At 40.9% G+C, this 60948-nt stretch overlaps 2 protein-coding genes across 2 annotated transcripts; both read left to right on the top strand.

The window, feature by feature from the left end:
* Nucleotides 1-12522: 12522 nt before the first annotated feature.
* Nucleotides 12523-21059, top strand: LOC133136318 (lactose-binding lectin l-2-like). Its single transcript, XM_061253678.1, has 6 exons — nucleotides 12523-12628; nucleotides 12734-12807; nucleotides 13046-13146; nucleotides 19946-20077; nucleotides 20800-20899; nucleotides 20983-21059. Exons 2-6 carry the CDS (start codon nucleotides 12747-12749, stop codon nucleotides 21051-21053), a joined length of 465 nt encoding a protein of 154 aa, XP_061109662.1. The 5' UTR covers nucleotides 12523-12628; nucleotides 12734-12746; the 3' UTR covers nucleotides 21054-21059.
* A 4252-nt stretch (nucleotides 21060-25311) lies between these two features.
* Nucleotides 25312-30511, top strand: LOC133137523 (lactose-binding lectin l-2-like). Its single transcript, XM_061255847.1, has 6 exons — nucleotides 25312-25444; nucleotides 25803-25877; nucleotides 27236-27333; nucleotides 29421-29543; nucleotides 30100-30211; nucleotides 30299-30511. Exons 2-6 carry the CDS (start codon nucleotides 25817-25819, stop codon nucleotides 30376-30378), a joined length of 474 nt encoding a protein of 157 aa, XP_061111831.1. The 5' UTR covers nucleotides 25312-25444; nucleotides 25803-25816; the 3' UTR covers nucleotides 30379-30511.
* The last annotated feature ends 30437 nt before the right edge of the window (nucleotides 30512-60948 follow it).

Here is a 60948-nt window from a genome sequence, read left to right as displayed (position 1 = left end):
GTTTTGGCAAGGTTGAGCTTCAGGTGATGGGAAGTCATCCACGCAGAGATATCAGCCAAGCAGGCAGAGATCCGTGTGGTGATTTGGGTGTCGGGGGGGAAGGAAATGAAGAGTTGGGTGTCATCAGCGTAGGAATGATAAGAAAATCCGTGGGAAGAGATAACAGAACCAAGAGACATGGTGTATAGCGAGAAGAGGAGAGGCCCAAGAACCGAGCCCTGCGGGACTCCAGTTCGTAGGGGTTGAGGGTCGGAGACTGCGCCCCTCCAAGTCACCTGGTAGGAGCGACCAGAGAGGTAGGAGGAAAACCAAGCGAGTGCAGAACCTTTTTTTACAGAAATTTTTTACAGCCATTTCTTCTATCAACAGACCAGACCGGAAGTTCTCGTGCAAGTCGATAATCAAACGACGCCATCTTGCACACCTACCCTATTATCCTCCCACCGCACAGCCAGCGCTTTGGCATTTTATTCACTTCATTAGTTTCTTACAAAACACCTTTTATTTCGGCTGGCGCAGCCCCGGCTTCGCTAGGGGTTCAGTGTCTCCTCTGCTCAGCAGCGCTGTGTGCTGAAGGCAGCCAGAAGTTGCCCAAATAAAGCAGAGTGGGCTCGGCGGAGGGGGGAAAAGGGGGAAGAGGAAATTACACAGACCATCTGAGAAGACTGCAAGAAATAGGAAAAAGAGCTCATAGCACAAGTATAGGATAAATAAGGAGTTTTTTTAAGAATAAATTGTGCAAAGCTGCTCTACTGGATCACATTTAAAAGCCCTGGAAATTAGTCTAATATATTATATAATTATATTCATTTCCAGGGCTTTTAAATGTGATATTGGGATCCAGTAGAGCAGCTTTGCATGATTTATTGTTCAAAAAAACTCCTTATTTATCTTATACTGACCCTCTGTCTTCCGCCCCCTTTTGCGCTATTTTCAGCAGCCTTGTCATACGGTCTGTGTAAGCTTCCTCCTCCCCCTTTTGCCCCCCTCCGCCGAGCCCACTCTGTTGTATTTGGTCATCTTCGGGGGGCAGCACGCATCGCAGCTGAGCTCCACCCCCCTCTCTTACCGTTGTGGAAATTCTGTTTGCAAAAAGTACGTGCACAAGGTGATTGTTGTGGTTTGGAAATGTGACTTCAATAATCCAACCTTACGTTTTGGACCCCGAAGCCGACCCAGATAGTGAGAGCGTGAACCGCCGTCGCAACAGAGACTATTGCAAAACGTCTCTGAATGGTAATTATTATCCGCATTACCGGCTTACCACAGAATAGTCTATTTCATCTTTTCATTATAAGCCGCTTTTACCAACTTTCCAATATATTTCCTGCACAAAAGCTACATTATTATCCACTTTATTTAAATAAATGATATCCCAATAAACACAATGAGAGACATAAAGTAGAGTTAAGCAGGAGACACTGAACCCCTAACTGAGCCCGGCCGCACAAGCCAAAATAAAAGGTGTTTTGTAAGAAACTAACAAAGTGAATAAAACGCCAAAGCTCTGGCTGCGCGGTGAGAGGGAAATTCCTAGCCAAAAAGAAAAATCACTCCCCAAATAAAGATATTTGTAGATAGATTGAGAACGTAGCGACGCAGTCTCTTCCTGGGAGGTTGGCTCAGTGCCCCACCTACTAGAAAAAATCACTGTGTGTGACGTGGCAGTGACGTGGACTTGTTATACGCTGGATTGTTCCCCACACTCTTCTGACGAATTTGGCGTTATCCGCCAAGTCGTGACGTTAACGGTTCGAGAAATCCCCGTTTGAATCTCGGCCGTTCATACACCGATGGCGGCCGCAGCCAAGGCTACCAACAGTGCTAACAAAGTGCTAGCTTAGCTAGCTAAACTAAAAACGTCAGATTTAAGAATGGCAAATAATTATTTTAGCACCCTATGTCTACCAGAGAGGAAAAGGTATATTGACAAACTCAATATTGTCGGGCTATCTGTGTCCCTTCTCCTTACCTTGCTCATCTTGGAGAAATTATCCCACTGAATGGCCACAAGTATCCACTTTTGTCTGCGTTTAGGCTCCGTTTTTTGGTTCGGCAGCTTATTAAAAACTTGGTTATTTTACTTGCTAGCAGACAGAGGAGACAAGGAGGCACCTTCACGCAATGCAAAGTCAATGGAAGCGGAGGGGAAGTTTCCCCTCCGGTGTGGGCGGGACTTAAATGTGCTCTGTATCTATAGAGACAGAGCGCATTTAAGTCCCGCCCACACCTTGGGGGAAGCTTCACTTCCGGTCCCCATTGACTTTGCATTGCATGAAGGTGCTTCCTTGACTGTTCCGTCTGATATCAAACAAAATAAAAATGCCTGAAAGCTGCTGTGTGGTGGGATGCACTAACAACAGGGTAAAGAACCCACAACTAAGTTTTTATAAGCTGCCGAGCCAAAAAACGGAGCCTAAACGAAGATTAGTCTCATAGTTGCGGCCATGCAAGCGTTCATACACCGACAGCCGAGATTCAAACCGGGATTTCTCGAAAACCGTAAACATCACGACTTAGCGGATAACGCCGAATTCATCAGAGGAGTGTGCGGGTCAATCCGGCATATAACAAGTCCACGTTACTGCCGTAGCAACGACGTAACGGAGACAACACGCAGAGTTGTTAGTAAGTGAACCACTGCGCCAAACTCCCGGGAGGAGACGGTGTCGCTATGTTCTCAATCTATCTACCAATAAATGTCTTTATTTGGGGAGTGATTTTACTTTTCGCCTAGGAATTTCCCTCCTTCCACACAGCCAGCGTTTTGGTGTTTTATTCACTTCGTTAGTTTCTTACAAAACACCTTTTATTTTGACTGGTGCGGCCGGGCTGTTAAGGGTTCAGTGTTTACCGGCGCCTTGGCTGCAGGTGGGCGCGGTTTCCAGCGAGCTGTGCCTGTATCCACTTTTGTCTTCTTAAAAAGGCTCAGTTTTTCCGTTCGGCAGCTTATGAAAACTTAGCTGTGGGTTCTTTACCCTGTTGTTAGTGCATCCCACCACACAGCAGATTTTAGGCATTTCTATTTTGTTTGCTATCAGACGGAAGAGACAAGTAAGCACCTTCTCGCAATGCAAAGTCAACGGAGACCGGAAGGGAAGCTTTCCCCAAGGTGTGGGCGGGAATTAGATTATGACGCTTGGCGCTCTGTAGCGGGGTGTACTGGAGCTGATGACCATATAGAGAAGTTGCATATTTATGACATCATAGTTTCACGAGTTTAGAAAAAAACGTTGAAAACCTGGCGTTCAGAGCATCTAAACCTGCCCCCAGGGACTACTTCAATATTACCTCATTATACCCACTATGGCATCGTCTAACATGACTATCCAACATATTAACACTATTTATATGTCTGAAAAGTAGGAAAAGCATAATATGGGCCCTTTAAAACATTTCTATATCTGTACTGGGTTATACTGAGAGGGTCTGCTAGTATTTTATCAAACCTAGTACCCTTTATCAAAAATATTAGGAACAGTCATATACAGATCATCGGAATCAAGTGTTCCCTCTGGGAGAATCAGGTGATAAAGAAGGCAAATAATAGCAGCGGTGATGCCTTCAGGCCACGGTTATCATGTACCTCTGAGGAGAACTAACCGATACTCCAAATCTTTTATTCCTTCTGCTATCAGGTTACTAAACTCATTAGTACTCACAGTACTCATTTTAAATTACATTTTAACACATGTAACATTGTCTATTTACTTATTATATTGCTATCTATTTTACCTTATTTAACTTATCTTGCTGTCCTTCACTGACCTTTGTTTGTTTTTGATCTGTGCTTTTTGACAAACAACATACTGGATGTTGTTTGTGTGATTGTGGACGTGGTAAGCTGCAAATTATTTGCCCTCTTTGAGATCAATAAAGGTATCTGAATATTGTAATGCTGATAGCAGTACAATTTGAGAAGCTGTTAAAACGGTCGTCAGATTACAGTTATTCACTGTTTGTAGTTTGTCACACTAACATAAGTGGATAAATATGTTTGGATGTCATGATGTTTAGTTAGAGATAAACTGAGGGATTTTATTAAAACCATGTCTCTCAAAGCCAAGACCATGAAAACCTACTTCATCAATGAGCTTTTGGCTATGAATTGTACGTAGATAAAAATACTATAATGTATCAAAGTTTGAACAATACTGTTTGTTCCATGAGAGATTTGATGTGTGTGTCTGCTCTGTGCATCTCGTAGTAGATTGAAGCATTGTGTAGTACTGCAAATGCCCTGTGTGTGTGTCAATTGTGGAGGGAATAGAATTACCTTTTCAGAGTTGGAATGGGAGCAGGCTGGTGTGGCCGGCACAGGGATCTGGAGTTTGGCCATCTGATTACACATGCCATAAAGTTAGGAAAACTGGAGACTTTGAATTACACAGTGTATTTATTTAAGTGAGAGCTATACCTTCGGAGCCGGAGACTGTGAGGGGGAGGTTGCCTGGGATGGTGGTGGCGTCTCTGGCTGGACCGTCTGTAAAACCAATAAAATCCAGGGATTAAGCAGGGCTCTACAGTGCGAGTATTTCACTTGCATTTGCGCCTAAAAATGTATGTGTGCAAACTGGAAAAATAATTTACACGCACAGTGTGCGACTAAAGATTACAACCATAGACTGTATCCTACTGTTATCTTTCCCCCGCTGCTAATCATTCAAAAACTACAAACCCCACATTCCACAAGCTGCAATGCGTCAATCACAGTAGAGTTTCCTGTGATGACGCAGCTGTGTTAGACGTGAGAAAGGTACCGGTACGATAGGCTGTGCAGACAGTCACTTGACACTTAGTAGAACCACAAATTTGTCCCACATCTACTTGAATGCTTTGCAGCCTATTGTAACATGCAGCCCAAAAGCTATCTATTGTGTAAGTACCTGCTGGGGGATCTGTGGCTCTGCCGGGTTCCATCGGTTCTTCTGCCCCTGGGAACGCCTTCCCCTCCGCGGCATGTTGTCCTTGGCTTCGTAAACCTGTGAAGACTTCAAAAAAACCTTCAAAACACAGTTAGCTCACAACCAAACACAGTGAAGTGTAAAACTGAAGAAACTAACACAATATCAAGAATTACAGGAATAATACAATTTGTTTTAGATATCTGTGTGTGTGTGTGTATGTATGTATTTTATGTTTTGTTTGTGTGTGTAATTAAAATGAAATGCAGATGTGTGCCTCAGAGTGGGTAGCTGGAAAAGAGAAAAAAAAATATTTTATAGATTGTGTGTCATATGAAATTACAGATTAAGTTCTTGAGTACATATTTACTTAGTAAAATACATATAACATTAATGAAAATATAGGCTATAATATATCATATTACCGATCATGTTTCACTGCTAACTTATACAGTACAAACAACATAATTACTAACTTTTCATTTTTGCAAGAGAGAGAGAGAGAGAGAGAGAGAGAGAGAGAGAGAAGCAGGGCGCTGTACTAACATACCGGACGCACAGAGGCAGTGCGAGAGATGAGCATGTTTACACTTGGTTTTAACATGCGTTTTGGGTGATCACAAGTGGACAGCCGAGACACACCGTTCACACCTGTGTTTATCATGCGTCTCCAAGATGTCCAGCTGACCACTTGTGTTCAGATATCGTTACTGCCTACGTCACTTCCACGCACAGTAATTACGTCAGTAATAACAGTTAATACTCTCATAAACGGCCCGGTTACGATAGTTGTCGTCTAATTTTCTTTGGACTGAATCTTCTGCCCAAATGGAGATTAGGCATTTGGTTTCATTTGCGCTCCAACCACGTACATCATTGCTCCTCTCCATTTTTTAAAGCGTTGGAGCGCTGTCCAGGGCTCGAAATTGCGACCGTTTGTGTAATCCCCCCTCCGACCACAATGTGATTTGCAATGGCAGAGTGGCGCTGTTCGTATTTCCACTCATTGAATCCCCGGGAAGACTGCAGAAGAAGCAGCATGACTTCGCTGACAACTTTAGCCAAAATATGAGATATTTGTGGTGAATGAAACATGCAAGACTTTTATTAACTTTTTGAAGTTGTGAGCACCAGTAAAAAAGTTAATTTCGAGCCTTTCAGACAACCACCACGTCTTGCATTGACGACGTATTTTCCTGTCCTTGTCAGGGACGCATCAGGACGCATTGCATTGCGTTTACACTACAAAAGATATGTGGTCAAATGCGTCCCAGACCACCTCGGCAAGTGGTTTGAGTGATCAGATCACAATGCGTCTTGGTGGTCGTTTAGAGAGAGAGAGAGAGAGAGAGACAGAGAGAGAGAGAGAGACTTGGGTGAAATTCCTGCCCTGTAGCCTACTTTACAAGTGTCCTTGAATGCGTCTCCAAGGCAACTTTTTCTCTGACACATTTCCCGCCGCACGGAGCTAACGCTAAAGCTAGCGTCGCCGCCAGCGTTCTGCCTTCAAAGTTCAACTATGTTCAACTTTCAACTTTACGACCTCTTCAAAGCACAGCCAATCACAACACAGTTCAATATTATAACCAGGAAAGCTAGCTAGCTAACTCCGTTAGCGATAGCTCCGTTAGCTTAGCTGTGTTAGCTAACGTCGGAGGTAGCACCGTTAATTACCACCATAAAAAATAAAAGTGGCATTAAAACTATTAGTATCTCACCGTTAAATAAGTAGATGGTCCTTGGAATCCGTTGAATGGAATATATTGTCAGCTCTCTGATTGTCAGGTCTCAGTTTAATTCAGCCAGTCAAGTATTTGCAAGAAATACAATGGTCTAACGTCAGGCATAGCATTATATAGTGATGTCAAATTTCAGCTCAACCAATCAGAACACTGTATCCCTAGCAACGCTAAATACATGCAACCAATGAAATTAGACAGTTATTTTCAAATCATCACATGCAGGTATTATGTATGGGCTGAATATCATATTACCGATCATGTTTCACTGCTAACTTATGCCTAATTTATTCAGTTTATTTATTGGAAGTAAACTGTTAAGTCTACATATAAATAGGTAGACAGACAGATTAACAAAAAAGGAATAATGATTAGACAAATGTACAAAGCTAGATATAGATGCTAATATGGCACTTCAAAATATATACATATTAATATTTTTTAACTGAAAAGATGAAGGGTTGTGTTTTATATCATATTTTGTTTTATTGTAAATATAAATTACAGTCAGTTCAGTAAAAAGCTAAGCTTAGGGCCAGCTAGTTAGTTAGTCAGTCAGTCACCTAACTAGCTAGTTAGTTTAGTTTGCCAGTCTGCTAACTAGTTAGCCAGTCAGCTAGCTAGTTAGTTAGTTAGCCAGTCAGCTAACTAGTTAGTCAGCTAGCTAGTTAGTTAGTCAGTCAGCTAACTAGTTAGCCAGTCAGCTAGTTAGTTAGTTAGTTAGTCAGTCAGCTAACTAGTTAGCCAGTCAGCTAGCTAGTGAGTTAGTCTGTCAGTAAGTCAGCTAACTAGCTAGTTAGTTAGCCAGTCAGCTAGCTAGTTAGTTAGTCAGTCAGTCAGCTAACTTGTTAGTTTGTTAAATCTCAAAAATTTCATAAAACATAAACTGTGATTTTGTAGAAACCGTAGAAGATATCAAAAAGTGTCTTTAGACCAACACAGTTCAAAGTCTTGTGACCCGTTTAAACCTTTAATCACGTTTCTGCGACAAAGTATGACGAAGTGGTGTGGCTCCAAAGAGGGGTGGGTTTGATCAATTTGTGAGTTTTTTTTTTACGAATTCTCATTCATTCCTATGGGCAAAAATCGGTCGGTTTTTCGCATTTCGTAAGAAAACGAGATGTCGCAGAATTGAGAAAAGTTTCCCATCGATTCCCGTCTATTCCGGTCGTTTTGATATATATCTTGCCTGGGATTTCTCAAAGCTGTGGGAGGAGTAGCATGCCGAACTTTTGAAGGAAGAAAATTAAATAAATAAAATTATGAAGTATGGCTGAGAATATTAAGGTGTGTGCTTTTGCACTAAAAAGCTCTGCTTTGTATTGCAATGCGCAGCACACAATAATAATAATAATAATAATACATTCATCCATTCAAGATTATGTCGGAAACATCAGGGGTCCTTTCTAAAAGCAGGCTCAAGAAATCTTGAACATTTTAAGTCTGAGATAGCATCATTAGTGTAGCCCATTTCAAAGTGAGAACATTGAACACACTGTAGGCTACATTTACATTTTAGTCATTTGGCAGACGCTTTTAATCCAAAGCGACTTGCAAGTGCATAGGTTCTGCCATAAGTCAAAGCATCACATCCAAAAACTAGCAAAATACACATGAAATGCTGTTCTAAACATAGTTGTCATCAGAAGTGCATTATTTAATAATTTTTTATTTATTTATTTTTTTTGGGGGGGGTTAGACAAGGATAGGGATATCAGAAAGGAGGGGCAGGGGAAATCAGGAGGGAGGACTAAGGTAGAGTTTGAAGAGGTGGGTTTTGAGTCTGCGTCGAAATAGGGGGAGGGATTCTGTTGTTCTAACAGTGGTAGGCAAGTCATTCCACCACTGAGGAACCAGAGCGGAAAACAGGCGTGAACGTGCAGCTCGACCGCCAGGTGCACGTAGAAAGGGAACCATAAGGCGACCAGAGCTGGCAGACCGGAGTGGTCTAGCTGGGGAGTAGGGAGTGATCAGGGATTGTATGTAAGGTCTTCATGTCTTCATTGTTAATGTACAGTAACAGGCTTTTTTTTTTTAAAAGGTGGATAGAAGCCATTTTGTCCATAAAAATAAATGTACAAACCCGTCCACCTGTTTCTTTTCAGAAGTTTTGCCCCATATTTAGGAAACGGCTACACTGACGGTGATTTTAAAAATTCCTACACACAATGTAAGCATTTAATAAAAATAATCTCAACTGAAAAAAGCATGACAGTGCTCCTTTAGGAGTGATTTATCTCTCAGCCAATCACAATGCAAAGTCGAAACTAAATTACAGGATTTCAGCTTTTTTACTTCCTCAAAGCACTGGCAAACCCATGTAGAATTACAACAACAGGCCTTACTTAATGTCTGCCTAATTAATCTCATCAAACACTGCAAGGTAGGTCGGGTTTGTTCACATTAAATTGCGAGGTGGCAGGTCAGTTTCAGAGCATAACTTACCATAGTTACTAAATAACTGATTCCTCTCTCATTTTTTATCCACAGACCAGAATTGGAGCTTGTGAACAAAAATTTCCTTATATGTGCCAAACGATATAAATGTTGATTTGGGCCTGTAACAAGGTTAAGCATCTCACTGTAAATATCTCCAAGCATTCAATACTGGCGGTCTATGTGTCTGATTCTTTAGAGGATAAAATTATAAGCTGTGGTTTGTCAATATCAAGATGAATGTTATCGGAAAAATGGACACAAGTTTTTAATAGCAGTTCCATAAACTTAACTACTTTTTTCCATGAAAAATAAATAAACAATACACCATTAATATTATTTTGAATAATATGTATTATTTATTCATGGTACAATGGTGCCATGGTGATATGATGATAGCATAGCACAATGTTGTCAACTGTTAGCATCAAGAAAACTACCGCATTTGCAGAGCCAAGAATGTACCGTAATTATTTTATACCCCTCTCCTGATTGCTACCTTTCAACATTGTGATCCTGTAGATATTTTGTGAACTCTGTCCTGGACATGTTTATCCCAGTACGATGCAACCCTGAAAAAAGGAAATCCAAGAGGAATAGCTGATCTTTATTTAGGGTTATACTTTTATTGATGACAAGTGTATGCCAGTTACATTTGAAATGATTTTGAATGTGATTGGTTCGCTGTGAACACAACTACAGTCCCCATTATAAAAGGCTGTGCACACTTATGCATCCAGCGTGTTGTAGGTTTTTTATTTTTAAATTTGTTCTGCGTAAGGAGGTGGCACGGATGGTGCAATGGGTAGCACTGCCGCCTCACAGCAAGGAGGTCCTGGGTTCGTATCCCCGTCGGCTGGGGCCTCTCTGTGCGGAGTTTGCATGTTCTCCCTGTGTCTGCGTGGGTTTCCTCCAGGTAGTCCGGTTTCCTCCCACAGTCCAAAGACATGCTGGTTAGGCTGATTGGAGAGTCTAAATTGCCCGTAGGTATGAGTGTGTGTGAGAGAATGGTGTGTGTGCCCTGCGATGGACTGCGATGGACTGGTGACCTATCCAGGGTGTATTCCTGCCTTTCGCCCAATGTATGCTGGGATGGGCTCCAGCCCCCCAGCCCCCCTGCGACCCTGTTGAGGATAAATGGGTTCAGATAATGGATGGATGGATGGATGGATGGTTCTGCGTAAGACTTTAATCATGGACTTTCATGTGACACATCCTCTGCCTCCAGTTAAAACGCCAAGAGTTTTAAGCATTACTACCGGCTTCTTTCGCTAGTTAATGTTGTAAAGCACTATTCTTACTAACAACTACTAATTTAGACATTGTACAGTACTAATTATATTGATATATACTTATTGTCTGTCTAACTAATAAACTAACAGTCACTTAATTTGGGTAGTTTAGATTTCATCACATAACTAACTCACTAACGTTATCTCCTATTTTCCATGCTGTTCTATAGCTCCACGTTCCTATGCTATCCCTGATTACTTGCTTAGTTTCAGCAAAGTGTTTGCACTTGTTTCTTACTAACACTACATCTCCAACTCTGTGCACATGTCCACTTCCGAATCCGGAGTCGTATTTTTTACGTGTTGGTCTATGTGTACGCAGTTTGCATTTTCATTTCCCTCTTGTTATTCTATTATTGCCTGTCATGTTACTGTGGAACCCCATGCTAATCCAACGGCGGAATTCAGCGCGGGCCAAAGGTGTCTGCGTGCTTGTCCTTCTGGTGTTGCTGAAAGAAAGTTAGTAGGGTTAAATGTTACCGACAGCTATGCGGAGAAACTCAATTAGGCAATAAATAAACCACGTTACAAAGACAGTAGTACCACTCTGCCTTCTGCTTTCAACTGGTCTCGGCTAACCAAGTATCTCCACTATAGGGCCAATAAATCTACCTTTGTTATATCGGACTCCATTTTAATAGTAATTTTAGATTAGTTATCTACCTTTGGTAGATTTCTTAGTTGTAATTTGGACTTGATCGCTACAGGAATCCTGTACCGTAACGGGCTCCCTGAACAGTCCTCTGCTGGTACCACGACATGTCACATCGCACGTTATGTGCATGTCCCATGAGCTGGCTAGATATCTGCAGTCATTTCAGAGGTAGCAGGGCTAGCTTTGTGTATGTCTGTTTGCAGCTCAGAGACCCAAGAAGACCAACCTTAGCTACGACGGTTTTCACCATGAATGAACTACCACACGGAGGCGAGTGACTTACTGACAGAGGTCTACGGGTACAATACACCGTGTAATTGCGTAACATTGAGTGTTCAGTAAGTGAAACCACACAGATCAAGTTTTAATTTATTTTACCAGGCAGGTTACTTACTTAATCACATTCAATTACAAATTAAATAGAAATAAAAGTATTACAAAAAAATACCTGGTAACAAAGATGAGGGTCTGGCTACAGACACCTTGTACATAGAAGCTATACACATGGTGTGCATGGCGGTCTGGCTACAGACCCGCCCAGATCGCTTGGTTTCCCCTGCTTATAAGCTGAAACCAGGCCTTTGATCTCCATCTAAAAATGGTCCAAATCCAAATTTAATCAATTCAGATTTAGCAGCATTGCTCTCCAGGTGGTGGGTGCTGGTCAGGAGAAGGAGATAGGTGCCTTCACGGGGCAGGTGTCCACAGTACTCCCTAGGTTCCTGGATGGTTACCAAGTCCTAGGTTTACTGTTCTGGAAATTAGACCATTGCACCAGTTGCCCTGAAACAACCAAAATAATACTAAACATGAATATACCCTAAACCTGCTTTGTCATGAAACATCCCATGCTTAATGCATTCCAGTGACTGAACCCTGAGAGTATTGAAACAGAGTGATTGACAAGAGAACAGATGGTCTTCCCTTGTCACCCCTTCATGCTCCCTAATTAAAACTGCCCCAAAACATCACTAACTTACCCTCATACCCATGGTGAAATATGGTGGTATCTACTCTTATGCAGGTTGCAAAACCAGTTATTACATGTAAGGGAGCAATTACTCTTTCACAGGGGTGACATAGATGTTTGATTACATTGATTTAATGAAAAAAGTTAACATAATTTAAAAAGTGTTTATTCCGGCTCACTTTATCTAATATTACATTTTGTCTAAAGATTTGAAAACATTCAGTGTAGAAAATATACAATAAAATAGGAAATCAGGATGGGGAAAATGTGTTTTCATGGCACTGTATGTTACTCCTGTGTGTCTCTCAGATGGCAGGCAAATGTGTTGCAAATGTTTTTTAATTCCAGGGTCATGCAACTCCCTCCTTCCTTTGAAGTGAGCCACATCATTTGCCTTGATACAATTTGCTTGAGTTTGATTGAGGTTATGAGCACAGGTGTCTTTTCATAGCCGGTGCCAACCGCAAGTTTTAGTAGTACCACTGTTACAGCTGGTTTGAAGAGTGCAGCGACATTCACCCCTCCAGTCAGGGTGAGTCACCCAAAAGATTTATAAGGCCAGGACTGATTCAGTCAAGACCAAAACAAGGAAACTCCTCTCCTAATCATCAAACCGAACGTGCAGCCAAAAGGTAACAGAAGGCTTATTGTTGGCTTATTTTTATATAATATAAAGCATTCATAGCGCTGTCTCTTTATTGAGCATTATTGGTGATGTAGATTGTCTCTCCTTCTAGCTGAAGAGCCATCATGGCCTCCTTCACATTGTCAGTATTCCTCTGTGTTGCTGTTCTTTCTAGCATGACATTGGGTGAGTCATTTATTTTTGTTTTTTGTATTGTTTTTACCCCATATTATAAGCAATGCATGCAAGTCTTGAGTCATGCTAATCCAAAGCTTTGGTGGCAAATATAAAACATCAGTGGGTTATTGCTCTCTCTCATTTGCTTCATTGAAACCAATAATTGGACCTGAAGTTGCTTTTCTAGTTGTAAAACTGTTGACAGAACTCAGAAACCTGCCCATTGTATGATTGTTTTCCATGGCAGCTCAAGAGGAAGATCAGAATTTCTGTCCTCCCGGATGGACACCCAATGAATTGCACTGCTTCAAGTACGTCTCAGAGAAGAAAACCTGGGCCGATGCTGAGGTAACATCTTAAAGGGATAGTTGACATTCTGGTTGGGATGGGTGGATCGATGCTTCTGATCCTGATGTTTCCTTTTGAGAATCGATACCAAGTGTTTTCTTTACCCAGTCTGCAGCCTGTAGCATAGTGGTTAAGGTACATGACTGGGACCATTGTAAAACCCCACACTAACCCAACAACGGAATTTAGCGAGGGCTGAAGGTATCAGCGTGCTTGTCCTTCTGGTGTTGGTGAAAGAATATTAATAGGGTTAAAATTAGTGGCCCCTATGCGGAGATTCTAGATCAGCCAATAAATAAACCACGATACAAAGACAGTAGTACCACTCTGCCTTCCGCTCTTTACTGGTCCGGGCTGACCAAGAATTTCCACAATAGGGCCAATACATTCACCATCGTTTATCTGACTCCATTTGAATAATAATTTAGATTAGTTGTCCACATTTAGTGGATGTCTTAATTATAATTTTGACTTGATCGCTATAGGAATCCTGTACTGAGAAGAACTCTCTGAACAATCCTCTGCTGGTACCACCGCATGTCACATCGCGCGTTATGTGCACGTCTCACGAACTGACTAGCTATCTGTAGTCATTACAGAGGTTGCAGGAATAGCTACTGTCGGGTATATCTGTTTACAGCCTAGGGACCCAAGCAGACCAACATAGCGACGGCTGTGCTTGACATGAATGAACTACCACGCGGAGGCGTGGGATTTACCATCATAGGTCTACGGGTGCAATACGCCGTGATACATTAAGCGTAAATATTCATCCTCCCTAGACCAGTTCGAGGGGGTAAACCAAGCATTCCCTGTATAACATTGAGTGTCAGTAAGTGAAACCACACAGATCAAGTTTTAACAATTTATTTTACCAGGCAGGTTACATACGTAATTACACACTAGTTCCAAATACAATATAAAAGCATTAGAAAGGAAACCAAATTACGGAGTCTTAAAAGTCATACCTGGTAATAAAAGCTACATACGGGAGTCTGGCTACAGACACCCTGTACATAGAAATTACGTGCACGGTGTGCAACGGGAGTCTGATTGCATCCTTCCCTCTGCTTAGTTTACTGTCCTTGAATCCAAAATCTGGCCTTTGATGTTAACCCTAAAAATGGATCACCCATCTGGAATTTGGAGCCACGCCTCCCCAGGAAACGCAGGTTGAGGCACATGGCTTTCACTGGGGCAGAGCTCCACACAGTTTCTCCCTGGTTCCTGGTTGGTTATGATGTCCAGGGTTTGCTGTTGCAGAAATGAAACCATTGCACCAGTCGCACTGAAACAATCGGAATAATACCAAACATGAATATTATCTAAACTGACTTTGTCATGAAACATCCAGTGCTGTACACATCATTTAGTGACTGAGCAAGAGGGAGATCTGAGAGGGAGGGAGTAAGAAAGGGGGGTCGAAGGGAATAATGGGCCCAACAGGCCGTGCCCTCTGAAACCTTCCCGTGCCTTAAAGGATGTTTCCCCTGACGTAACAAGTTTTACGCCTGGAGGCCTGAGTAAACCCTGACAATAGAGCTTCTCAAGAAAACAGATTTCATCCAGGTATATAGTGATAATTGGGTTATTTGAATCCTCGTAACCCCTTTCACATGTAAGTTAAAGAATATTTCCAATGGCCGCCCAGCATTTCTATAATTCAGCTGTTACATCACACTAGCCTTCCCACGGTTGAAGTTATTCTTCCCAGAATACTTGATGGGGTAATTGAAAGGGGTTATTTTGGGGGCAAGTGGAGCATCTCTATTTTCACACATCATCTTTGGTTGAATGTGTAAGATGATGGCAGCGCCGCAAAGCAGTATTATTGTTGGATTATAAAAAAAGAAGAAGATTTATTTGGTTATTTTGACCTCTGGTGAGTTTACCTGTGATGTGATCCATTGCTAATTGCCATTAGTTTGCTCATTTTCACATACACCTTATGCTAGCTAACTGGACAGCCATGTACATTTATTCCAACTCTCGTCTGCATGAACAAATAAATGCTCACATTGAAGACACAGACTGGCATTGGAAAGAGTTTATTTAGTGTAGTGTTTTTTTGTGGATAATTGGTGTACTTATAGTCATAGAAAGAAGATTTATCTGTTGCGTCATTCCTTTTTAATGTACACAAGAACACTTTTAACCCCATCCACTGTTGTTGAGATGCTGACGTCTCAAATTATTGTTGCATTCATATTTATATCACACAAAAAACTGTGATGTAATAAAACCACAGAATGGCGATGCCAGATTGTTAAAAGACTCTTATTTGCAATGCAAGGTAATGAAACAGCAGGCTCTCCCAAGCCTAGCTTACAGGATTACAATCAAGACCTGGTCACAGACACAGAAAATAAAAGGCATATTCTCACAATCTTTGATACCATTTATCTACGTCAAAAAATTACGTTCCAATATGAGAACAAAAATATACAATTCGGAAGTTGCATAAATAAACACGTTGTTTTTTCTTAGCTCAATTTTATTCCATGTCCGGCGATTGATAGAAATACAAGTTTGTTTTGCAAATTTCGGGACTACTGGGGCTAAGCGGCTCTGGTAAACCTAATTTTGAAATAAAGTTTATCACCATTTTAAATGTGATACAGGTCTGTACAGGGTGAGTAATCCTTTTTGGAGAGCTTTTTCCACACCTTGCGCATGCTTTATGAACCATGCTCTAATATATGTGAATAAAACACACATAAAGGTACATTTCCTGTACATTTTGCATTTACAAAATCATGTTTAATAGAAAAATAACCTTTTCTGATCATTCATGTGTCTGGACAAAAGGATATGCAGACGTTTTCTATTTTTTGGTTTGGGGACACTTGAGGTGCAGTTTTGGGAAAGTTCATGGAGAACTTTGTTGATATCTTTAATAAATCTTGTACTCACATTGAGATTTGTGCAAGTTTCTGCACAAAAAATAAAGTAATTCTGGGTTGGTCCTTGACTCTGAATTGAGATATTCAGTGCTAAACTATAAAAAAACACAAGTTGTTTTGTAATTGCTTTGTATTTTTATGTATCTTTTGTGTATACTGTACATGCTCTGACATACAAATTGAATTATGAATGGTACAATCCTCTTTAATTTAAGCCTTCAACCATGTGTATGCAGTAAATAGTCTTTGAGATATATACACTTGTATATGACTAGTACAAAATAGGCTGAAATTGCCTTCCTGGGGGCCAAAATGGAAAGGGTTAAAAGTATTGGTATCGGTATCAGGATACTAGCCTTGATATTACTTTGTATCGGATTGAAAATAAACTCTGTGGTATCGCCTGTCCCTAATGGAGTTAAAACATGTATTATTTCAGCAGCTTCTGTGTAGATAGTTAGTATTTAAATAAGGGTGAACTCACACTTCTTTAAGAAAGATGCAGTGCCTGTATTAAACTGTATTACTATGTCACTTTGAGCATTTACGCATTGCTGTGGACAGTAATGTCTCCCATAATAAACTCCCAATTCCAGAAAGAACACCGAGAAGTGGCCACTTCCACCCGAAGTTAATCTCCTTACAATCTTCGCTGTTCTCCTGAGAAATGTGGTTTATGGTTATTGACTATCTCAGATCCTTTGATTGATGTGAATTGGACCAATAGTAATGGAGACAACGACAAATAACTGCATAACGTCCCTGTCAAACTTCACAACACTACAATATACAAGCCAATATTTTAACTGTAATTAACATTCAAGTACTGAAATTGACATTTATTTCACAGATTTCTGCGTTTTCATAATTACAGTATTCTACCATAAATTAATGGTAATCTGCTGCCACTCCATCTGCCATGCATTTAGCGTTTTTTTTATGGCAAAGGCACAAGCAACCCGGCCAGTCACCTAGGACTCTAGAAGTAAGTCTGCCTGCACTGAAGGAGGGGTGTTGAACAAAGGAACATTTTAAAAATGTAATTCCATGCATTGTGTCCAAGGTATTCGATAGCTGTGAATGTCTAATCAGTTCACTAATTTCTCACATGTTACACAATATATATTTAATACAATCAACTCACAATTGAATTAAGCAATATTTATTGACATTTAATATGAATGCAACGTTGTCAAGGCTCAACCGCTTATCACTCCCAGTCGTAAGCTAGCCGAAATGATTACAGTAAGTTACCACTAGAAACCCCCCAAAATCACTTGAGATGACAGAGCCTGACCCAATGTGACTTGTGGAGCGCCAATTTCTACTGGGCCATAATTTCACTTTGGCTTGAGACATGGCTTTGGAGTACCCAGGATATCTCTGTGCAAGCTATTGTAACTATTCAGCTGTAGCCTATTGCAGGCAGGAGACACATTTTTTTGATCTTGATGGATATTGAAGAGCAGAGAAGTGTGTACAAACAGGACACTGCAAATGCATCAGTTTGGTTGTTTAAAAGAGACAGCAATATGTGCAAAATAGATAAAAATTGTACTGAATGATATCAGTACCTTAATGTCTGTGGATTGTATTATCATCTGGTACAGAAATTAATCTGGTACAGGCCACTCCTATGCGAACATTCCCATGGGAGCCAATACATTAAAATAGTGTGTTAAACCAACAGAAAAGAAGTTAAATGTGAAGGGTGACACTGCAAGACAAGTACGAATTGCATTTCAAATCAATTGTGAGCTTTTCACATTCGGGACCATGGCTGCACTAGCTGCACTGTTAGAAGACCTTGCGAATGGAGCACGCTGTGAGTGAATTTTGAGGTACTAGGCAGATTTCTGTACTGTTATAGGACAAAACAATAGTTGTGCTCTGCCTCACCTCCATCATCTGCTCATTCTAATTTTCAGATGATTTGTCTGTTACTTGCTTTTCTGCTAGTTTCCTTGTGTTCAGTAAAATAACAATTATGTTATTTAGCAGAGCCTTACTGCCACTTCCAAGTGCTTTAAATGGTGATATTTGGGATATTTGATTGATAAATGAAATCTGTACATTGTATGTATTTTATGTGCAGAATCTAGTCATTTGATAACTGGTTATACAATGATATTTAGGACAAAATCCATGCAGAATCTATGCATGAGGCCCAGTGAGTGGCCTCTCGCATAAATAGGTCTTACGACCAGATTTGACCATAAATTTCGCCTACGCTGAAATCCACAACTTTGAGATTTATAAACTTGAAATTATTTAGAAAATATCCATACCCTTAACACACGCTCCAGACCATCTGTCCAAATTATTCATTTTGGCTGTTCAGCTGTAGTGCAGGCATGAGATATGATCTCATGACATCCTCTATCTGTCAACAACCGTGATATCTGAAGAGCATAAACGTGTAGCCGATAAATGTAGCCTGTATCAGTTTGGTTGTTTAAAAGCGACAGCAATATGTGAATAATATAGACAAAATCCCATCACTGTCATTAGTTACATTAGTGTGGTCTGTATTAAAATTCACAGTATTGCACAATTGTTTTTTTTTTTAAAGATATTTTTTAGGCCTTTTTCAGCTTTATTGGACAGTATATAGTATAGAGAGACAGGAAGAATGGGAGCGAGAGAGAGGGGAAGACATGCGACAAATGTCGGACGGTCGGATTCGCACTGCCGACGTCGCGGCTCGCAATGAGCATGCGGTCAGTGCTCTACAGGCTGCGCCACCGAGACACCCGTATTGCACAATTGTTAAAAGGAAGCTCCTGAAACAGGCATGACAAGACATAATATTGCGTTAAAGCAACGCACAAAAAGGCAAAATGTGTTCATATTTTTATCTCAACCGCGAATTTATTCATTGTACAGCAAAAGCAAAGGAATTGGCATTGCTGTTCCAATACTTTTGGAGGGGACTGTTGCCCAGATAACAGTTTATTTAGTGTTTCGTGTTTTTTCACCAACCTTTCATAGTAACACTTTCTCAACGAGGTAAGGTACTGCTTAGATAAAAAGTGCATGTCTTTGTGGGACATAACTAGATAGCATTTGAAATGTGTAGGGATAGACATTTGTTTTAGGCTATAGATTTTACATAAAATATTGCAACCAACACCAAAGTAAATCTGACAACCATCCCCAACAGTGCATTTTTGCTAGTTTTGTAGTTAGTGTTGTCGCCTAACAAAAGAAAAACCGATATAAATGATAGCCCTCCCTTTCACAGTTTTCAATGTTGATAATTGTTTGAAGATTAATACATAGCATAGAAGTACAGACGAACATAATGTAATCTTCAGTGGTTATAGTTCCAACTTCTCTCGTTTTAATGTTTTTCCCGCATATATTTCAAATGCACATGATACCTCGTAAAGACATGCAACTGACTGCTTGGTATATTTCCTGGAAACACCGGCAGACCTTTCCCCTCAGGGCGTGAGCCTGGAGAGATTATGACGTTTTTGTGGGCGTGCCCTCTCTTGCCGCCTGCATCAACAAGAGGGGCAGAGTTAATTTGCTTGTGTTTATGCATGTTTTCACCCTGATTGTCACGGATTTGGGCGTGGCTCAAACAAAACTTTTCAGTCAGGGTTGCTATTATTTTGCACAAAATGGAGTGGCATGGCTTCATTAGATTAAAAAAGGGTTTATTACCCCTTTAAGAGGAATTCACAACAGGTAGTAGGAACAACTTGATGTGCTTTTACAACAGTGAGGTTATCCAAGTTATTTCCACTGTCAGCTTTAAGCTTAATGCATGGAGCAGAGGTTATTGGACAAAGCACAAACACCTCTCAAGCTTGGTGAAGTAATCACGGAAAGATTTAGCGGATCAAACACAGCAAAAGACGCTCTCTCTCCCTCTTTCTCTCTCTCAGATGAACTGTTTGCTTCTCGGAGGAAACCTGGCTTCAGTGTGGAGCGAAGAAGATCAAAAGTTTCAAGTGAAACTCCAAAAGCAATCGGGCACAGTTGAACCATTCTGGATTGGACTGTCAGACGTCCACAAGGTATTGTTAGAAAGGATCTGCACAATTTCCACGTCCAATTTAGGAGATATTGTAGGAATTGGATTGTCCCAATGACCAGTATAATTGCAAAAGTTGTGAACACCATTAAAGCAATTGTTTGATATGATACACTGTGTGAGAGGAAGGAATGTCTTTGAGCAACTGGGTGCAACAGTATAATAGAAACTGCACATTTACAGATTCAATTTAGGGGGGTAGCCTACCTGCACTTTTTACATGGAGTCAAACTTCCCATTGCTTTGAAAGAACTAACATGCCTGCTAAGTACAATAATAATGTCTGTTGCATTTCTCTGCATCTCAGCACTGAAAACAGCACCAAACAGCATGGCAACATTGCTGTCAATCATTGCCTGCACTTGATTAATGGCAAGTGATTAAGATTACTGGTGAAGAGCAATGACCTCGCTGAGTGGTGACTGCTGCTGTCCCCAGTCATAGCCTTTTATTACTCATCTGTGTGTGCTCTTAAATCTGAAGCAGACGTGAAACTGTACTTCCCTCTGGGGTCTTTCAGTGCACTTGTCCCTGGTTATGGGTTTGCACTTTGTTGTACATCCCTCTGGATAAGAGCGTCTGCCAATTGGCAGTAATGTAAAGTAATGTAATACATTCACGCATATTTTATGTGAAAATGCTTTTTTTCAAGAAAAGGAATACAGTATTATGGTAATGTATTTGGTTTGCCTCTCCCTTGTTCAGGAGGGAACATGGTTCTGGTCTGATGGTACTGCTGTGTACTATACAAATTGGGCCCCTGGTGAACCAAACAATTTCAAAGAAGAGGATTGCGTGGTAACAGGTAAGAATGGTCTCCTTCTCCCTATCATTACAGGAAAAATATTATAAAAATGTACTGATTCCTATCAAATTTTTTATCCACAGACGAGAATTGGAACGATATAGCTTGTGAACGAAAATTTCCTTCCATATGTTCCACACAAGCTAAATTTTGATTTGGGCCTGTAACAAGGTTAAGCATCTCACTGAAGAAGCTGGTTTCTTGCCCTTTTAATAAATATCTCCAAGCATTCCATACTGGCGGTCTATGTGTCTCATTCTTTGGAGGATAAAAAGATAAGCTGTGTTATGTCAATATCAAGATGAATGTTGTCAGAAAAATTAAAAATCCCATATTGCTTCAACTATTTCACACATCCCATTTTTCCCCTCAATGCTGCTGTTCTCCACACTGGCCAAAGGGAGCCTTTTATTCAGAAGTCAGGCCCAGCTCTCTCTCTTTTCTGTATCGCTAACAATGTGGCAACATTGCATTCAATCATTGTCTGTGATTTAGTGGAAATTCATTGAAGATTCTTGGGGAGGGACAATAACCTCTGATTGAGGGGTGTCTGATATTTTGTAAGTAATATTTTGGGGCTATTCCGAAGGTCCAGGGTGACTAGTTAAAATCAATGGTGTAATGGATTCCACCAAGTATCGGGACATTTTGACTAATAATCTGGTTTCTCCTACAGTTTATTGTTACCCAGCTGTTAAATGTTGTAGAGCGTTCTGTGTGTTATCCATGTTTTCATTTGTCCATGTGGAGGTTTGTGCATGACGCAAACTACTGAGTAGTCGGAAGTATTCTGGGCACAGCAGCCTGGAGGATGAAACCGAGCCTCAGAACTCAAGCTGGCTTTGTGGTGCCTGTCCCAATTTGCTCATGCGTGTTGCCAGCCAGAGTTGGAACGCACTATTGTTCGCGAGAATCTTTACACACTGAATAACTGCCGTATGGGAGATGTAATTCCAGTGACAGTAACGGCAGTCATTTTAGTTTATTTAATGGTAGCAGCGCAGATATGAAAAGAAGCTGCAATCACCTATGTAGAATGGGCATATTTACAATACAGTTGGTATGTTCCTGTGGGAGGGGCTAAGCCTTGTTAAGTCTGGTTAAGTAGCCCTTCTGTCCGGAGTTTTTTTTGGTGTGTAAATGTTAAATCAAGAGCCACATTGTAGCTGTACTATAGTTGAGAAGTTGTCTTTTTTGTTTTTGTGTGGTCATTTGTTTTGTTTGTATTTCTCATTGTACATATACTTTTCACTGTACATATCTTTTTTCACGGTTCGTACTTGGGAGCACTGTTCATAAATCTGTTGCACAAAAACTGCTATTGCAGCAGGGCCATATTTTTGTAGGTTCTATGATTGCCTAAGACCATCTGGCCTACCCAAGAACACATACTGTATGATTTTCAGAATTTTCAAATTTGTTGGGATTAAATGGTAAATATGCCATAAACATATTGCTATGCTAAGTCCTCAACCAAATTTGCATACAAATGTCTTGTGTGGGGTTTTTTGACCCCTTGTAACTGTATACAATGTAGGAAAATATACACCCATTTTTATCTTTTAACTCGGATTTCTTTGCGGATGATTCTGGTGGCACTTTTCCATACAGGTGCCAAACTCACTAACTGTACCTTAGGCTTTGCATATTTATGGATAAAGGGCTAGTCATTTTGCAAACAATAAGGCGACAATCCAAGTGTCAAAATATTTACATTACAATAATTGTGGGTTTATATAAACTGTTGGGCTCAATTAGACCCCAAACCCAAAAGCGGTCATAAAATATTAACATGTTGGTAGGGTTAAGTAAAAACAAAAACCATTGTCTGTAACGGCCATCTCAGTCTCCAGATTTAAATCCCATGAAAAACCTGTGATCTGTCAGATCTGTTGTTTTTTACTTAACCCTCCCAACATGTAAATATTTTCTGACCGGTTTGGAGAGGGTTATCCCAAGAATATCAATGATTCTTAAAATTTCTGCATGGGAGAATAGTAAAAAAATGCATCCATTCTCTAACCTTATCACAAAACACTCACAGCTGCCATCTTTGTGAGTATATCTGGAAAATGTAATACTCTGTTGGAAAGTAAAGTTTATTTCACAAATGGTATTTATATATATTTTTTAGTTTACAATATTTTTTTGTGCTGTATTTTTGAGCATACTGTATTTATCAAGGGTGGCAGTAATTCTGGATCCCTCTGTATATACTGTATATAGCAAAAGCTGTGGGGTCTTTCCCCAGGCCTTTGCGTGTTTAGAGTCAGCTAGCTGTCCTCGGCCAAGTGGTGACCGCAATGTTTATTTATTAACACCTAGGAGAAGAAAAGAGTGGATCACTTGACAAAACTCCACTGGCCGCCAAAGATAAATCTTGTCCACACACATGCAGACACAAAAAATAAAAATACATAATCCCACAATACAATGCAAATACTGATGAACAATAAACAAATATTGAAAGCGTCCCATTTGCGTTGTTCAAATGTTTGCACTCAATATTTAAACTTGTCTTCAGTTCCATGCTGTCAGGGAAGTGAGAGCAAAGTGGGAAAAAAACTGTATGTCCTTGTCTACTTTTTGGATTAAATATTTAAACATTTCTGCTGTCAGTTTGAAATATTGTGGTACATGAATGAACAACAGGGTATGAGGCCCAGGACAACATGCTAAATAATGGGGGATTGAAAACAGCTTTGACTCCATAGCAGAGGGCATGTTCAGAGAGGAACTTCATCTCATTTAAAACATTCAAAATACATATCAAAAATATATATTTCATTATTATTCAATAAACTTAAATAAGGAGTAGGCCTGATTCTGAATAATAAATGTGGCATCTGAAATTGCGGAATGTGATTGACATGTTGATGGGAGTGAGGTATTAAAAATTCAATCAGTGGGCCTCAATCCATGGATTAGCACACTACCGTGGGCTCCAGAATTATAAGCGCTCTTAATAAAAATGTAGAAAAAATGCTGCATATTAAATAACATGGATAATGATTCATATTTTATGTTCAAACATACGGGAAAACTACTAAATTTTTTTCATCTGTTTACTCTAATGTTTCAATGTTTTCTATTTGGTCACCTCACTTGTTCTGAAAGCCACAGGTGCAAGCAAATATTTCAATCTGCCAAAATACTGTTCTTTAATGTCAGACTTGGTTGATTCCATTGAATCATTCATAAAGCATGTTACCATATGCATGTTTGAAAATAATGCTAATGTCAATCACTGTATAATTTTTTAGCTTCAACACTTTTTGTGCAGATTTATCAAGGGTGTCAATAATTCTGGAACATACCGTAGAAAGCTAATATGGTCATTCTCTACAATGTTCCTGACCTGCTGCTGCCAGAGGTGGCAAGAGGAGGGAGGGGGAAGGGAAAACAAGCCAATTTCAACACACTTTTTCCATGAGCATGTAGGGAACAATATGGAGTAATTTGCACCTTTAAAGAACCATAATATGATGTGTTAACCAAGTTTCCTTTTGGAGTGTCCACATGGCCTTTTTGGAAACCTGCCAGGACACAGTTATGAAAAATACAATGCAGAATACTGATTTGTGATGGTATTTTCATCAAATTTGTGTCGTGGCCCTATTGGATTTCTACGCGCAGGCACCAGCATCAGTATCCATTAAAAAAAACTGTTACTTTTCAGTAATATTTTGAGTGATTCTGGAAATTCCGAGGGAGTACCTTTCAGCAGAGGCCAGGATCATACCTGAAATAAAAAGGGTAGTCAACATTAAACTTTGGGTATGATATTTTCAGGCTTGTGGTAATAAGGAGGGGGCAACAAATGGGGTTAATGTGGAGCATCTGTGCATGTTTAATAGCATACTTTACTTATAAGCAGGAACAAACTACTGACCGTGTCAAATAATTAGTTCATATGCAGAACATTGACTTGCTCAACAGAAAGAAGGGCAAACAGGCGGAACACTGGTACAAATTATGGATAACATTTCTTCATTGTTAATGATTTAAATGAAAATAGATTTAAAGAGGTTTAATTCTATTTCAGCCTTAAATGACCCACCTTCGTGTTCCTTTTAGTTTGAAATATAAATATGAAATGCAAAATGTGAAGGCAGTATTTATCTCTGCTTACAAAAAGAATGATGACACCAGTGAGGGAAAAGGCTCTGAAAATGTAGAGCTGACAAAGTTTTTCATATTTTGCGTGTCTGGGCCAGATGTTTCCCAACATTAACCTCACTAGAACGGACCTTTCTGTTTACATTGAATGCTGATATCCGGATTCACTATTTGTTTTCTTTCTGCCATGACAATGTGCATGACTATGCATGTCCTCTTTCTCTGATAGTCATCATCAATTGTGTCATCATGTGGCCAATTCCTATGAAACACCTGTGTGAAACTGTTGTTTACATTTTCCCTATCAAATCCCTATATAAAGGCAGTGGAGCACTGTGAGTAGGACTGTGTTCATCAGAACAGAACTACAGATCATTCACAGCTACGTCACCCACCTGTCTATTTTCTTCCAGCTTGTATCTACAGGTAAGAGAAGAAACAGGCCTTCTGGCCACATTGTCTTGTTCTGGAACCAATCTTCTAACTAATAATGGTAAAATAGTAATACTATATATATATATACTATAGCTATGTATAGCTATCTATGTGTGCTGCAAGACATTAAATGTGGGGGAAAACATGAACAGTACATCACATTGCTCAAGACAAATGAGTCCTATACCTGTCCTCTTGGTTTAGAGTATGCCTTTTTTGTTTATTAATGAACTGGGAAAAAATAAGAGCTGTGCGCCCATTGTGTTTTTGCTTTTGTACTGAACCATTAACTTTACATTATGGCTGATATTGAGATCTTTCAATCCTCTGTCTCTACTGACTCTTGAAGATCCAAGATCCATCATGGTCTCCTTCCCAATGGCAAAGCTAATTCTTGTGGCTGCTCTTTCCTGCCCAACTTTTGGTGAGTAGTTATTGTATTTCACCTCAGATGGCTACCTATACACAGGTTATGATTAAGGCTGGGTTTTCTTCACAGAAAATATTGACAAAGTCACAGAGCAGTCATGGCAAATGTGTTGAAAAAACACAAAAAATAAAAAAATCACAGAATAAAGTTAATGGATAGGCAGGTGCTTTTAATGAGAACCAGCATTCTGTTTTGCCTTTAATTTAACAGAAAGACATTAGAAATAGAGTATGCTGAAATTGCATTAATAAAAAAACTTGTTAGTCTGTGTTCGATTTTTTGTCTTTCAAGTTTCTTTTCCTACACCATATTGTACATTGCTAGGTTCAGTCTTTGATGGCGCACCTCTCATCACTGAATGTTACCAACGTTGTTAAAAGGGGCTGTCATACATCTGACTGCAATAACTGACAAAGATCGAAATCTTTATCCCAGCGCATTGTAGTTGTTTCTCCTAGCCTGTGGCAATATTGTTAAAATACTATGCATAACACTGTAGGCTACATTGAGCTTGAGTTATCTTCCATAAGTTGAGAAATCATGGAACGAACTAAAAATGGAGGAAATCACAGAATTCGCAAAAAAATGGCGAATGTCACAGAACTGGCAAAAACATTTTTGTTTGCGTGAAGAAAAAAAAAAAAAAAATCACGGAATGTGTGATACTCATGACAATTACCCTGTCTTAGTTGCATTATTTGCAGGTTGTATGGGTAACTCATAATGTCTGTACACTGTGTAACCTACAAAATAACCCTCCATAATAAGTCCTTTTCCAAAATGGCAAATGTGTTGTGCTGTGTCATTTTGACCCTCTTTAACTGTATACATTTATTTTGCTTCTTATTTTTCTTTGTGAATGATTATGGTGGCACTTTCCATACAGGTGCCCAACTTTCAATTACTGTTCCTTTGGCTCTAAAATGAGATGTTGCTCACACATTTGTCATATTTATGGATAAAAGACTAGTGCTTTGGGAGACAGTAAGGTGACACACCACATTTTTCCATTACAATATTTTTGTGCTTATTTCAACTGTTGGGATCAATTTGACACAAATTTAAAACCGGTCATAAAATCTGAACATCTGCATAAATGCATTGAAATGGGAAATCTGCTGTTTGAATACCTGCTTCATTCAAATGCATAACAATGTTGCACCACAGTCATGGTCTTATCTTGAAACCTGTGACAAAGGAACATGTCAGACGTTCCATTTTTAGAAAAAATAAAATATTTCAAAACTGCCTGTAGAGGACAATACACTTTGCAGAGCTGTTCTTTTGACTTGTGTGCATGTCAATGGAAAATAATATACAGTAATTTTTTGCTTTGTGTTTGTATCCGTCAGCACAAAAGTGTGAGAATGCCTGCCCTCCCGGCTGGAAAAGCTTTAATTATCACTGCTACAGGTATTTTGGATTTCTCATGGACTGGGCCCAAGCTGAGGTAATATGTCCAGCATTCTTAATACTTATAATAACAGTACATTAATTCATTCAAGTTTCTGAAACATCAGGGGTCCTTTATAAAAGCGGGCTCAAGAAATATTGAACATAATCGTGAAGTCTGAGATAGCATCATTAGTGTAGCCTATCTGAAAGTGAGCACATTGAACACACTGTAGGCTACATGTTTTCATTGTTAATGTAAAATTACATGCTTTACTTTTATTTGCAAGAAATGCAGAGGATAAAAAGGCGGAAAGAAACCATTTTGTCCATAAAAATATATTTCCTAATATGAAAAATATTATTACCCATTCCAAATGTCACAGGCCCTGCAGGCATTGCAATCAGGCCTTGATTTTGATTGTCATCTCCACCCTTGCTTCTGTCTTGCGATGAACCAAGTTTTAATGAGCTTGTTGTTCAGCATCAGGGGCAGGGAAAAGCATCATCAGAAAGGTCAGGCAGAGATAGCCTTGGTCTCCACATTTTATCAAATGGTAGGCTATATAAATCATGGCTTACATAATGGAAACTAAAAATGCACTTACATAACTAAAAGTAGGATTAGAAAAAAAATGTATGCCCTTATGTAAGGTGGCATAGCGCCTTCATATCAATGATGTCAAATGAGGTAGGGGACGTCAAAGGAGGACGCTGTGTGAAAAGGCTAATGACTGGAGGGGAACAGAAGATTTTCACAGACATTTCAGTGATATACACATCCACCGGTACATGATGATGTCAAATCTCTCTTTGTTGTACGTCGCTCTGGATAAGAGCGTCTGCTAAATGCCAATAATGTAATGTGTGCAGATCAGGACAGCAATGCAAATAAGTCACAACTTTGAATGTAGCCTAAGGCTATTATTGCAATTATACAACAGATTCACCAATACATTTATAAATAAATAAAAACTTAGTCAGTGTAACCATTTCCTAAATATGGAGCATAACGTCTCAAACAAACATCTCCAGCCTGTGTTTCCCAGAAGGTAACGGGTGCTCAAACTCCACCCCTGAATGCCGAGAAAAATCTAAAACTGTGTGTACGTATACCTAGAAGAATTCATGCTGTTTTGAAGGCAAAGGGTGGTCACACCAAATATTGATTTGATTTAGATTTTTCTTCTGTTCATTCACTTCTTCTGTTCCAGAATTTTGGTAATTGATAAAAAAATAAACTATTAACATTTCTATTTTTGAAAGCATTCTTATTTTACAGCATTTTTTCACACCTGCACAGTATTACAAATTCCACAGTTCCTGTGAATTAACGAATCACCGAATAACGAATCACCTGCTAGACTAGAGGATAGGCAGCCGTTGAGATAATTTAGCCATTATATTAGGCCTATTTGACACATGACATTAGCAGGGCACATGAAGCAAACAGCAGTTTGTTGTTTAAATGTGCATGATTGGTCAATACAGAAATGTCACTGTATACAGTATGACATGATTTTGGTTCATGGAACTTAGCAAAGATGTAGCGTAAGAATGAAGGGTGCAACCAAACAAAGACACAAAATTAGCTTCAAACTAACTTGTTACAACATAACATTTAGTACTGACTTTACACCCTAACTTGCGATCAAACTTATGTTGCACTGTTGCAACAGGCTGCTCATATCTAAAATATCACAGCTCAGATTATTTGCGCAATGGTAAACAAACGCAAGTGACTTTTCTTGTTTCTTGAAAATCAACTACATCTGTTAATTTTGTCTTTATTGATTGTTTTAATTTTGTGTTTTGTCAATTGTGTATGTTTTTATAGTTTATGTAAACACTGTGTTCTTGAAAAAGAAGGCACTGATCCCTTAATGTGTCTTTGAGTACTACATAAAAAATAATGGTTGATTTTAATAGCAAAGAATTATTAGAATTATGTGACTGCACATTTTTACAAAAAAGCTGATTTGAATGAATTTCCATCAGTGTTGTTTTTTATTATCAAAATAACAGTTCACCTGTGAAAATCAAACTGCACAGATTCCTATCTCCGTGACCTGTCTGTCTCATGGTAAATAATCAATATGATGCATTATAAGACTGACAAATCTCATCTCCCTTGTCCCTTTGCAGAGATACTGTGTTGGACAAGGAGGAAACCTGGCCTCAGTGCACAGCCAAGTGGAATATAACTTTCTCCAGAAGCTCACTAAGAACACCCTTCCATTCTGGATAGGACTGACAGACTGTCAGAGGGTATAATGATTAATGAAGGCAGCTTTACACTCACTAGCCAGCAGTACACAACTTGAGAATCAAAGGAATCAATAAGAAACTGATACAGCCAACCCTGACACTATTAATTAATTCACATTGTGCCAAATAAGACAATTTATTTCACAATGAAACAAGACATAATGGCAAGCCAAGAAATAATAATGGAAGATTCTATTTATATAATACATTTTAAGTACATCATTGTGCACTTTCTACTTCACAGTCAAACATGAGATGTTATTCTGACATTGCTGAATGCATTTTACTTGTAATTTAACAGTAGAAAAGACATTCAAGCACAAACTAAAAAAAAAACTTAACCTGAAGACTGTACATTCCAGACAAAGTAAGCTGAATTCTAAACGACAGTAGTAATTGCTTTAAAAAAATCCATTATCTTTATTTCATTGTCTTTCAAAATTGTTTTTGATACTTGCCATCGAATAAGTAAAAATGTAATGTTTTAAGATAAGACTGCATTCGCACACACTAGTACTGTCTTCACCACAAGCAAACTTTTGTCGTCCCTGTTCAGGAGGGTTACTGGATTTGGTCAGATGGATCTAAACTGGACTTTCGCCACTGGAATTCTAGGGAGCCAAACAATTTAAATAGAAACGAGGACTGTGTGCATGCAAACTGGGCTGGTAAGCACACACTAAGTAAACTCTGTATTACTGCTGAGTGGATTTGACTGGACTTACTGACTTTTCACTCTTGTGTTGTAACCACAGTGCAGAAAAAGTGGAATGACATCCCCTGCTCAAATCGGTACAGATTTGTCTGTTCCAAGCTTCAAGAAGGAGAGAAGTGAGGTGCTGGCGATGACAAGAAAAGCAGCTCTGACCAGTCAGAAGCATGCGGCTTTAAAGCTTTGATTTTTCATCCTTGATTACAGTTATCTCTGTTACCTCTATTCCTCAAATAAAGCCTTCCTCAGCATGTTATTCAAGTGTCAAGGTCATATTTCTCTGGTAATTTGTGGTCAGTATCACAGTATGTTTTCACTCTCCAGCAGGAACCACCAGGTTACTGATAATATTCTCCACATACACACATACAGTGGGCTCCAGAATTGTTGTCACTACGTATAATAAACAACATGGTGGGGGTGAGGGGGGGCCATAAGTAACCCAAGGATCACAGTTTAAGAATTGCTGAGATTGTTTGTGTCTTGGTGTTATCAGGTCTAAAGAAAAAAACCAAAAAACTATGGAATTCATACAAGAAAAACCTCATACCTACTGTCAAATACGTTGGTGGGTCATTGATGTTTTGGAGATGTTTTGGTACCAATCATCTAGGGATACTATTTAAGATCAATGGCACAATGAATTCAGTCTTGGTTGTAGGTAGATTGTCCAGCAGGACAATAACTCCAAGCATACATCAAAATCCACACAGAAATTATTAACCCTCCTATGATGTTTGAGGCCAATTTGACCCCATTTAGTGATTGACATCTCTTGAAAATCAGTTCACCTTGTTTCATATTGATACTGTATCATTTCTCCATTTTTCCATTACAATATTTTTGTGTTTATTTATAACTGTTGGGGTCAATTTCACACCAAATGTAAAACCGGTCATAAAATCTGGTTAAATGCATTGAATTGGGAAATCTGCTGTTTGAGCAACTGCTTTACTCAAACATGTAACAATGTTGCACCACAGTCATCATCTTATGTTGAGACCTGTGACAGAGGAACATGTTAAACTTTAGAACTCCCCCTTCCATTTTTACAGGACAATGCAATTTGTGGCGCAGTTTTTTGACTTGTGATATACAGTAATTTTTTGGACACCTCATGGAGTGGGCCCAAGCTGAGGTAACACAACAATAGTAATATGTCCAATAATAATAATAATAATAACTAGAAAAAATTCCAGGGAAATTTTAAGTGTGCTGCTGCTGGTGCCCATCCCTCACACAAACACAGATGTAACCCACAATTTGGTCCTCACAAAAATGGAGAACCTCATCTATACACTTGTGTGTGTGTGTGTGTGTGTGTGTGTGTGTATTTGCCCTTATGATAAGTTCATAGGCCACACACACACACACACACACACACACACACAGATCTAAAACAAAATTTGGTCCTCACAAAAATAGACATCCTCATCTATACACATGTTCTGGGCAGTTGCTAGGGTGTTCTGGGCGGTTGCTAAGGTGTTTTGGGCGGTTGCTAGGGTGTTCTGGGCGGTTGATAAGGTGTTCTGGGCGGTTGCTAGGGTGTTCTGGGTGGTTGCTAGGGTGGTCTGGGCAGTATCAGGGTACAATTCCCAAGGTGGCGTTGTCTGGCTAAGTATGGGCTGCTCAACCACACCCACCCTCCTGTTACAGTTAGCACAACCATTAAGACATGGACATAGAAATAAAACAGTTAAAAACCTCAGTCAGTCAGTTAGCTAGTTATTTAGTTAATTATTCTTATTAATTACTTAGTTAGACGTGTTAGGCAGAGGCAGAACATACATACAGTTCAACAGCATCACAAACTACAGGTAACAAACAACCAAATCAACACCTCTCTAAAATAATAAAAACTTAATAGAATATTACACTGCATTAGTTTTGGTAAATATAAATTACAGTGACAGTTCACTAATCAGCTGAGCTTAGTTAGCCAGTCAGCTGACTAGTTAGCCAGTCAGCTAGCTAGCTAGTTAGTTAGTTAGTCAGTCAGCTAACTTGTTAGTTTGTTAATCAGTTCGTAACAGTCACTTAGTTAATCAGTTAGTCAGACCGTCAGTTAGTTAGTTAAGATAGCTAGCGCCGAAGCTAACGCTAACTAGCGCGCCGAAGCTAACGCAAGCTAGCGCCGAAGCTAACATCAAACAACATACAGCCTGCTCTGTGTCAGGGCCATTGCTAAGGCAACCAGCGGCGGGTGCACACGTGTGTGTCTCTAGTGATTCCGTAGCCAGAGAAAGAGAGAGGGGGGGGGGGGGGGGGGCTGTGTGGTAGAATTGCACCTGGCAGCTCCCAACTGCCACCTGCCAAGGGCCAGATGAAAGTTGAAATGGTTAGCTGTTAGCAAGCTACAATAAACATAAGTTGAAAAGATAACCTTAACACCCGCGTAATTACTTTGAAAACAGGTTGCTTACCGTGACTTCCGTCTGTTCCACGCTGTCTAGAAGTGTGGCTAGCACAGAAGCCGGGAGTGGAGGAGCAACTGCGAGGACCCCGACTGGCAGAAATGCACCTACCAGATCCCAACTGCCAAGCAAAAATTCAAACAAAAGTTAGCTACAACAAACGTCAGCATCAACGTGGTCCTGAACAGCTTACCCCCAACAGAGAACGTATTCTCCACCTAGGATTAGCCTCGAAAATAAGAAAGGAAAAATAAGAAATGAGCGAACCGTAGGAAGGACTGATTTCTCAATCCAGCTGGATCACTCCTACCTAACCGGGGAGATCCTTGATTACACAGTAGATGGGATTGTAATAACTGTAATACGTTTGGAGTACACCTGATTGAAGGCAAGATTCTGGTTGCGATATGTAAATGTGATCAATCAGTGTCTGCTTTTCAGTCGTTGCAGCGGAGACAAGCTGGCTATAGCCTCTGGACTGAAACAACTCCTGTATGGCTTTCTTTCCTCTTGAGAGCAGGTCTTCATTGAAGTCTCCACAAACAATAACAGGCTGGCAATCCATCATCTCTAAGGAGTCCAAGAGACTATGCATGTTTGGAAGAAACATGTCAAGACTGAAATTTGGTGGTCTGTACACAGTGGCTATCAACGCTCTGATTGGAGCCTCAACTTTGACGACTGCAAATTCAAGATCGGTCACATTTTGAACGTATCTCCGGGCCACTGCTTGAAGACTGCTCCTGTAATACACCGCAACTCCACCTCCATCTTTTTTAGCCATGTCCGCTGTGTTTGTGTATGATACATGCCTGTTGCGCGCAAACATGTCACATCCCTCCAACTGGAATTTTGGTGAAACTAATGATCCAGACAAATGGGTTTCAGTTATGTACAAAATGTCGGCAAGTCTGAATTCGTGTTGACATTTCATGTCCTCAATGTGCGATGGAAGTCCTTGTGCATTGTGATGGATGATTGTCAACGTTGGACCAGTGTGGTCTGCTGATTTCACAAAGTGCAACAGCGGTCTCGTACTCTGGAATGAAGCGTGACTCATATTCTCCATTGCTGTCGTGATGTCCGGATTAGCATTAATCTTCTTTTCTTCAAAGTCAATGATCCTTAGTCCTTGAAGGGAGGTTGTCCGGCTTAGGGCGACATAGGCCATTCCAGATTCAAAAACACGCTTCAGACACACCACTGCAGACTTCATAGTCATTCCTTGCACTTTGTGAGCTGTACATCCAAAGGCCAGTTTCATTGGGAACCGCCGTCGAACCACTCCTTTTTTGCCCATATTTTCTTCAAACTTTTCAATGTACACAAAGTTATCCGTTGCCCCTTGAATCTTCCTGCGGAATTTCTGACCTGCTGTGGGATTATCCAATTCAAGTCCGATCAGCTTCACAGTCGTCGGTCCATCTCCAGAGGTGGTAACAATATTGGCGATTGTTCCAAAAGTCCCATTTACAATCCCATCCTCGATATCCAGATTCCTAATCACCATGACCCGTGCTCCTTGAGCAGTCTGTATGTTGTCCGGTAAATCCCTTTTGTTGCCATGGAAGAAAGCTCTTAGCATTCGTCCGGTTCCGGGATCCTTTCTGTAGTCCTCTGCTCGAATGTCTACAACTTGTAAGTGGAGGGCAGTTACAGTTGCAGCATTGTGCGCATCAACCTCTTTGTTTGTGGCGAAGATATGAAGGGCATCGGCACAGTCTTTGACTTCAGCGACAGCCTGTGTCAGCAGAGCTTTGTCGTTGACGCTGAGGGGATCTGTCTTCTTCTTTGTTCTTAACCTGTTCAAGAGTTCGGCGAAAGTGCGATCGTCTTTCTGCCGCATGATCTCTGTAAGGTTGACCATCTGGAAATCTTTCCAGAGATCAAGCACATCCTCCTCATAAACGCAGAGCGGTTTGGCTTTACCAAGGGGTGGCAGCTGGTAGAAGTCTCCAACTGCAAGGACAGACATCCCACCAAATGGTTTCCTGTTGCCTTTGATTTGTTGCAATCTCCAATGGACATAGGCAAAGAGCTCCTTAGAGACCATGGATATCTCGTCGATGATCAAAATCTCTGCATTGGACAGCGCTGCTCTCAAGTCGTCCAGTGCATTTCCAAGTCCTTGATACGGTGGTCTCAAATTTCTCGGGAGCTTCAAGATGGAGTGCAGGGTTTTTCCAGAGATGTTGAAAGCTGCAGTGCCAGTAAACGCCGTCAGCAGCACTGCAGGCTGGGACATGTCCGCTTCATCGCAAAACCTGGGTAGTTGGCGCAGAATCTTGGTAGCCTCCTGATACACGCACTTGATGACATGAGATTTGCCACAGCCGGCTCCCCCAGAGATAAAGTAAAAGAAGGGTTCAGGATTGTGACCCCAGATGCGTTTCAAACACCATTCACGCACGGTGTAGAAAACAGACGCTTGGGTTTCGTTGAGGCTTCGGTACATATTCCTCACAAAGTCCGGGCTCAATTTCGGTGCCTCGACTGCTGGTATTGCGCCACTGCTCTCACCATGATGGCCATAGAGAACCCTGTACTCCGATGCAAATTCAGCCAGACACATGGTTTCAAACTTGGGGTTTGCAGGTCTGTTTGCATACTTCTCGGGCAATCCTGACATCCACACATCCTCTTCGTCTGCGGCCATATTCTTCAGTCTGCTCATGGGGTGACTCATTTTCAGACCATCCTCATCAGTCTGTATGAAAATGACCGTACGCGTGCCCTTTTTAAGTGGTAGGCTGCATACCCGTGCCACAGACTCCTGAGCGCTGACCTCTCTGTGCTTAGAGTATGAGTATGATCTGCTTCATTTCATCTCGTTCGTTGACATTTGATTTCCGTACATCACAAATGACTGAGTTAAGGAGCTCAGTCATCTCATGTTCCGGTTTGGACATGTACGACATCATGTACATGACGCAACTGAAATCGTCAAGTACAAACTGGATGTCCATGTTAGCATTCCACGCTCGCAGCAGATCAGGGTTGTATCCATTTACCCAGCAGTCCTTAGGATCACGCTTCATCATGACCACCATTCCACAGGTGAGGGAATCAACATACTTGTGGTATTCTTTATGGGTCATCTTGCATTTCTCCAGCAACTCCGACAAATCCTTGAGTGAAGCATTTGGGTCCATGAGAAGGTCTCTCAGCGGTTTCAGCTTTTCCTTAGCCTGCCTTTGTTGCTTTCCAATGAATTTCTTGTTGGTCTTTTTTGAATCTTTGCCTTTTTTCCCACGTTTCTTTTTCTGGCCGTCGTAGTCACCGAGGTGATGACTGTTTTCTCCATGGGTAGCTTCGGGAACCCAAATCTGCACAATACATTTCCTTTCCTGCACGTTTTTGAGTGATTTTGGCTGTGAACTTGAACACAATTCTGTGGAGCTCGGGGTCTGCTTTCTCGTCAGGCATCTGGCAGCTTATGTAGCGGTCGATGAACTTGATAACATCTTTACAGTCCACGGGATCCTCAATCTCTGGTGCATCTTTGATCCAAACCAGCATGTGAATATGTGGACTTCCTCTGGCTTGAAACTCCACTGGACCGATGGGCTGTGACATGATCAGCTCATGCATGAGCGCATCCACTCTCTTCTCAAACATGCGCATGACAGTGACAGGGTTGCTCCAGAGAATCTCGCATTTTTCATTCCAGTCAAGCTCTGAAAAGTCCCCTACCTCACCTTGTTGAGCTTTTATGACCTCAATGACTTCAGGCCATCTCATTTCCGCAGCAGAAAAAGTGACAAAAAAGGTTGGCTTGCCCAACTGTCTAGCCATAGCGTGAAGATCTCGAAGTGTTTTCTCCCAGTACGCTGGAGTGCCTCTAAGGGGTTGCATGAAACGTGTTGCTTCCTTATTTTGGATGAGTGTTTCCAACTCTTCTTTATCCTGAAGCATCTTGTTTGAAATTCTCCTTCCATCCTTGGTATTTTTCTTTCCCTTCCGTGTTTGGATCGACATGCTGTTGGTAGCCATGTGAGTTTCCGTTACAAACTGTGAAAAGAAGACGTAACTTTGGTCCTTTGCAAACCGCGTATCCATACAGAATAGCCTCGTGTTAAAGTACATACTTGGGGACAATTTAATTTGTCTGACCTCATCCAATGTGTTCTGTCCAGTTGGGAACTGCACAGGATAGGCCATGGCTTCAGGTTTTGGTATGGTGAAGAAGCCAACTGGTTTATTTCCTTGGGCTGGAGCGATGCTGAATATTCCATCGCCATATGATAGAACTTCCTGTGCGATGTCAGGAGGCTGCATGCAAGTGTCGAGGGCCAGACCAGGTCTAAGGTCCTCCTTTTCTTTGTCCATGTTATTGGGCTGCTGTTCATCTGTTGTGTCAGCAGTGGGTTCCATTTCTCCTTCTGGGTTGCAGGGCTCCTCAGGCTGTGCAGCATCTGGGTTGTCCCGTTTTGCATCCTCTTCATGGACCGGCTGATCATCTTGGAGACTATCAAACGCAACTATTTTGGCAATCAACTGCCTTTCCAGCACATTTAACACATCCAGCTCTGGGGGAATGGGTGCTAGCTCCAGGTTATTAGCAACTGCAATGCATGGCATCCTTCCTCTGATCAGGTGGCTGTCACAGGTGGGGCAGATAAATTCAATATGGATTGTTGCTGTACGTCTCCCTCTGGTACTTTTTCTGTCTGCTCTGAACAGCAGGATCCATATTGTATTTTCTGGTGCTGTATTCCTTCTTTTGTTTTTGGTGATCAAAGTCTTGTGCATATTTGGTTTTCATTGCCTGCACTTTTTTCAGACGAAATTCCAAACTGCTGGCATATTTCAGTTTCTGATATTGTCGTCTTTTCCAGGTTCTTGGGACATTGTCTCCAGGTGGTACATGTTGCTTTTTGCACTCACTTCCTCTACGCATAGCTTTTCTTTGCATTCGTTTGCTCAGTTTGGAAAACTCCTGCACTGTTTTTGTTGTGTGATGCATTATGTTGACTCCCTGATTGAAGTCCAGATTGTTTGCTTGTCCGTTATCAGTTTCGCTCCCTGGGATGTTGGCTTCCACACACATTTGTGCTTCTGGTACTGCTGTAGTTGATTTTGTGACTGTCACATCTGCTGACTGTCCAGGGGTCTCACTGGAACCGTGGTCACTTTCAAAGGAAACAGAAACAAACTCATAGGGTGCATTAGGACCACACGCTTTAAAAAGCTCATGCAAGTGGTCAACCATGTCACTGAGGTTGCAGAAAGTCATCATAATTGCAGTTCCCCTAGCTTGTGGCAAACCAGTTGCAGATCTTGAGTGGGAATCAAACAATCCATAGCGTCCTGATCTGTCGCGAAACACTGCAATGCACTCGGGATCTACAATGATAAATGCATGGCTGACAGCTTGTGACAGGATCCTCAGTTGTGTGGCAAGGGGAAATCCAATTGGGCTTTCTACTCTCAAGAGACCGAGACTCTCTTCCGCCATGTCTACACTGTAACAATTTGAATCCGTGACAACCTTTTTCGGCATCTCCTTTGTGGTCAAGTGGTCGCTTTGGTAGGTGTTGTCCGACACAAGCTTCTGTTTAGTCTCTGCATAGAGTGCATCTCCCCGTTGAAGCACCCTGTCAAGGGTGCTTGTGTCTAAATGCAACCCCTCATTGTGGTAGGCCAGAAAGGTGAGAGCCATGCAGGTGCACTGATGGTTACGAGAAAAAACTTCATATCTCTGATCCATCTGGGAATGAGTTGCCCTCACGGATCGACTCGGTCCAATGGTGGAATCCTGAAACTATTTTATGAAGGAATGTTGTCATTTTGATTTTAATGTACATATTTATTTTATAAGTGACAGTTACATAATTATTAATATCATTAATCCTTATTATTTTATATTATTTATATTATTATTTTCATTATCATTGTTGTTATATTCTGTTTAACATACGTTAGTTGCCTTCAACATATGTAACCATAAGCTTTAAAGGGCCCATTATTATGCTTTTCCTACTTTTCAGACATATAAATAGTGTTAATATGTTGGATAGTCGTGCTAGACGATGTCATATAATGAGGTAGGTTTTAGATGGCTCTGAACACCAGGTTTTCAAAGTTTTTCTAAATTTATGAAGCATTGACGTCACAAGTACGGACTTTGCTATATGGTCACAGGAGCGAAGTGCTGAGCGGCGCGCAGAGCAGAGCGGGGTTGCCTTCCAGGTTTGAGTGAGAGAGCCAAACAGGGATTTCTCGAAAACGTCACAATTTAGTGGATAACGCCAGAGGAGTGTAGGGAACAATTCGACGTATAACAAGTCCACGTTACTGCTGTAGGAACGGCGTAACGGAGACGAATGCGGGTTTTTATGTGGCTACAGCTGCGCTACAGAAACGTCCTCAATCTATCTACCAATATCTTTATTTGGGGAGTGACTTTTTATATAATTACTGGACTATAATTTAACAAATGTATGCTTGTAGTATAACAACTGTACAGAACTTTTTACAATGTTTAGTTTTACATTTTACATTTACATTTTAGTCATTTGGCAGACGCTTTTAATCCAAAGCGATTTACAAGTGCATAGGTTCTACCATAAGTCAGAGCATCACATCCAGAAACTAGCAAAATACACAGGAAATGCTGTTCTAAACATAGTTGTCATCAGAAGTGCATTATTATTATTTTTATTTTTTTTTGGGGGGGGGGGGTTAGACAAGGATAGGGATATCAGAAAGGAGGGGCAGGGGAAATCAGGAGGGAGGACTAAGGTAGAGTTTGAAAAGGTGGGTTTTGAGTCTGTGCCGAAATAGGGGGAGGGATTCTGCTGTTCTGACAGTGGTAGGCAAGTCATTCCACCACTGAGGAACCAGAACGGAAAACAGGCGTGAACGTGCAGCTCGACCGCCAGGTGCACGTAGAGAGGGAACCGTAAGGCGACCAGAGCTAGCAGACCGGAGTGGTCTAGCTGGGGAGTAGGGGATTGTATGTAAGGTGGGGCAGTCCCCTTAGCAGCCTGAAATGCCAACACTAGGGCCTTGAAACGGATGCGTGCAGCAATGGGAAGCCAGTGGAGGCCAATGAGAAGCGGGGTGACATGAGCCGACCTGGGCTGACTGGTGATCAGGCGGGCTGCAGCATTCTGGACCAGCTGGAGGGGCTTGATGGCACACGCTGGGAGACCGGCTAGGAGGGAGTTGCAGTAATCCAGGCGGGAAATGACGAGCGCCTGGACTAGGAGCTGGGTGGCTTTCTCAGTCAGGAGATGACGGATACGGCGTATATTATACAGAAAGAACCTGCAGGTTCTGGCAGTGGAGGATACTTGCGGAGCCAGGGTGAGGCAGTTATCAAGAGTCACCCCAAGATTCTTTGCCGTACGGGAGGAGGAAACTACAAAGTCCTCAACAGTCAATGAGAGGTCGATTAACGGAGAGGACTTAGCAGGGATGTAGAGAAGCTCAGTTTTGGCAAGGTTGAGCTTCAGGTGATGGGAAGTCATCCACGCAGAGATATCAGCCAAGCAGGCAGAGATCCGTGTGGTGATTTGGGTGTCGGGGGGGAAGGAAATGAAGAGTTGGGTGTCATCAGCGTAGGAATGATAAGAAAATCCGTGGGAAGAGATAACAGAACCAAGAGACATGGTGTATAGCGAGAAGAGGAGAGGCCCAAGAACCGAGCCCTGCGGGACTCCAGTTCGTAGGGGTTGAGGGTCGGAGACTGCGCCCCTCCAAGTCACCTGGTAGGAGCGACCAGAGAGGTAGGAGGAAAACCAAGCGAGTGCAGAACCTTTTTTTACAGAAATTTTTTACAGCCATTTCTTCTATCAACAGACCAGACCGGAAGTTCTCGTGCAAGTCGATAATCAAACGACGCCATCTTGCACACCTACCCTATTATCCTCCCACCGCACAGCCAGCGCTTTGGCATTTTATTCACTTCATTAGTTTCTTACAAAACACCTTTTATTTCGGCTGGCGCAGCCCCGGCTTCGCTAGGGGTTCAGTGTCTCCTCTGCTCAGCAGCGCTGTGTGCTGAAGGCAGCCAGAAGTTGCCCAAATAAAGCAGAGTGGGCTCGGCGGAGGGGGGAAAAGGGGGAAGAGGAAATTACACAGACCATCTGAGAAGACTGCAAGAAATAGGAAAAAGAGCTCATAGCACAAGTATAGGATAAATAAGGAGTTTTTTTAAGAATAAATTGTGCAAAGCTGCTCTACTGGATCACATTTAAAAGCCCTGGAAATTAGTCTAATATATTATATAATTATATTCATTTCCAGGGCTTTTAAATGTGATATTGGGATCCAGTAGAGCAGCTTTGCATGATTTATTGTTCAAAAAAACTCCTTATTTATCTTATACTGACCCTCTGTCTTCCGCCCCCTTTTGCGCTATTTTCAGCAGCCTTGTCATACGGTCTGTGTAAGCTTCCTCCTCCCCCTTTTGCCCCCCTCCGCCGAGCCCACTCTGTTGTATTTGGTCATCTTCGGGGGGCAGCACGCATCGCAGCTGAGCTCCACCCCCCTCTCTTACCGTTGTGGAAATTCTGTTTGCAAAAAGTACGTGCACAAGGTGATTGTTGTGGTTTGGAAATGTGACTTCAATAATCCAACCTTACGTTTTGGACCCCGAAGCCGACCCAGATAGTGAGAGCGTGAACCGCCGTCGCAACAGAGACTATTGCAAAACGTCTCTGAATGGTAATTATTATCCGCATTACCGGCTTACCACAGAATAGTCTATTTCATCTTTTCATTATAAGCCGCTTTTACCAACTTTCCAATATATTTCCTGCACAAAAGCTACATTATTATCCACTTTATTTAAATAAATGATATCCCAATAAACACAATGAGAGACATAAAGTAGAGTTAAGCAGGAGACACTGAACCCCTAACTGAGCCCGGCCGCACAAGCCAAAATAAAAGGTGTTTTGTAAGAAACTAACAAAGTGAATAAAACGCCAAAGCTCTGGCTGCGCGGTGAGAGGGAAATTCCTAGCCAAAAAGAAAAATCACTCCCCAAATAAAGATATTTGTAGATAGATTGAGAACGTAGCGACGCAGTCTCTTCCTGGGAGGTTGGCTCAGTGCCCCACCTACTAGAAAAAATCACTGTGTGTGACGTGGCAGTGACGTGGACTTGTTATACGCTGGATTGTTCCCCACACTCTTCTGACGAATTTGGCGTTATCCGCCAAGTCGTGACGTTAACGGTTCGAGAAATCCCCGTTTGAATCTCGGCCGTTCATACACCGATGGCGGCCGCAGCCAAGGCTACCAACAGTGCTAACAAAGTGCTAGCTTAGCTAGCTAAACTAAAAACGTCAGATTTAAGAATGGCAAATAATTATTTTAGCACCCTATGTCTACCAGAGAGGAAAAGGTATATTGACAAACTCAATATTGTCGGGCTATCTGTGTCCCTTCTCCTTACCTTGCTCATCTTGGAGAAATTATCCCACTGAATGGCCACAAGTATCCACTTTTGTCTGCGTTTAGGCTCCGTTTTTTGGTTCGGCAGCTTATTAAAAACTTGGTTATTTTACTTGCTAGCAGACAGAGGAGACAAGGAGGCACCTTCACGCAATGCAAAGTCAATGGAAGCGGAGGGGAAGTTTCCCCTCCGGTGTGGGCGGGACTTAAATGTGCTCTGTATCTATAGAGACAGAGCGCATTTAAGTCCCGCCCACACCTTGGGGGAAGCTTCACTTCCGGTCCCCATTGACTTTGCATTGCATGAAGGTGCTTCCTTGACTGTTCCGTCTGATATCAAACAAAATAAAAATGCCTGAAAGCTGCTGTGTGGTGGGATGCACTAACAACAGGGTAAAGAACCCACAACTAAGTTTTTATAAGCTGCCGAGCCAAAAAACGGAGCCTAAACGAAGATTAGTCTCATAGTTGCGGCCATGCAAGCGTTCATACACCGACAGCCGAGATTCAAACCGGGATTTCTCGAAAACCGTAAACATCACGACTTAGCGGATAACGCCGAATTCATCAGAGGAGTGTGCGGGTCAATCCGGCATATAACAAGTCCACGTTACTGCCGTAGCAACGACGTAACGGAGACAACACGCAGAGTTGTTAGTAAGTGAACCACTGCGCCAAACTCCCGGGAGGAGACGGTGTCGCTATGTTCTCAATCTATCTACCAATAAATGTCTTTATTTGGGGAGTGATTTTACTTTTCGCCTAGGAATTTCCCTCCTTCCACACAGCCAGCGTTTTGGTGTTTTATTCACTTCGTTAGTTTCTTACAAAACACCTTTTATTTTGACTGGTGCGGCCGGGCTGTTAAGGGTTCAGTGTTTACCGGCGCCTTGGCTGCAGGTGGGCGCGGTTTCCAGCGAGCTGTGCCTGTATCCACTTTTGTCTTCTTAAAAAGGCTCAGTTTTTCCGTTCGGCAGCTTATGAAAACTTAGCTGTGGGTTCTTTACCCTGTTGTTAGTGCATCCCACCACACAGCAGATTTTAGGCATTTCTATTTTGTTTGCTATCAGACGGAAGAGACAAGTAAGCACCTTCTCGCAATGCAAAGTCAACGGAGACCGGAAGGGAAGCTTTCCCCAAGGTGTGGGCGGGAATTAGATTATGACGCTTGGCGCTCTGTAGCGGGGTGTACTGGAGCTGATGACCATATAGAGAAGTTGCATATTTATGACATCATAGTTTCACGAGTTTAGAAAAAAACGTTGAAAACCTGGCGTTCAGAGCATCTAAACCTGCCCCCAGGGACTACTTCAATATTACCTCATTATACCCACTATGGCATCGTCTAACATGACTATCCAACATATTAACACTATTTATATGTCTGAAAAGTAGGAAAAGCATAATATGGGCCCTTTAAAACATTTCTATATCTGTACTGGGTTATACTGAGAGGGTCTGCTAGTATTTTATCAAACCTAGTACCCTTTATCAAAAATATTAGGAACAGTCATATACAGATCATCGGAATCAAGTGTTCCCTCTGGGAGAATCAGGTGATAAAGAAGGCAAATAATAGCAGCGGTGATGCCTTCAGGCCACGGTTATCATGTACCTCTGAGGAGAACTAACCGATACTCCAAATCTTTTATTCCTTCTGCTATCAGGTTACTAAACTCATTAGTACTCACAGTACTCATTTTAAATTACATTTTAACACATGTAACATTGTCTATTTACTTATTATATTGCTATCTATTTTACCTTATTTAACTTATCTTGCTGTCCTTCACTGACCTTTGTTTGTTTTTGATCTGTGCTTTTTGACAAACAACATACTGGATGTTGTTTGTGTGATTGTGGACGTGGTAAGCTGCAAATTATTTGCCCTCTTTGAGATCAATAAAGGTATCTGAATATTGTAATGCTGATAGCAGTACAATTTGAGAAGCTGTTAAAACGGTCGTCAGATTACAGTTATTCACTGTTTGTAGTTTGTCACACTAACATAAGTGGATAAATATGTTTGGATGTCATGATGTTTAGTTAGAGATAAACTGAGGGATTTTATTAAAACCATGTCTCTCAAAGCCAAGACCATGAAAACCTACTTCATCAATGAGCTTTTGGCTATGAATTGTACGTAGATAAAAATACTATAATGTATCAAAGTTTGAACAATACTGTTTGTTCCATGAGAGATTTGATGTGTGTGTCTGCTCTGTGCATCTCGTAGTAGATTGAAGCATTGTGTAGTACTGCAAATGCCCTGTGTGTGTGTCAATTGTGGAGGGAATAGAATTACCTTTTCAGAGTTGGAATGGGAGCAGGCTGGTGTGGCCGGCACAGGGATCTGGAGTTTGGCCATCTGATTACACATGCCATAAAGTTAGGAAAACTGGAGACTTTGAATTACACAGTGTATTTATTTAAGTGAGAGCTATACCTTCGGAGCCGGAGACTGTGAGGGGGAGGTTGCCTGGGATGGTGGTGGCGTCTCTGGCTGGACCGTCTGTAAAACCAATAAAATCCAGGGATTAAGCAGGGCTCTACAGTGCGAGTATTTCACTTGCATTTGCGCCTAAAAATGTATGTGTGCAAACTGGAAAAATAATTTACACGCACAGTGTGCGACTAAAGATTACAACCATAGACTGTATCCTACTGTTATCTTTCCCCCGCTGCTAATCATTCAAAAACTACAAACCCCACATTCCACAAGCTGCAATGCGTCAATCACAGTAGAGTTTCCTGTGATGACGCAGCTGTGTTAGACGTGAGAAAGGTACCGGTACGATAGGCTGTGCAGACAGTCACTTGACACTTAGTAGAACCACAAATTTGTCCCACATCTACTTGAATGCTTTGCAGCCTATTGTAACATGCAGCCCAAAAGCTATCTATTGTGTAAGTACCTGCTGGGGGATCTGTGGCTCTGCCGGGTTCCATCGGTTCTTCTGCCCCTGGGAACGCCTTCCCCTCCGCGGCATGTTGTCCTTGGCTTCGTAAACCTGTGAAGACTTCAAAAAAACCTTCAAAACACAGTTAGCTCACAACCAAACACAGTGAAGTGTAAAACTGAAGAAACTAACACAATATCAAGAATTACAGGAATAATACAATTTGTTTTAGATATCTGTGTGTGTGTGTGTATGTATGTATTTTATGTTTTGTTTGTGTGTGTAATTAAAATGAAATGCAGATGTGTGCCTCAGAGTGGGTAGCTGGAAAAGAGAAAAAAAAATATTTTATAGATTGTGTGTCATATGAAATTACAGATTAAGTTCTTGAGTACATATTTACTTAGTAAAATACATATAACATTAATGAAAATATAGGCTATAATATATCATATTACCGATCATGTTTCACTGCTAACTTATACAGTACAAACAACATAATTACTAACTTTTCATTTTTGCAAGAGAGAGAGAGAGAGAGAGAGAGAGAGAGAGAGAGAAGCAGGGCGCTGTACTAACATACCGGACGCACAGAGGCAGTGCGAGAGATGAGCATGTTTACACTTGGTTTTAACATGCGTTTTGGGTGATCACAAGTGGACAGCCGAGACACACCGTTCACACCTGTGTTTATCATGCGTCTCCAAGATGTCCAGCTGACCACTTGTGTTCAGATATCGTTACTGCCTACGTCACTTCCACGCACAGTAATTACGTCAGTAATAACAGTTAATACTCTCATAAACGGCCCGGTTACGATAGTTGTCGTCTAATTTTCTTTGGACTGAATCTTCTGCCCAAATGGAGATTAGGCATTTGGTTTCATTTGCGCTCCAACCACGTACATCATTGCTCCTCTCCATTTTTTAAAGCGTTGGAGCGCTGTCCAGGGCTCGAAATTGCGACCGTTTGTGTAATCCCCCCTCCGACCACAATGTGATTTGCAATGGCAGAGTGGCGCTGTTCGTATTTCCACTCATTGAATCCCCGGGAAGACTGCAGAAGAAGCAGCATGACTTCGCTGACAACTTTAGCCAAAATATGAGATATTTGTGGTGAATGAAACATGCAAGACTTTTATTAACTTTTTGAAGTTGTGAGCACCAGTAAAAAAGTTAATTTCGAGCCTTTCAGACAACCACCACGTCTTGCATTGATGACGTATTTTCCTGTCCTTGTCAGGGACGCATCAGGACGCATTGCATTGCGTTTACACTACAAAAGATATGTGGTCAAATGCGTCCCAGACCACCTCGGCAAGTGGTTTGAGTGATCAGATCACAATGCGTCTTGGTGGTCGTTTAGAGAGAGAGAGAGAGAGAGAGACAGAGAGAGAGAGAGAGACTTGGGTGAAATTCCTGCCCTGTAGCCTACTTTACAAGTGTCCTTGAATGCGTCTCCAAGGCAACTTTTTCTCTGACACATTTCCCGCCGCACGGAGCTAACGCTAAAGCTAGCGTCGCCGCCAGCGTTCTGCCTTCAAAGTTCAACTATGTTCAACTTTCAACTTTACGACCTCTTCAAAGCACAGCCAATCACAACACAGTTCAATATTATAACCAGGAAAGCTAGCTAGCTAACTCCGTTAGCGATAGCTCCGTTAGCTTAGCTGTGTTAGCTAACGTCGGAGGTAGCACCGTTAATTACCACCATAAAAAATAAAAGTGGCATTAAAACTATTAGTATCTCACCGTTAAATAAGTAGATGGTCCTTGGAATCCGTTGAATGGAATATATTGTCAGCTCTCTGATTGTCAGGTCTCAGTTTAATTCAGCCAGTCAAGTATTTGCAAGAAATACAATGGTCTAACGTCAGGCATAGCATTATATAGTGATGTCAAATTTCAGCTCAACCAATCAGAACACTGTATCCCTAGCAACGCTAAATACATGCAACCAATGAAATTAGACAGTTATTTTCAAATCATCACATGCAGGTATTATGTATGGGCTGAATATCATATTACCGATCATGTTTCACTGCTAACTTATGCCTAATTTATTCAGTTTATTTATTGGAAGTAAACTGTTAAGTCTACATATAAATAGGTAGACAGACAGATTAACAAAAAAGGAATAATGATTAGACAAATGTACAAAGCTAGATATAGATGCTAATATGGCACTTCAAAATATATACATATTAATATTTTTTAACTGAAAAGATGAAGGGTTGTGTTTTATATCATATTTTGTTTTATTGTAAATATAAATTACAGTCAGTTCAGTAAAAAGCTAAGCTTAGGGCCAGCTAGTTAGTTAGTCAGTCAGTCACCTAACTAGCTAGTTAGTTTAGTTTGCCAGTCTGCTAACTAGTTAGCCAGTCAGCTAGCTAGTTAGTTAGTTAGCCAGTCAGCTAACTAGTTAGTCAGCTAGCTAGTTAGTTAGTCAGTCAGCTAACTAGTTAGCCAGTCAGCTAGTTAGTTAGTTAGTTAGTCAGTCAGCTAACTAGTTAGCCAGTCAGCTAGCTAGCGAGTTAGTCTGTCAGTAAGTCAGCTAACTAGCTAGTTAGTTAGCCAGTCAGCTAGCTAGTTAGTTAGTCAGTCAGTCAGCTAACTTGTTAGTTTGTTAAATCTCAAAAATTTCATAAAACATAAACTGTGATTTTGTAGAAACCGTAGAAGATATCAAAAAGTGTCTTTAGACCAACACAGTTCAAAGTCTTGTGACCCGTTTAAACCTTTAATCACGTTTCTGCGACAAAGTATGACGAAGTGGTGTGGCTCCAAAGAGGGGTGGGTTTGATCAATTTGTGAGTTTTTTTTTTACGAATTCTCATTCATTCCTATGGGCAAAAATCGGTCGGTTTTTCGCATTTCGTAAGAAAACGAGATGTCGCAGAATTGAGAAAAGTTTCCCATCGATTCCCGTCTATTCCGGTCGTTTTGATATATATCTTGCCTGGGATTTCTCAAAGCTGTGGGAGGAGTAGCATGCCGAACTTTTGAAGGAAGAAAATTAAATAAATAAAATTATGAAGTATGGCTGAGAATATTAAGGTGTGTGCTTTTGCACTAAAAAGCTCTGCTTTGTATTGCAATGCGCAGCACACAATAATAATAATAATAATAATACATTCATCCATTCAAGATTATGTCGGAAACATCAGGGGTCCTTTCTAAAAGCAGGCTCAAGAAATCTTGAACATTTTAAGTCTGAGATAGCATCATTAGTGTAGCCCATTTCAAAGTGAGAACATTGAACACACTGTAGGCTACATTTACATTTTAGTCATTTGGCAGACGCTTTTAATCCAAAGCGACTTGCAAGTGCATAGGTTCTGCCATAAGTCAAAGCATCACATCCAAAAACTAGCAAAATACACATGAAATGCTGTTCTAAACATAGTTGTCATCAGAAGTGCATTATTTAATAATTTTTTATTTATTTATTTTTTTTGGGGGGGGTTAGACAAGGATAGGGATATCAGAAAGGAGGGGCAGGGGAAATCAGGAGGGAGGACTAAGGTAGAGTTTGAAGAGGTGGGTTTTGAGTCTGCGTCGAAATAGGGGGAGGGATTCTGTTGTTCTAACAGTGGTAGGCAAGTCATTCCACCACTGAGGAACCAGAGCGGAAAACAGGCGTGAACGTGCAGCTCGACCGCCAGGTGCACGTAGAAAGGGAACCATAAGGCGACCAGAGCTGGCAGACCGGAGTGGTCTAGCTGGGGAGTAGGGAGTGATCAGGGATTGTATGTAAGGTCTTCATGTCTTCATTGTTAATGTACAGTAACAGGCTTTTTTTTTTTAAAGGTGGATAGAAGCCATTTTGTCCATAAAAATAAATGTACAAACCCGTCCACCTGTTTCTTTTCAGAAGTTTTGCCCCATATTTAGGAAACGGCTACACTGACGGTGATTTTAAAAATTCCTACACACAATGTAAGCATTTAATAAAAATAATCTCAACTGAAAAAAGCATGACAGTGCTCCTTTAGGAGTGATTTATCTCTCAGCCAATCACAATGCAAAGTCGAAACTAAATTACAGGATTTCAGCTTTTTTACTTCCTCAAAGCACTGGCAAACCCATGTAGAATTACAACAACAGGCCTTACTTAATGTCTGCCTAATTAATCTCATCAAACACTGCAAGGTAGGTCGGGTTTGTTCACATTAAATTGCGAGGTGGCAGGTCAGTTTCAGAGCATAACTTACCATAGTTACTAAATAACTGATTCCTCTCTCATTTTTTATCCACAGACCAGAATTGGAGCTTGTGAACAAAAATTTCCTTATATGTGCCAAACGATATAAATGTTGATTTGGGCCTGTAACAAGGTTAAGCATCTCACTGTAAATATCTCCAAGCATTCAATACTGGCGGTCTATGTGTCTGATTCTTTAGAGGATAAAATTATAAGCTGTGGTTTGTCAATATCAAGATGAATGTTATCGGAAAAATGGACACAAGTTTTTAATAGCAGTTCCATAAACTTAACTACTTTTTTCCATGAAAAATAAATAAACAATACACCATTAATATTATATTGAATAATATGTATTATTTATTCATGGTACAATGGTGCCATGGTGATATGATGATAGCATAGCACAATGTTGTCAACTGTTAGCATCAAGAAAACTACCGCATTTGCAGAGCCAAGAATGTACCGTAATTATTTTATACCCCTCTCCTGATTGCTACCTTTCAACATTGTGATCCTGTAGATATTTTGTGAACTCTGTCCTGGACATGTTTATCCCAGTACGATGCAACCCTGAAAAAAGGAAATCCAAGAGGAATAGCTGATCTTTATTTAGGGTTATACTTTTATTGATGACAAGTGTATGCCAGTTACATTTGAAATGATTTTGAATGTGATTGGTTCGCTGTGAACACAACTACAGTCCCCATTATAAAAGGCTGTGCACACTTATGCATCCAGCGTGTTGTAGGTTTTTTATTTTTAAATTTGTTCTGCGTAAGGAGGTGGCACGGATGGTGCAATGGGTAGCACTGCCGCCTCACAGCAAGGAGGTCCTGGGTTCGTATCCCCGTCGGCTGGGGCCTCTCTGTGCGGAGTTTGCATGTTCTCCCTGTGTCTGCGTGGGTTTCCTCCAGGTAGTCCGGTTTCCTCCCACAGTCCAAAGACATGCTGGTTAGGCTGATTGGAGAGTCTAAATTGCCCGTAGGTATGAGTGTGTGTGAGAGAATGGTGTGTGTGCCCTGCGATGGACTGCGATGGACTGGTGACCTATCCAGGGTGTATTCCTGCCTTTCGCCCAATGTATGCTGGGATGGGCTCCAGCCCCCCAGCCCCCCTGCGACCCTGTTGAGGATAAACGGGTTCAGATAATGGATGGATGGATGGATGGATGGTTCTGCGTAAGACTTTGATCATGGACTTTCATGTGACACATCCTCTGCCTCCAGTTAAAACGCCAAGAGTTTTAAGCATTACTACCGGCTTCTTTCGCTAGTTAATGTTGTAAAGCACTATTCTTACTAACAACTACTAATTTAGACATTGTACAGTACTAATTATATTGATATATACTTATTGTCTGTCTAACTAATAAACTAACAGTCACTTAATTTGGGTAGTTTAGATTTCATCACATAACTAACTCACTAACGTTATCTCCTATTTTCCATGCTGTTCTATAGCTCCACGTTCCTATGCTATCCCTGATTACTTGCTTAGTTTCAGCAAAGTGTTTGCACTTGTTTCTTACTAACACTACATCTCCAACTCTGTGCACATGTCCACTTCCGAATCCGGAGTCGTATTTTTTACATGTTGGTCTATGTGTACGCAGTTTGCATTTTCATTTCCCTCTTGTTATTCTATTATTGCCTGTCATGTTACTGTGGAACCCCATGCTAATCCAACGGCGGAATTCAGCGCGGGCCAAAGGTGTCTGCGTGCTTGTCCTTCTGGTGTTGCTGAAAGAAAGTTAGTAGGGTTAAATGTTACCGACAGCTATGCGGAGAAACTCAATTAGGCAATAAATAAACCACGTTACAAAGACAGTAGTACCACTCTGCCTTCTGCTTTCAACTGGTCTCGGCTAACCAAGTATCTCCACTATAGGGCCAATAAATCTACCTTTGTTATATCGGACTCCATTTTAATAGTAATTTTAGATTAGTTATCTACCTTTGGTAGATTTCTTAGTTGTAATTTGAACTTGATCGCTACAGGAATCCTGTACCGTAACGGGCTCCCTGAACAGTCCTCTGCTGGTACCACGACATGTCACATCGCACGTTATGTGCATGTCCCATGAGCTGGCTAGATATCTGCAGTCATTTCAGAGGTAGCAGGGCTAGCTTTGTGTATGTCTGTTTGCAGCTCAGAGACCCAAGAAGACCAACCTTAGCTACGACGGTTTTCACCATGAATGAACTACCACACGGAGGCGAGTGACTTACTGACAGAGGTCTACGGGTACAATACACCGCGTAATTGCGTAACATTGAGTGTTCAGTAAGTGAAACCACACAGATCAAGTTTTAATTTATTTTACCAGGCAGGTTACTTACTTAATCACATTCAATTACAAATTAAATAGAAATAAAAGTATTACAAAAAAATACCTGGTAACAAAGATGAGGGTCTGGCTACAGACACCTTGTACATAGAAGCTATACACATGGTGTGCATGGCGGTCTGGCTACAGACCCGCCCAGATCGCTTGGTTTCCCCTGCTTATAAGCTGAAACCAGGCCTTTGATCTCCATCTAAAAATGGTCCAAATCCAAATTTAATCAATTCAGATTTAGCAGCATTGCTCTCCAGGTGGTGGGTGCTGGTCAGGAGAAGGAGATAGGTGCCTTCACGGGGCAGGTGTCCACAGTACTCCCTAGGTTCCTGGATGGTTACCAAGTCCTAGGTTTACTGTTCTGGAAATTAGACCATTGCACCAGTCGCCCTGAAACAACCAAAATAATACTAAACATGAATATACCCTAAACCTGCTTTGTCATGAAACATCCCATGCTTAATGCATTCCAGTGACTGAACCTTGAGAGTATTGAAACAGAGTGATTGACAAGAGAACAGATGGTCTTCCCTTGTCACCCCTTCATGCTCCCTAATTAAAACTGCCCCAAAACATCACTAACTTACCCTCATACCCATGGTGAAATATGGTGGTATCTACTCTTATGCAGGTTGCAAAACCAGTTATTACATGTAAGGGAGCAATTACTCTTTCACAGGGGTGACATAGATGTTTGATTACATTGATTTAATGAAAAAAGTTAACATAATTTAAAAAGTGTTTATTCCGGCTCACTTTATCTAATATTACATTTTGTCTAAAGATTTGAAAACATTCAGTGTAGAAAATATACAATAAAATAGGAAATCAGGATGGGGAAAATGTGTTTTCATGGCACTGTATGTTACTCCTGTGTGTCTCTCAGATGGCAGGCAAATGTGTTGCAAATGTTTTTTAATTCCAGGGTCATGCAACTCCCTCCTTCCTTTGAAGTGAGCCACATCATTTGCCTTGATACAATTTGCTTGAGTTTGATTGAGGTTATGAGCACAGGTGTCTTTTCATAGCCGGTGCCAACCGCAAGTTTTAGTAGTACCACTGTTACAGCTGGTTTGAAGAGTGCAGCGACATTCACCCCTCCAGTCAGGGTGAGTCACCCAAAAGATTTATAAGGCCAGGACTGATTCAGTCAAGACCAAAACAAGGAAACTCCTCTCCTAATCATCAAACCCAACGTGCAGCCAAAAGGTAACAGAAGGCTTATTGTTGGCTTATTTTTATATAATATAAAGCATTCATAGCGCTGTCTCTTTATTGAGCATTATTGGTGATGTAGATTGTCTCTCCTTCTAGCTGAAGAGCCATCATGGCCTCCTTCACATTGTCAGTATTCCTCTGTGTTGCTGTTCTTTCTAGCATGACATTGGGTGAGTCATTTATTTTTGTTTTTTGTATTGTTTTTACCCCATATTATAAGCAATGCATGCAAGTCTTGAGTCATGCTAATCCAAAGCTTTGGTGGCAAATATAAAACATCAGTGGGTTATTGCTCTCTCTCATTTGCTTCATTGAAACCAATAATTGGACCTGAAGTTGCTTTTCTAGTTGTAAAACTGTTGACAGAACTCAGAAACCTGCCCATTGTATGATTGTTTTCCATGGCAGCTCAAGAGGAAGATCAGAATTTCTGTCCTCCCGGATGGACACCCAATGAATTGCACTGCTTCAAGTACGTCTCAGAGAAGAAAACCTGGGCCGATGCTGAGGTAACATCTTAAAGGGATAGTTGACATTCTGGTTGGGATGGGTGGATCGATGCTTCTGATCCTGATGTTTCCTTTTGAGAATCGATACCAAGTGTTTTCTTTACCCAGTCTGCAGCCTGTAGCATAGTGGTTAAGGTACATGACTGGGACCATTGTAAAACCCCACACTAACCCAACAACGGAATTTAGCGAGGGCTGAAGGTATCAGCGTGCTTGTCCTTCTGGTGTTGGTGAAAGAATATTAATAGGGTTAAAATTAGTGGCCCCTATGCGGAGATTCTAGATCAGCCAATAAATAAACCACGATACAAAGACAGTAGTACCACTCTGCCTTCCGCTCTTTACTGGTCCGGGCTGACCAAGAATTTCCACAATAGGGCCAATACATTCACCATCGTTTATCTGACTCCATTTGAATAATAATTTAGATTAGTTGTCCACATTTAGTGGATGTCTTAATTATAATTTTGACTTGATCGCTATAGGAATCCTGTACTGAGAAGAACTCTCTGAACAATCCTCTGCTGGTACCACCGCATGTCACATCGCGCGTTATGTGCACGTCTCACGAACTGACTAGCTATCTGTAGTCATTACAGAGGTTGCAGGAATAGCTACTGTCGGGTATATCTGTTTACAGCCTAGGGACCCAAGCAGACCAACATAGCGACGGCTGTGCTTGACATGAATGAACTACCACGCGGAGGCGTGGGATTTACCATCATAGGTCTACGGGTGCAATACGCCGTGATACATTAAGCGTAAATATTCATCCTCCCTAGACCAGTTCGAGGGGGTAAACCAAGCATTCCCTGTATAACATTGAGTGTCAGTAAGTGAAACCACACAGATCAAGTTTTAACAATTTATTTTACCAGGCAGGTTACATACGTAATTACACACTAGTTCCAAATACAATATAAAAGCATTAGAAAGGAAACCAAATTACGGAGTCTTAAAAGTCATACCTGGTAATAAAAGCTACATACGGGAGTCTGGCTACAGACACCCTGTACATAGAAATTACGTGCACGGTGTGCAACGGGAGTCTGATTGCATCCTTCCCTCTGCTTAGTTTACTGTCCTTGAATCCAAAATCTGGCCTTTGATGTTAACCCTAAAAATGGATCACCCATCTGGAATTTGGAGCCACGCCTCCCCAGGAAACGCAGGTTGAGGCACATGGCTTTCACTGGGGCAGAGCTCCACACAGTTTCTCCCTGGTTCCTGGTTGGTTATGATGTCCAGGGTTTGCTGTTGCAGAAATGAAACCATTGCACCAGTCGCACTGAAACAATCGGAATAATACCAAACATGAATATTATCTAAACTGACTTTGTCATGAAACATCCAGTGCTGTACACATCATTTAGTGACTGAGCAAGAGGGAGATCTGAGAGGGAGGGAGTAAGAAAGGGGGGTCGAAGGGAATAATGGGCCCAACAGGCCGTGCCCTCTGAAACCTTCCCGTGCCTTAAAGGATGTTTCCCCTGACGTAACAAGTTTTACGCCTGGAGGCCTGAGTAAACCCTGGGACAATAGAGCTTCTCAAGAAAACAGATTTCATCCAGGTATATAGTGATAATTAGGTTATTTGAATCCTCGTAACCCCTTTCACAGAATAAAGAATATTTCCAATGGCCGCCCAGCATTTCTATAATTCAGCTGTTACATCACACTAGCCTTCCCACGGTTGAAGTTATTCTTCCCAGAATACTTGATGGGGTAATTGAAAGGGGTTATTTTGGGGGCAAGTGGAGCATCTCTATTTTCACACATCATCTTTGGTTGAATGTGTAAGATGATGGCAGCGCCGCAAAGCAGTATTATTGTTGGATTATAAAAAAAGAAGAAGATTTATTTGGTTATTTTGACCTCTGGTGAGTTTACCTGTGATGTGATCCATTGCTAATTGCCATTAGTTTGCTCATTTTCACATACACCTTATGCTAGCTAACTGGACAGCCATGTACATTTATTCCAACTCTCGTCTGCATGAACAAATAAATGCTCACACTGAAGACACAGACTGGCATTGGAAAGAGTTTATTTAGTGTAGTGTTTTTTTGTGGATAATTGGTGTACTTATAGTCATAGAAAGAAGATTTATCTGTTGCGTCATTCCTTTTTAATGTACACAAGAACACTTTTAACCCCATCCACTGTTGTTGAGATGCTGACGTCTCAAATTATTGTTGCATTCATATTTATATCACACAAAAAACTGTGATGTAATAAAACCACAGAATGGCGATGCCAGATTGTTAAAAGACTCTTATTTGCAATGCAAGGTAATGAAACAGCAGGCTCTCCCAAGCCTAGCTTACAGGATTACAATCAAGACCTGGTCACAGACGCAGAAAATAAAAGGCATATTCTCACAATCTTTGATACCATTTATCTACGTCAAAAAATTACGTTCCAATATGAGAACAAAAATATACAATTCGGAAGTTGCATAAATAAACACGTTGTTTTTTCTTAGCTCAATTTTATTCCATGTCCGGCGATTGATAGAAATACAAGTTTGTTTTGCAAATTTCGGGACTACTGGGGCTAAGCGGCTCTGGTAAACCTAATTTTGAAATAAAGTTTATCACCATTTTAAATGTGATACAGGTCTGTACAGGGTGAGTAATCCTTTTTGGAGAGCTTTTTCCACACCTTGCGCATGCTTTATGAACCATGCTCTAATATATGTGAATAAAACACACATAAAGGTACATTTCCTGTACATTTTGCATTTACAAAATCATGTTTAATAGAAAAATAACCTTTTCTGATCATTCATGTGTCTGGACAAAAGGATATGCAGACGTTTTCTATTTTTTGGTTTGGGGACACTTGAGGTGCAGTTTTGGGAAAGTTCATGGAGAACTTTGTTGATATCTTTAATAAATCTTGTACTCACATTGAGATTTGTGCAAGTTTCTGCACAAAAAATAAAGTAATTCTGGGTTGGTCCTTGACTCTGAATTGAGATATTCAGTGCTAAACTATAAAAAAACACAAGTTGTTTTGTAATTGCTTTGTATTTTTATGTATCTTTTGTGTATACTGTACATGCTCTGACATACAAATTGAATTATGAATGGTACAATCCTCTTTAATTTAAGCCTTCAACCATGTGTATGCAGTAAATAGTCTTTGAGATATATACACTTGTATATGACTAGTACAAAATAGGCTGAAATTGCCTTCCTGGGGGCCAAAATGGAAAGGGTTAAAAGTATTGGTATCGGTATCAGGATACTAGCCTTGATATTACTTTGTATCGGATTGAAAATAAACTCTGTGGTATCGCCTGTCCCTAATGGAGTTAAAACATGTATTATTTCAGCAGCTTCTGTGTAGATAGTTAGTATTTAAATAAGGGTGAACTCACACTTCTTTAAGAAAGATGCAGTGCCTGTATTAAACTGTATTACTATGTCACTTTGAGCATTTACGCATTGCTGTGGACAGTAATGTCTCCCATAATAAACTCCCAATTCCAGAAAGAACACCGAGAAGTGGCCACTTCCACCCGAAGTTAATCTCCTTACAATCTTCGCTGTTCTCCTGAGAAATGTGGTTTATGGTTATTGACTATCTCAGATCCTTTGATTGATGTGAATTGGACCAATAGTAATGGAGACAACGACAAATAACTGCATAACGTCCCTGTCAAACTTCACAACACTACAATATACAAGCCAATATTTTAACTGTAATTAACATTCAAGTACTGAAATTGACATTTATTTCACAGATTTCTGCGTTTTCATAATTACAGTATTCTACCATAAATTAATGGTAATCTGCTGCCACTCCATCTGCCATGCATTTAGCGTTTTTTTTATGGCAAAGGCACAAGCAACCCGGCCAGTCACCTAGGACTCTAGAAGTAAGTCTGCCTGCACTGAAGGAGGGGTGTTGAACAAAGGAACATTTTAAAAATGTAATTCCATGCATTGTGTCCAAGGTATTCGATAGCTGTGAATGTCTAATCAGTTCACTAATTTCTCACATGTTACACAATATATATTTAATACAATCAACTCACAATTGAATTAAGCAATATTTATTGACATTTAATATGAATGCAACGTTGTCAAGGCTCAACCGCTTATCACTCCCAGTCGTAAGCTAGCCGAAATGATTACAGTAAGTTACCACTAGAAACCCCCCAAAATCACTTGAGATGACAGAGCCTGACCCAATGTGACTTGTGGAGCGCCAATTTCTACTGGGCCATAATTTCACTTTGGCTTGAGACATGGCTTTGGAGTACCCAGGATATCTCTGTGCGAGCTATTGTAACTATTCAGCTGTAGCCTATTGCAGGCAGGAGACACATTTTTTTGATCTTGATGGATATTGAAGAGCAGAGAAGTGTGTACAAACAGGACACTGCAAATGCATCAGTTTGGTTGTTTAAAAGAGACAGCAATATGTGCAAAATAGATAAAAATTGTACTGAATGATATCAGTACCTTAATGTCTGTGGATTGTATTATCATCTGGTACAGAAATTAATCTGGTACAGGCCACTCCTATGCGAACATTCCCATGGGAGCCAATACATTAAAATAGTGTGTTAAACCAACAGAAAAGAAGTTAAATGTGAAGGGTGACACTGCAAGACAAGTACGAATTGCATTTCAAATCAATTGTGAGCTTTTCACATTCGGGACCATGGCTGCACTAGCTGCACTGTTAGAAGACCTTGCGAATGGAGCACGCTGTGAGTGAATTTTGAGGTACTAGGCAGATTTCTGTACTGTTATAGGACAAAACAATAGTTGTGCTCTGCCTCACCTCCATCATCTGCTCATTCTAATTTTCAGATGATTTGTCTGTTACTTGCTTTTCTGCTAGTTTCCTTGTGTTCAGTAAAATAACAATTATGTTATTTAGCAGAGCCTTACTGCCACTTCCAAGTGCTTTAAATGGTGATATTTGGGATATTTGATTGATAAATGAAATCTGTACATTGTATGTATTTTATGTGCAGAATCTAGTCATTTGATAACTGGTTATACAATGATATTTAGGACAAAATCCATGCAGAATCTATGCATGAGGCCCAGTGAGTGGCCTCTCGCATAAATAGGTCTTACGACCAGATTTGACCATAAATTTCGCCTACGCTGAAATCCACAACTTTGAGATTTATAAACTTGAAATTATTTAGAAAATATCCATACCCTTAACACACGCTCCAGACCATCTGTCCAAATTATTCATTTTGGCTGTTCAGCTGTAGTGCAGGCATGAGATATGATCTCATGACATCCTCTATCTGTCAACAACCGTGATATCTGAAGAGCATAAACGTGTAGCCGATAAATGTAGCCTGTATCAGTTTGGTTGTTTAAAAGCGACAGCAATATGTGAATAATATAGACAAAATCCCATCACTGTCATTAGTTACATTAGTGTGGTCTGTATTAAAATTCACAGTATTGCACAATTGTTTTTTTTTTTAAAGATATTTTTTAGGCCTTTTTCAGCTTTATTGGACAGTATATAGTATAGAGAGACAGGAAGAATGGGAGCGAGAGAGAGGGGAAGACATGCGACAAATGTCGGACGGTCGGATTCGCACTGCCGACGTCGCGGCTCGCAATGAGCATGCGGTCAGTGCTCTACAGGCTGCGCCACCGAGACACCCGTATTGCACAATTGTTAAAAGGAAGCTCCTGAAACAGGCATGACAAGACATAATATTGCGTTAAAGCAACGCACAAAAAGGCAAAATGTGTTCATATTTTTATCTCAACCCCGAATTTATTCATTGTACAGCAAAAGCAAAGGAATTGGCATTGCTGTTCCAATACTTTTGGAGGGGACTGTTGCCCAGATAACAGTTTATTTAGTGTTTCATGTTTTTTCACCAACCTTTCATAGTAACACTTTCTCAACGAGGTAAGGTACTGCTTAGATAAAAAGTGCATGTCTTTGTGGGACATAACTAGATAGCATTTGAAATGTGTAGGGATAGACATTTGTTTTAGGCTATAGATTTTACATAAAATATTGCAACCAACACCAAAGTAAATCTGACAACCATCCCCAACAGTGCATTTTTGCTAGTTTTGTAGTTAGTGTTGTCGCCTAACAAAAGAAAAACCGATATAAATGATAGCCCTCCCTTTCACAGTTTTCAATGTTGATAATTGTTTGAAGATTAATACATAGCATAGAAGTACAGACGAACATAATGTAATCTTCAGTGGTTATAGTTCCAACTTCTCTCGTTTTAATGTTTTTCCCGCATATATTTCAAATGCACATGATACCTCGTAAAGACATGCAACTGACTGCTTGGTATATTTCCTGGAAACACCGGCAGACCTTTCCCCTCAGGGCGTGAGCCTGGAGAGATTATGACGTTTTTGTGGGCGTGCCCTCTCTTGCCGCCTGCATCAACAAGAGGGGCAGAGTTAATTTGCTTGTGTTTATGCATGTTTTCACCCTGATTGTCACGGATTTGGGCGTGGCTCAAACAAAACTTTTCAGTCAGGGTTGCTATTATTTTGCACAAAATGGAGTGGCATGGCTTCATTAGATTAAAAAAGGGTTTATTACCCCTTTAAGAGGAATTCACAACAGGTAGTAGGAACAACTTGATGTGCTTTTACAACAGTGAGGTTATCCAAGTTATTTCCACTGTCAGCTTTAAGCTTAATGCATGGAGCAGAGGTTATTGGACAAAGCACAAACACCTCTCAAGCTTGGTGAAGTAATCACGGAAAGATTTAGCGGATCAAACACAGCAAAAGACGCTCTCTCTCCCTCTTTCTCTCTCTCAGATGAACTGTTTGCTTCTCGGAGGAAACCTGGCTTCAGTGTGGAGCGAAGAAGATCAAAAGTTTCAAGTGAAACTCCAAAAGCAATCGGGCACAGTTGAACCATTCTGGATTGGACTGTCAGACGTCCACAAGGTATTGTTAGAAAGGATCTGCACAATTTCCACGTCCAATTTAGGAGATATTGTAGGAATTGGATTGTCCCAATGACCAGTATAATTGCAAAAGTTGTGAACACCATTAAAGCAATTGTTTGATATGATACACTGTGTGAGAGGAAGGAATGTCTTTGAGCAACTGGGTGCAACAGTATAATAGAAACTGCACATTTACAGATTCAATTTAGGGGGGTAGCCTACCTGCACTTTTTACATGGAGTCAAACTTCCCATTGCTTTGAAAGAACTAACATGCCTGCTAAGTACAATAATAATGTCTGTTGCATTTCTCTGCATCTCAGCACTGAAAACAGCACCAAACAGCATGGCAACATTGCTGTCAATCATTGCCTGCACTTGATTAATGGCAAGTGATTAAGATTACTGGTGAGGAGCAATGACCTCGCTGAGTGGTGACTGCTGCTGTCCCCAGTCATAGCCTTTTATTACTCATCTGTGTGTGCTCTTAAATCTGAAGCAGACGTGAAACTGTACTTCCCTCTGGGGTCTTTCAGTGCACTTGTCCCTGGTTATGGGTTTGCACTTTGTTGTACATCCCTCTGGATAAGAGCGTCTGCCAATTGGCAGTAATGTAAAGTAATGTAATACATTCACGCATATTTTATGTGAAAATGCTTTTTTTCAAGAAAAGGAATACAGTATTATGGTAATGTATTTGGTTTGCCTCTCCCTTGTTCAGGAGGGAACATGGTTCTGGTCTGATGGTACTGCTGTGTACTATA

This window comes from Conger conger, chromosome 9, assembly GCF_963514075.1.
Source record: "Conger conger chromosome 9, fConCon1.1, whole genome shotgun sequence".
In the NCBI taxonomy this organism is placed as follows: Eukaryota; Metazoa; Chordata; class Actinopteri; order Anguilliformes; family Congridae; genus Conger; species Conger conger.
Note: the sequence above shows the minus strand (reverse complement) of the source record. Positions and strands in the feature narration are given on the sequence as shown.

Bases quoted from the DNA above. Each gene is read 5' to 3' on its own strand.
- LOC133137523 (XM_061255847.1), top strand. From the start codon at position 25,817: ATGGTCTCCTTCCCAATGGCAAAGCTAATTCTTGTGGCTGCTCTTTCC. The intron at 27,334-29,420 runs GTAATATGTCCA...GTCCCTTTGCAG, and splicing joins TGGACTGGGCCCAAGCTGAG to AGATACTGTGTTGGACAAGG. The intron at 30,212-30,298 runs GTAAGCACACAC...TTGTAACCACAG, and splicing joins TGTGCATGCAAACTGGGCTG to TGCAGAAAAAGTGGAATGAC.
- LOC133136318 (XM_061253678.1), top strand. From the start codon at position 12,747: ATGGCCTCCTTCACATTGTCAGTATTCCTCTGTGTTGCTGTTCTTTCT. The intron at 20,078-20,799 runs GTATTGTTAGAA...TCCCTTGTTCAG, and splicing joins GACTGTCAGACGTCCACAAG to GAGGGAACATGGTTCTGGTC. The intron at 20,900-20,982 runs GTAAGAATGGTC...TTTTATCCACAG, and splicing joins AGAGGATTGCGTGGTAACAG to ACGAGAATTGGAACGATATA.